Source organism: Dysidea avara, chromosome 6 (assembly GCF_963678975.1).
Source record: "Dysidea avara chromosome 6, odDysAvar1.4, whole genome shotgun sequence".
Classification (NCBI taxonomy): domain Eukaryota; kingdom Metazoa; phylum Porifera; class Demospongiae; order Dictyoceratida; family Dysideidae; genus Dysidea; species Dysidea avara.
The window spans coordinates 24,406,468-24,462,516 of record NC_089277.1 but is presented as its reverse complement, the minus strand read 5'-3'; the positions used below and the strand labels follow the sequence as shown (position 1 = coordinate 24,462,516).

Below are 56,049 nucleotides of genomic sequence, written 5' to 3'. Positions count from 1 at the left end.
TATTTTACATAACAGACGTGATATAGTTGGTAAGGATAACTAGCTATTATTGTCGTGACCTTTTTTTTTTTTTTTTTTTTTTTTTTTGGTCTTCAACTGTTTTTCAGAAAGGTGCCCCCCCTCTTTCGAAACTCTGGATCCGCCCCTGAAATGAAGGCTTTGTCAATCAAGTTATCATTGATGATATAATTAGTTTTGCACAAAGTATATACTATCTATGGTTTAACTAAGTTAAAAGCTGTATTGACTCACATGATGTCATACAATGTTGCTTTTAAAGTGTACAGTAGGAGAATAACACATCAAAGCATACTATAGCCTATAACTAGCTGTAAATTGAAGCATAGCTGAGGCTGAGGTGTTGATAACAAAGATATCCATGTGACTTCTATCCCACACTTTGAAGCGCATGACTCACTAATAGAGGTGTTAATTGCAATGATATTATAACATGCCTTCAAGTTGGTTATAATTTTGCTGTGCTTTTAGTTACTTTCTTTAGCTGTGGGTTTTAAGATATACTATGGCTTCATGTTGCCTTTGATCCAATTGAACGTGTGAATCAAGATATTATTGATACTTACCTATATACTGGGGTTTAACTTCTATTCGGGTTTAACTACCATATACTCCTATATAGTATTTACTTTGATGTGAGGCTTCAGTGGGATAGAAGTATTATTAATGGTCTTTGACTGAATGGAGATTGATGGCTGGGTGTCTAAAGTTAGTCAAATTGAGGCTGAAATGAGGCACTTAAGCTAGAGAACCTATAAACAATTTCTCAAATGTCCTTGCACATGATTGGTAGCTATAATAAATTGAATACTGGTCCACAAATTTGAAATAATATCTAATAATATAGCTACGTATATCTGTGATACCTATTATGTATTCTAATAATTATATTACGGATCATGGAGGTTAGCACTATCTCACAAAGAAAGAAAAAAGCCTTACAATACCTTCGCAGTATTATAATCCCAAAAGTGTCTTCAGATAGCTACAGAATTTTTTTTGTGAAAATTTCTATTGACTACTATCTAGCTGACTGCCTGACTGATGCTTTCAGACAAGTGTAACTCAATAACACTGAAAAAAAAAATGAAGTCTGTACAGCCTTAGCTGTAGCAGCTAAGGCTATACATATTTCTTTTTTTTTCGCACTCTTCAATGTTGCAGGTGTCTTTTTGGCATACTGCAGTATGTACAATGCAATGAATACATTCTTCATGGACATTTACCTATGTCCTCCTTTATGTCCTCCATTTTTGCTGCTGACAGCATAAGGCTATAGCACGTGATGGCTTCCTTATAGTTGTATTCTTTATCGTTTATTATTAATTACCAGGCAGACAGCACAGCTGGTTTGCCTAGGATGTAAAATCAACAATAGTGTAGTGTATGTTACAATCAATAAGTGTATGTATGCTATAATTACTAGTTGTGAGCAAGAAGTTACAGTATGTATGTGTTACATAAAAAAGTTGGCTATAGTGCGTATGTTACAATTACTAATTAAATTATGGTATGTACGTTACAATCACTAATTGTAAACAGTAAGTTACAGTACACATATTCAGCTACTAATTACAAACAGTCGAGTTATAGTGCATATGTTAAAACAGCAGGTAACAATACGTATGTTACAATTACTAATTATTAACAATCAGTAACTTACATAATTGATTTGTAAAGCAATTTAGAGTACTAGCTTCAATAGCAGGGATGGGTAGTAAGTTCCAATCACGAAACGTCTTTAAAAAGTAACTATTATGATAATGATTAGATCTAGCAGTAGGTATGTTAAAGTGAAAAGGATGTTGGAATCTAGTTAAATGGGTGGTGGTTGTGATGAATGTTGGTATTTCTAATGATATTAAATTATGAAGTCCTTGGTACAGGATTGTGAGCCTTGAAATACGTCTTCTAATGTTTAGTGCTGGCCACTGCAGCTCTGAGAGCATACTGGTCACACTATTTTCCCAATTATAATTGGATTTCACCCATCTAGCTGCAATTTTCTGCACTCTCTCAATAGCTTGAATGTCTTTAGATAAGTGTGGATCCCAAACTGAAGATGCGTATTCTAGTTTTGGTCGGACTAATCCGAGGTAAGCAGTAGATTTTACTGATTCATCACATTGCGTCTCACAAAGTTTAGTGACTTTATTGCACTACTTGTAATGTTGTTGATATGTGGAGAGAATGACATTGATGAATGAAATAGGACTCCAAGATACAGATGTTGATTTGTACGAGTGAGTGCTTCACTGTCTATGTAATACTGGTAGGTTTGTAATGAAAATTTGTCTATATTTCCATAGTGGTTAGATAGGTGCTTCTCAAGCCAACTGTTTTTCATTTGTAATGTTGTGAACATACATATAGCTGAATTGAAGTGTAATGACCACTTCACTTTTTAGATGGTAATTGCTGGTTGGGGGCACTCATTGACAAGACAATTTTAAGTTAGCCGGCACAATTCTTTCTTTTATGCAATATGTGCAACTTCACCATGCAGCCATAATCAGGGCCGCCCATAGGGGGGGGGGGGCTGGGGAATTTTTCCCCGGGCCCAAACCTGAAAGGGGCCCCATGAGGCCCCATGAAGGGCCCCTTGAATGATCGATATACTCTAATAGAGCAATCAGATCTAAATACTCTAATAGAGCAGTCACAGTATTCTATTCTTCAGAGGAGTAGTGTAGTAAGCTTATAGATAAGGAGATATGGTTGGTGAGAGGTAGCTATTGTCATTGTTAGCAGGTCATGACTTTTTTTCTTTTTTTTAGTAGTAAACTTACAGCTTGGGTAAAGTTGTGATTGAGAATGGAAACTTCCTTGTCTCTGGGGCCCCATTTTAACTCTTTACCCTGGGCCCCTTAATTTCTCTGGGTGGCTCTGGTCATAATAATGTTGCAAAAAAGTAAACAAATAACCACAAGGAAAAATTAGGAATTTTAAGTTCCATTAGGAATCATAGAAATCATAGAAAAGGTTTCCGTACACCTGCATATTATACTATAGTAGACATTCCATACCTAATTCATGCTATACCCATGACTAAATCAGGGATTGAATATCCACTATTATATCTGCTGGTGTTAGTCACTACACGTTTTTCTATGATCCCTTAAAATTCCTTGTACTTGTTAATAATATATTGCTACCAGTAAAAAGAGTATATGCATGCTGTTACACTACAGATGAAGGTGATGAGCTGATGTCACGTGACTGGCAAATTCTACTTCCTATAATATTATAGCCTGAGTCCTAGATTTGTTCTGATGCATTTTGTAGCTAGTGACATATTATAGATATTACTTATATACAACAGTTCTGTGGACATTGACTAAAGACTTCATTTAGTTCAACCCATACTTATCGGTTTTGTTTATACTAGAATTATTGTGAAATGGATTCAAGCATGAAAATATGCAGCTATATATCATGCTTTGTTTTAAACAATTGTAGCCCGATGTGTATAGTGTGACTTGGTTTCCATCTTGGCCTATATACTCTGTATTCATTTAAATACATGCATTAATTCATAAGCTTGTTATTTTATATCCAATTATATTAAATGTTGTGGAAATATTTACAGGCACTCTAATGGCATTCAAAACATTGTAGGTGACTTGGATTTTGCATTTTGTATCTTGATACTCCTTACTACATGGTGGTTGGTAGCTACATGTAGCTAATCTTGGACAGTATAATTCCTACTTTAAAAACTGTGTTATTTCTTAATTGGATTTGTGGTTAGCTTATGATCACTGTCTATGAAGTGTGTTGGGACCATTATTATTTTTAGCATATATTAATGATATCACCACCAATTTATCATCTTCCTGTCGTTTATTCGCTGATGACTGTATTTTGTACAGAAAGATTGATACACCGGATGATGCTAAAATTTTTCAAGAAGACTTGAGAAAACTGGAAATATGGGAAGAGACCTGGGGGATGAAATTCAATATAGAGAAATGCATGATATTAACAATCACATTAAAACATAATCCTTACATTACGGGATACACCCTCCATGGCAAAAAACTGAATCCTGTTGTAAATGCTAAATACTTGGGTATCAATTTTGATAGCAAGTTTACATTCAACCATCATGTGGACACTGTTTGCCTAAAAGCTAATATACACTTTAGCATTCTTACGAAGAAATCTGAAACACTGTAACCAAAGAGTTAAGCTAGATGCCTACAAGATATTTGTTCTACCAATTTTAAACTATGCTGCGACAGTTTGGTCCCCACACATGCAATACTACATCAATAAACTAGAAGCTATTCAGAAGCGTGCTGCTCGTTTTATTGTGTCAAATTACCGAAGATTAAGTAGTATATCACATATCCTAAATTCACTAAAGTTAAAATCCATAGTGTACCACCATACATGGCTTCGTCTCTTGATGTTCTACAAGATTGTCAATCACCTAGTAGAGCTTCCTATCCCCAGTTATATTGTACATTCTACAAGATGTTTACGAGGAAACCAGGATAAATTCATCAAACCATCTGCTACTGTTGATGCATACAAATTTAGTTAGGGGTATGGGTGGAGGTCCGAGCTCGAGGTGGAGTCAACGAGGAAAGGTCAGCATTCTGAGACGTGTATGACTTAAGATGAGATTGATAAATAACAGTTTTTTGTGGTACGTACACTACTAGCACAGCTACTAGAGTAGTCATGCAGTTAATGCACAAAGTCTGGCTCAGTGGAAGACTCGCCACTTTTTGTCATGGGAGTCCAAAAATGCTATACTGCGTTCACCAGACCCTTGTTTCTAGTTTAATGTCGCTCCCTAGATAGTAGCCTATTGTCATAGTTTACGCACACATGACTCACAGCCGGGTGTTTCCTATCATGTAAGTTTGCTTCACCTCGTGCTTCACTGCCGTCTTCGTTCAAGTTATATGCAAATTAACCTGTGTAGCTAATTCAACTTCTGTGGATTAATGGCTGTGTCAATAGGTAAGGGGTAGTCAGTCATTTCCACACTGCCAGTTTTAATCACTTGTGACTCATGGCTGGGATCAGTGATTCTGATCATAAAAATTTTGCCTTGATCGTTTGATTTCATCGTTACAAGAGCCTTGATTCTTGATTGTCAACTGTTAAAGCCCTATAATTTCTCGTATTTTAACAGTTACCTTTCAAAGGTGCTTGATTACCACTTTTGTGGGTGTCTTGGTCACTTAATTCACTGTAAAATAGCCTCTTGAATCTTGATCCCAGTTGTAAGTGTTTCCGCAACATAGAAGTGTTTACTCCTTGACAGTTCACCCTTCCATTTTCTGCTATTCAATTCTCAATGCAACCAGAAAGTGATTTCAACATTAGTGCCCAGATTGTCTGATATCCGTCTGCTGTAGCTCATTTGAATTGTTCTTCCATACACTGTCCAAATGTAGTCCGGAATAATGTGGTATCTATCACGTGTCATGTGGTATAATGCAGTCAATACAAAATGAATGGGGAAATTTGCTATTAAACAGGCTATAGGACCAGGTGTCCTATAGACCTTCAGTATACTCGTACTGTAATGCCTTAATAATAAATAAATAAAAATAAACATGCAAAATTTCTGTATAGTTGGGCTTCTTTTATTGTAATTGTAGTTACAGATAATTGCTATACCCAGAAAGCTACCAAATGGACAGAAGGTAGACAGTACACATTTAATCAATGGCAACATACCTGTTTAGCCATGAACAGAGGACTGGTGTATTTACTAACCGCCTGTGTAAATTTTTGACAATAATGACCTAACAGTTCATCAAACTTGTCAGAAAATATCTTGTGTCCAGGCCTTCATCTAAGAAATGACTTAGGGGGCAAAATAAAGTTGCATGGGGGAGGGAGGGGGGTGATTAGGGGATCTAAGGCATGCCTGTATCCTAGACGCTCAGAATGATTCTGGTGCATTCTCATGTACCTGAAAATGACATGCTGCTCCAGAAATTTTACATTTTAGACTCTTCCAGGTTGCTTCTGATGCATCCTGTAGCACTTTCATTTAAACTATTGCTTGAGGGAACCTAATTTTGCCAAGGGGGGGGCACCCCCTAAATGAAACCTTGGTGTCATAATATTATGTATTATCAACTGTTGTACTGCAGTAAATGCATGCACATGCAGTACGTATTTTACTGTTGTGTATTTTCTTTTTCCTTTAGGAAATTTGTCTTTATTTTAGCAATAGGACAAGTATTGTCTGTACTGCTAACTGGTATCGGAGTATTTGCCACCTTGTTACATGATCACACTGGTAAAGATGTCTCCTCTACTTTAACTGCTGGAGCCTTTTTCATTCTGAGTGCCACAGTTGGATCATATGTAGCCTATAAACCAGGTTTTGTGGACAAGATCAAACAACACTGGTGGAAGTTTATTTTTCTTGGACTAGCTGATGTGTATGGAACATACCTACAAAATGTGGCCTTTAAGTACATATCAGTAGTAAGCAACCAGGTACATATCTGTTGCAATGTGTGTAAATGTAGTAGTGATGCCCTACCTTGTGATCTTCTCTTAGGTGTTAACTTTTACCTGATGTCATGGCTCTAGAGTTTCCTTTTGTAGATTGAGCCATGTTTACACCACACTAGTGTTGTTCTAGTTCTGTGGTACAAAAACTAAAGTATATGTAGTTTTAATATAGAGCTCTAGTATGGCTCAAAAATTAAACTAAAACGAATTTGCAGTGCTAGAGCAACAATATTTGCATACTCTCCTTTAAGTATATTAGACATTAAGCAAACAGTGTAAAAAATTTCATCAAGTTTTGATGGCGAAAGTGATCACCTAGTCCAGCTTGTAATTGATTTGTACCTTGCTTGTATACTGTGTATGTACTATTGTTGCTGCTTGGAGAATGAAATATGGACTGTTTACAATTATGTTGAAGTATGTACTGTATTCAAGCCATCTGTTTATGCATAATATTGTACAGTAGATCATCACAGAGCCTTGTATATTAGGCTATTTTAATGAATTTATGTGTTAAATACTGTACTTAACAGTGAAAAAGGCTTGATATATGTGACCGGATCTGCGAAAACCCAACATAATGGCGCAAGCCTAAATTTTCAGTATAGGCTATTGATTGCAAATGTTTGTGTAAATGAAAAAAATTCATTAAATTTTTAAACGCTTTGTTCTTTGTGAAAAAGGGTGAAATTATAAAAACATGGATACCATCTTATTCACCTACTCAAGGGGAGTTCGACAATCTTTGTTTTGTAGCAGTAGCGTAAAGGATATGTGAGTTACGGGCGTTTGTTTACATCATGTTGAAGCAGTCGTACACGATTGATTTTTCTTCACTGATTTAGTCTCTGTATGTTGTGAAGAAAAGTGGTAGGAGAAAAATCTTACCACGTAATGGACCCCCCTATTCATGGCAAACACGATGGTGTAAGTTGAAACTCTGTACTGCATTGCATTTGTAAGTTACAGTCATTTTTGTAAGCACCTGTAATTTATTTTCCCAATACTTGCTGTACAAATCGATCTTTCTGTTGCTGCTACTTTGTAGGGCTGTAACTCCAATAGTTGTTGGCATACAAGGCTGAACTTGGCCAGAGCATACACTCGGCTAAGTAGATTATAAATGTGGCTGGATTTTGGGAAAACGATCCAAATCGCACATTAGAAGTTTCGAGATAAACGGTTTTAAAGAATTCAAACCAGCATAACTCTCCAAGGATAGCAAGCACGCATATGAACTTTCCACAAAAGATGCATCAATCTATTACTTTTCAGGCCACTTCCAGTACTTGTAGCTGCTTGTAGAGTTTCCCGCCAAATAAGATAGAAAATCTGAGCAGTTGGACGAGCAAAGTAGTATCACGAGTGCTCACAAAGGGGTGGAGAGTGGGGGTGGGGGGTGGCGGGGTAGGCAAGGGTTAGACCTCAAAATGGAGGCAGACCACAATTGGAGTCCAGAGACGAGATTACAGGGCTGTGCTGGCTCCTTAGTGGCTGATATGTAGCAAAATCCACAGAAAAATGTCTGGCTAACATTATCAGGCTGTCCACCAGTAAACCACTGGTTCTTGCCAAGCCAGGTCCTTCACAAGGCCTAAAACTGCCACTCGAGCTCTACACACCACCCAGAAAAGACGTCTGTTGAAACCAGCCTCGAGTAGTTTGAGTGTTGCGAAGTGTCAAAACTACTAGTACGATAGTGTAGCTATCCACTGGAGGTACTAGTTTGATTTTGCCTGATGTGCGATTTGGATTGGTTTTGTAAAATCTGGTCACAAATACGTATTCAATAATAAAGAATTTGAAAAATGCGCTATTATGTCGGGTTTTCGCAGATCCGGTCACATATGATCATGGTGCATTGGCATTTTGTTTCAAAGATAATATTATTAGCTACTGTATGTTGTAATACTATCAAGTCTTGAGTCTTGTTTCAGCTGTACACATGTGATTCTTCTATTGGATTACTTATACGTACATGGTTGTTGTAGTTGAGTGACTATTTTATTAGAGTGTCACAATCTCACAGCTGATCTTGAGTGAGCCTATAGTGGACTGGAGGTATCACACGAGATAGATTATTTAGGCACATAATATTATTGTTGTCCTAGCTCTGTTTTCTGTAGACAAACCGATTGTTGCACGATCACGTTTGTTATTAACGATGAGGTTGTACAAATGCATCATTTGGCCTCTGGCTTGGTCTAGCAGATATGCAGACGGAGTAAAAATGATTTTGTGTTACCAACTTTCAATAGTGGTGCTTCTGTAAGGAATTCTTAGATTAGATTAAATTATTAATTTTGTCAAAGACATGGGTATGCAGAAGGCAGTAATGTAGATTTGCCATTAGACACTTCTGTGAAGGTATTTTCTTTGTGTAGGACAAATTTTAATGACAGCTTTCGGGTCACCATTATGTTTGGATGGATCCCTACTGTACATTACCTGTATGGCATACCCATAATCTTTTCAACTCTCATATAACCTTTCAACAAACTGTGGTTTAGATATACTGTATTATAGTACCATACTGTATCTGCTGCAGGTAATCACTAGTTCAACCTGTACTCTGTTCATCATTATTCTCGCTACAATAGTGATCAAGACAAGGTACAAACTGATTCATTATGTAGCTATAATCATCGGCACTCTTGGAATGGTTTTATTACTCCTACAAGATATTAAAGAGAACAAAGATCAAGGTATAGTGTAGTAATAGAGTGTTGTATACATGTGAACGTACTGTATGTACCGAAAAAACTACATCTTGAGGTTTGCCTGTAGATCTCATACATGGGACCAAAACAAATTCTCAGTTTTCTGACATCCTAAGTACATCCTTGTTCAGACTACATCCTTGTTCAAACTACTGTTATGGTAATCCCAACTACACCTGTACTCTAATACAACAAATGTTTAGGCATTTGAACCCAACATAGTGTCTGTATAACTGAGTTTCCATTGTGTGGCTACTCTAAGGGACCTGTTCAACACAATCACTATAACAATGTTCTTAAAAGGCAGTTGCTAGGTGATTTTGCTATACAAATAACTTGGCCAGAATTATACGCCTTTAAAGTGTACATAATGACCTTATGAATAATATTACTTTGTTATTATTGATACTGTGTTGTTGATATAAGATGTGGTTCCATAAATGAGACATTATAGTAATATACGAAGTATACATTCTTGAAAAAGTTGTCTCTTATACTGTACTGTCTGTTTTATAGAGTGCTTGAGCCCCAGCTAGTTGGATATACATATTGGTACTTTGGTAGTGTTTCAGATGATGTCATTAAAGCATTTGTTTGTAATAGATTTGACAATTAGAATTATCATTTTTAGATTATCAATACCATACTGATTTAGTAGGTATTCTCCCAAATTTTGGGGGAATCCCTACTAAAACAGTATGGTAGCATTTTAGGTGGTGCATGTAAAGTGACATGCACCACCTAAAATTCTGCCTTTAATAAAAATCATCCTAGAGACATCTTACACGACGAAAATCACCTTTACGGAATAATATTAGTCCATCTAGCATCAAATATACCATTATATAGAAACAAGAAAACACTTACAGGCAGCCAGATATAAAATTTTAAATAATCACTGGCACATGGCCATCATTTGTGACCGGGCCTTCGAAAACAGGGCATGTGGACACAAACTACACCTCGTCACTTTACAGGTCATATCTCAGTACTGGAACAGAATATTTGCATTCTGTAAGTTAAACTTGCATCCTAAAGCCAAGCAAATGCTTACTAAGAGCTGAAAATTGCATTGCCATAGCATTATGGTACAAAACGTTACAAGTGATGAAAGTTTGAAAAAGTAGGCAAAAATCATGTGTCCACATGCACTATTTTCACAGGCCCAGTCACATTTTATGCCACAATAACAAACTCTCCCCAGTGGCATGTGCTTTTTGGGGTTCCAACGAGTGTGTGTCCTCTGCACCTTGTCTTTCCTTTTATCTTCAATCAGGCTGTCTTCATCCTGTATGGAATGAAACCACGTTAAGACATTAATTTTCCTTATCAACACTTTTCTTGAGTAGCATATTTAGATGCAGCAAGCTTATTTAGAGCTTATGCTTGGTAGATACCTGTAACTTCACGATAGGTATAATATCATGCCTATTAACGCAATCTTGGTTGATTAATTAATTATGATCGAGCACCGAGATCACATCTCTTAACAATCAATTGCTCAATCACGATAACACACCCTATTATTATTGATCTAGGTGTATTCATAATGCTAGCACACTGAAAATATGATATAGTGACACACCCCCTGGTAGGTGAAAGTCTGACTCGAGATACTTTAGTACAGCAGTCACCCTAATAGAACAGTCACACATAGCTATGTGCTATATCAAAAAAAACCTAGTATATTAAAATATAATACTATTTTAGGATTCCAAGCAATAAAAGTAGTAAAACAAGAGATGAATGATGGTATTACAGCATAGTTCGATGGGAAAATCCCTACTTTGGTATTGAAAAAAATCATACCAAAGTAGGGATTTTCCCACCGAGCTATGCTGTAATACCGTTGTTCATCTCTTGTTTCACTACTTTTTATTGCTTGTATCCCTACTTCATTTTTAAACTAATATATTTTTAATATACTATTCTTATTTTAGATACCATTTTCTTTACACTGGAAGGTGTTTACCATAAAATTAATCCATTACAGGCTTGTGGTTCTCCTTCTTTCTAGTTAAAGACAGCTGCTGATTTATACGTGTCCCTGTCCGAATGATATCTATGTGCACAGGCTGTTTACTAGATGACTGCAAAATTATGGTATCCATGCATGTATAAAAAGAAAGCATAAACATTTAATGTCTAACAACAGGCCTCTTATTAGCTTTCTTAAATTATCAAAGAAATAGTTCACTACAAATATATGTATACGGTGGACCCTTAGCAGTGGCAGATACAGGGGGTTACAATGGTTTCAACTGAACCCCCCTCTGAAAGTAGTGCACGCCCCCCAAATTTATTTACGATTCGGATGGGTGATAAAATCACCAAGAGTTATGCTTAATGTATCACAGTTATTGAACCTGAAACCCCTCTGAAAATTTCTAGATCCGCCACTGCCTTTCAAACCCCAATGATCCAAGGCAATGGTAAAGGTGTCCAGATAAGCAACTGTTCGGATAACTGAAGTCCATACATTCATACACAGAGCTCTGTTGAAACACTCTAATAGAACATACTGTATTCAAAATACTCTAATAGAACATTCATTTCCAATTTTGGGGTACAAATAAATGAGGGCTGGATAACTGAGGGCCTACTTTATGTGCATAATGGTGACAAAATTACACATTAATACATTAGTGTGTACCATAGGTGTTGCAATAAAAATAAACACAGTACCCCTCAAATGCCATGCTGCACTTACCCAACACTTAACACTCAAGAGAAAATTGCAAGTCTCATACTCTCAAGACAAAACTCGCTAGCAAATTATAATTGTCTCACACTGAGCATATCATACATGTAGTCAAGCGAGAGCTGAGTGGGAAATAGTAAGAGCTGAGTGGGAAATAGTAAGAATTGGCAGGCTGGTTTAGTACAATAATTACAATCTAGTAGTACGTAATTAAAGAGAGGTGTTCAAATGTATCCATGACTTCCGAAATGAGGTATTTACCTGAGCAACAGACTTACTGTTGAAGATACAACTGTAATCTACTGTGTACATATGGCTGTAGAGTTATAGTGGACTAGCCTTCATGTAGTGATGAATTGGACAGATTGAAGCATGTCCAGTTAGATACAGGTGACCTACATAAATGTACCACACTGTGAGGTGCAATAGCTACAGCAGTCGTAGGGATACAGAGTAGCTGGATGTCATATGGCAATGTGCCATTTTAATACAACAGTTTAAAATAAGCACCAGTATTTTTGTTGCCTTATTATTATAGAGGATATACATGTTTGATTATACATTATAATGGTAAGCATTGTGTATACATTGTCACCAAGGCTGCCACTGCAATGAACTAGCTGAGACTTTGCTATCAAGCTAGTTAAAAATCCTTAAGCTGGCATACATACAGTGATATAGACATGCAGTACATTAACCACATGCTAAAGCACTCTTTCATGAATTCACTCTTTATTGTTCAGCGACACTCTTGTTAGAATAATCTACTCACACTTTATCAAATGTGAGTACAGCTCGACTCTCCAATTGAGCGAGTGTACTAGTGACTTGAGAAAACAGTGTCAGTGAGTACGGCTTTATGTTTGAATGGTACAGTGTGAGTGATTACGGCTTTATGTTTGAATGGTACTGTGTGAGTGAGTACGGCTTTATGTTTGAATGGTACAGTGTGAGTGATTATGGCTTTATGTTTGAATGGTACTGTGTGAGTGAGTACGGCTTTATGTTTGAATGGTACAGTGTGAGTGATTACGGCTTTATGTTTGAATGGTACTGTGTGAGTGAGTACGGCTTTATGTTTGAATGGTACAGTGTGAGTGATTACGGCTTTATGTTTGAATGATACTGTGTGAGTGAGTACGGCTTTATGTTTGAATGGTACAGTGTGAGTGATTACGGCTTTATGTTTGAATGGTACTGTGTGAGTGAGTACGGCTTTATGTTTGAATGGTACTGTACGTCCATCACTGTTGTTACCCAACAACCAACAAAGAGCTCTTGCTCACAATGAATTCTGTGGCAAGGAGATATAGACTCCCACAGCATGCTCATCTGAAAGATGTTTTAAAACGTTTGATGCTTTGGAGTAAATACAGTGTAGAAATGCTGTAAAAATAATATGGATCATGTGATGCACTTGTTGAGTATTTTTTATCTAATTTCTTAAGGTTACGGTATAGTCACGGGCAATCGTTCAAAATTTTGAATGCCTATCGATACTTTTTGAGAAGCCCATAAAACCAGTCTAGCAGCGTAAAAAGTTTTAAATGAAGGTGAAGCCCTTCATATTTAATGTTTTTATGTAGCTACAGTGTAGTTTGAGGCAGGTGGAGCACTACAATTTGTTGTAGTAACACAAGTAAGCCAGCCCGTACATCGCTCAGCTCCAGCTGTTACTACCATGTTTTTCCGCCGCCAAATACAGCAAAAGCTGTAGGCTCTATTGGCTTTTCTGGGGCATAGTGATATTGTATATTAAATTTATTAGGTCCTGTGGAAGCGTTTTTGGCGTGTTTCTTCCCAGTGACTCAGATACATGCCTTCAAAGAGCTTGTTTCACTCGAAAAAACTACTAAAAGTTCAATAAAACGTCTATACAACCAGTAACTTAAAAAATCGCTTCCACAGGACCTAGATATTTAAATTGTTTAGCTACTTGTGTTGAAATTATAAGGATTCAGTAATCTGTTAGTCTGGTTTTTATAAAACATCGCTCTATTGTAGACCACACACCCAAGAACAGTCGTTGTTCTGTAGTAAAAACAAACAAGCACAATTAGTTGTATTGCTAACACAACACAGTTGTTGAAATTGTTTATCCCTGCTTGGTTTAAAGCAGGTTTTGTAATTTGTTCCGCCCACGCATTTTAAACTATTCCGTAATCTTAACAAAGATACATATTGCCATATTATTGTTCTTGCACTATTGGCGTCTTGTTCATTAGTGATAGTAGGTGACCACTGCCAGCCTGGATGGACACATGCCTGTCCAGGGTTACCCTTAGGTATGCAGATTATGCTGATTTTAATCCTGTATTATTGAGTATGGAAATCCAGTGAGCTAAGGCATCACATGTATAATTGGTGTATATGCTCTGTTACCTTTAATAATGAAGTTCTTAGTTAGGTGTGTACTACCCTACTGTCTACTATGTTGTGTGCCTGTCTCAATTACTGTAGGTAGTAATCCACAGGTTGGAGATTTGCTATGTGTTGCTGCTGGAATTTCATTTGCTATCATGAATGTTGGTTCAGAATTCTTCCTCAAAGGTCGATTATCTCTTTTAGACACCTTAGGATTTTTGTCATTTTGTGGAGCAGTAGTCACAGGCATACAAGTGTAAGTGCATGCATACATGTATATAAATACATTGTATGGATGGGTGTGTGGTTGTTGAGTGTAAGTACAACAAACACATTGCATATCAATTACTATGTTACCTTACACCTACAAATTCAAAGATAGCATCCAGCAGTACAAACTAAATGATACCACTCTTCCGTACAATTACTTGCAACATGATTAGTTGGTCCAGATTTACTCTCCAATAATTATTCAGATAGCACAGTTAAGTATGTAGTTGACTGTCATGCCTTCATCATGAACCATTTGGAAGCAGCCATACTAGGATCAGCATATTATCAAACATGTTTGAACCCTTTGGATGCTACCCACTGAATTTGTGTTTACAAAAGTACATACTGTGCATACGGACATGGATGGATGGACACACACACATGTACACGTACACATACACGTGAATGGATCAAATGTATACGTGCAGAGTATAAATATTTGGTATATTATTATTACTATTATCAAGACACACGGTAGTGTGTCGTGCGGCCCAAGAAGCCGGCGCGTAACACCCGTGAGTATATTGACAGGAAGTAAGAAAACGCAATTTTCGCACCTCCGTAGCTCTGTGCTTCCTTGATGAAACAAGACGATTTTTGCTGTGGACATGCCCCCCAACTGCAGCACTCCACATTCCAAATTTGAGCGAAATCGCTTCGCGCGTTCCCGAGATATGCGACTTCAAAAATTGGCTCAGTTTCTTCGTTTTTTTTTCTTCTTATTTTTCTTTTTCTTGTCGCACACTTACAAAAACTGCTATAAAACTCGCACGCCATATCCGATTGCCTTGAAATTTGGCACACAGAAGGGGGATATAAAGGCACATCTCGGTACCAACTTTGGCTGGAATACGATAAACAGGCAAAGAGTTATGAGCGATTATTCACGAAAAATAACACCAATATGTTGTCACGCCTACAGGGTAAACCGCGTATGGGAAGAAGCTGAAAATCGGTGGGTGAATAGGTTAACTATTGAACCTCAAACCTTTTGTGGTTTGAAAGAAATCGAGCTAAAAGCCAGGAAGATACAACGAAAACACCAACAGTGTGTAACAATTACGCAATCGAGATTAGCTAATAAAAAACGACTGCTTGCCACGCCTACCAGATAAACCGCTTAGGGTAATGCTTTGAAAATCGTTGTACAGATGGAGTAATCATCTTAGAAAGGCTCATCAATGGTGTAGAAGAATCAGACTTAAAGCCACGGAGTTATAACACGAAATCCAACTTGATGCAGCAAGTGCGAGATCGAGATACTCTAATAGAGCAGTCATTCTAATAGAGCAGTCACCCTGAAGAGAATTCAAGAGATCAGCTAGAAATAAGAAACCTGTATAGAGATCAGCTACACACAAGTCACCCTGTAGAGAGATCAGCTAGAAGAAGTTACCTTGTATGGAGTTCATGCAACTATGGAAAGAGATAGTTCAGCTAGAAAAAATCACCTTGTAGAGTTCAGCTACAAAGAAACCACCATGTAGAGAGTTCAGCTACAAACAAATCGCCCTGTGGAGAGATCAATAGAAGAAGTTACCTTGCAGAGAGTTCAGCTACAAAGAAACCATCATGTAGAGAGTTCAGCTACAAACAAATCTCCCTGTAGAGAGATCAGCTAGAAGAAGTTACCTTGTAGAGAGTTCAGCTTCAAACAAATCACCCTGTAGAAAGATCAGCTAGAAGAGGTCACCTTGTAGAGAGTTCAGTTACAAAAAAACCATCATGTTGAGAGCTCAGCTACAAACTAGTGACCTTGTAGAGACATCAGCTAGAAGAAGTTACCTTATAGAGAGTTCAGCTACAAAGAAACCATTCTTTAAAGAGCTCAGCTGCAAACAAAACACCTGTACAGAATTCAGCTACAAATAAATCACCCTGTAGAAAGATGAGCAAGAAAAAGTTACCTTGTAGAGAGTTCAGTTACAAAGAAACCACCATGTAGAGAATTCAGCTACAAACTAGTGACCCTGTAAAGACATCAGCTAGAAGAAGTTACCTTGAGAGAGTTCAGCTACAAAGAAACCATCATGTAGAGAGTTCAGCTACAAACAAATCTCCCTGTAGAGAGATCAGCTAGAAGAAGTTACCTTGTAGAGAGTTCAGCTTCAAACAAATCACCCTGTAGAAAGATCAGCTAGAAGAGGTCACCTTGTAGAGAGTTCAGTTACAAAAAAACCATCATGTAGAGAGCTCAGCTACAAACTACTGACCTTGTAGAGACATCAGCTAGAAGAAGTTACCTTGAGAGAGTTCAGCTACAAAGAAACCATCATGTAGAGAGTTCAGCTACAAACAAATCTCCCTGTAGAGAGATCAGCTAGAAGAAGTTACCTTGTAGAGAGTTCAGCTTCAAACAAATCACCCTGTAGAAAGATGAGCTAGAAAAAGTTACCTTGTAGAGAGTTCAGTTACAAAGAAACCACCATGTAGAGAATTCAGCTACAAACTAGTGACCCTGTAAAGACATCAGCTAGAAGAAGTTACCTTGAGAGAGTTCAGCTACAAAGAAACCATCATGTAGAGAGTTCAGCTACAAACAAATCTACCTGTAGAGAGATCAGCTAGAAGAAGTTACCTTGTAGAGAGTTCAGCTTCAAACAAATCACCCTGTAGAAAGATCAGCTAGAAGAGGTCACCTTGTAGAGAAGTCAGTTACAAAAAAACCACCACGTAGAGAGCTCAGCTACAAACTAGTGACATTGTAGAGACATCAGCTAGAAGAAGTTACCTTGTAGAGAGTTCAGCTACAAAGAAACCATTCTTTAAAGAGCTCAGCTGCAAACAAACCACCTGTACAGAATTCAGCTACAAATAAATCACCTGTAGAAAGATGAGCAAGAAAAAGTTACCTTGTAGAGAGTTCAGTTACAAAGAAACCACCATGTAGAGAATTCAGCTACAAACTAGTGACCCTGTAAAGACATCAGCTAGAAGAAGTTACCTTGAGAGAGTTCAGCTACAAAGAAACCATTATTTAAAGAGCTCAGCTGCAAACAAATCACCTATACAGAATTCAGCTACAAACAAATCACCATGTAGAGAGATCAGCTAGAAGAAGTTAACTTGTAGAGAGTTCAGCTACAAAGAAACCATCATTTAGAGAGTTCAGCTTCAAACAAATCACCTGTAGAGAGTTCAGCTACAAACAAATCTCCCTGTAGAGAGATCAGCTAGAAGAAGTTACCTTGTAGATAGTTCAGCTACAAACAAATCTCCCTGTAGAGAGATCAGCTAGAAGAAATTACCTTGTAGAGAGTTCAGCTACAAAGAAAACACCATGTAGAGAGTTCAGCTGCACAGAAATCACCCTGTAGAAAATTCTGCCAGAAACAAATTGCCCCGTAGAAAGGTCAGTTAGAAGAAGTTACCTTGTAGAGAGTTCAGCTACAAAGAAACCATTCTGTAAAGAGCTCTGCTGCAAACAAATCACCTGTACAGAATTCAGCTACAAACAAATCACCCTGCAGAGAGATCAGCTAGAAGAAGTTAACTTGTAGAGAGTTCAGCTACAAAGAAACTATCATTTAGAAAGTTCAGTTACAAACAAATCTCCCTGTAGAGAGATCAGCTAGAAGAAGTTACCTTGTAGAGAGTGAAGCTACAAACAAATCACCCTATTGAAAGATCAGCTAGAAGAAGTCACCTTGTAGAAAGTTCAGTTACAAAGAAACCACCATGTAGAGAGTTCAGCTACAAACTAGCTACCTTGTAGAGACATCAGCTAGAAAAATTACCTTGTAGAGAGTTCAGCTACAAAGAAACTATTCTGTAAAGAGCTCAGCTGCAAACAAATCACCTGTACAGAATTCAGCTACGAACAAATCATCCTGTAGAGAGATCAGCTAGAAGAAGTTACCTTGTAGATAGTTCAGCTACAAACAAATCACCCTGTAGAGAGATCAGCTAGAAGAAATTACCTTGTAGAGAGTTCAGCTACAAAGAAACCATCATGTAGAGAGTTCAGCTGCAAAGAAATCACCCTGTAGAAAATTCTGCCAGAAACAAATTGCCCTGTAGAAAGATCAGTTAGAAGAAGTTACCTTTTAGAGAGTTCAGCTACAAAGAAACCACCTGTACAGAATTCAGCTACAAACAAATCACCTGTACAGAATTCAGCTACAAACAAATCACTTGTAGAGAGTTCAGCTACAAACAAACCTCCCTGTAGAGAGATCAGCTAGAAGAAGTTACCTTGTAGATAGTTCAGCTACAAACAAATCACCCTGTAGAAAGATCAGTTAGAAAAAGTTACTTTGTAGAGAGTTCAGCTACAAACAAACCATTCTGTAAAGAGCTCAGCTGCAAACAAATCACCTGTAAAGAATTCAGCTACAAACAAATCACCCTGTAGAGAGATCAGCTAGAAGATATTACCTTGTAGATAGTTCAGCTACAAACAAATCACCCCGTAGAAAGATCAGTTAGAAGAAGTTACTTTGTAGAGAGTTCAGCTACAAAGAAACCATTCTGTAAAGAGCTCAGCTGCAAACAAATCACCTATACAGAATTCAGCTACAAACAAATCACCCTGTAGAGAGATCAGCTAGAAGAAGTTACCTTGTAGATAGTTCAGCTACAAAAAATCTCCCTGTAGAGAGATCAGCTAGAAGAAATTACCTTGTAGAGAGTTCAGCTACAAAGAAACCATCATGTAGAGAGTTCAGCTGCAAAAAAATCACCACTGCCCAAATTTCAAGGCAATAGCTCTTTCCAATCTGAAGTTATCAATTGTCAAAGTTGGCAAATTGGATGTGTGTGGAAGACCCCTTTTCGCAAATCCGATCACATATGTATTATATATATAATTTGTACATTCACTGATAAAATATTTAAAGTATATACATCTACTTCATCTTTTCGTCTTCCTGTAGTAAAGAAAAAAAACATAGGTTAAAAAAGTCCCAAAGCTGGCCATAGGCCAGCTTTGGGGTATACAAATACAAAAAGAAATGAAATCTAATCCAAAACAGCCAAGCTGTAAAAAAAGTGTGCGGCCCTCAGAAAGGCTATGGTGAAAAAAAGATGTGAAATCCAAGGTGGCGGCCAAGAAATGGCTGTGATGGTAGGTTAATGGTAAAAATTTTAATAACGACAATTCAGGTGAATTTTTGTGCCGCTTCACAAAATTTACCTGAATTGTCATTATTAAAATTTTTACCATTAACCTACCATCACAGCCATTTCTTGGCCGCCACCTTGGATTTCACATCTTTTTTCACCATAGCCTTTCTGAGGGCCGCACACTTTTTTTACAGCTTGGCTGTTTTGGATTAGATTATTATTACCACTTTACAGTGACCAGCTGACAGCAACATGTGCTGCAGCCTTAGGATTACCTAACCTAATTTCAGGGACTTAGACCTAATGACTTGACTTACTGACTGACTGATAAGGTGTAACAGAAAAGGGGCCAAAGTAAGGAAAAAAATCCCTCCAACCCCAGGATTCGAACTGCAGGTCACCCAATGTCTAGTCGGGGCCACACTCAGTCTTCCTCCAGGAGGGATGGATTTTCTTCCTTAAACCTAAAGGATTTATTATTAGCATGGTAGATGTAACTCGTGCCTTTGTTTCTTGTTAATAACTCTTGTTACATGGGCCAGCTGCCCTAACATTTAGTAGCACTGTGAAGCCCTTCAAGTACTAGAATTGTTTATCAAAATTTGCTTTGATATGGGCAAGAATAAGTGATTTAAAATATAGATGGTATGGACGATTCAGGCATGCAAACGTGTTTACACTATGATTCTAGTACAAAACATTTGGGAGTGAACACATGTTCACCTCTTTGATATTACTATATTTGGCAGGGGCTCAGGTGAACACAAACCAACTACAGTGTACATTGACATTGTTACCTGTATGCTGTATAAAAACTGACACCAGTCTCTTATTATGTTCTTTAGGTGTATTTTAGACCGAGTAACTCTAGTTGAAATGAAATGGGATTTACCAGCTGGTAGGTACACAAAGCACTTAGATCTGTCTTCATGTGGACACTTTCGGACAAATGATCACCACTCAATTGCATATATTGTAAAAGTATAAACACAGAAATGCTGTGCATGTTACAAATGTCTTTTACTGGGTAACTTACCATTTCCTCTATGAAAAGTGACCACATAGTTATTATTAACATAAAGTGTGTGGTGCATGTGACCATTAGCCTATTCTACTTCAACAACTGCAGAACTACTGGAGAGCTGGTGTCAAAGGCTTTGGCATGTACTTAGGTAATATGTTTTGTGGTAACCACAAGCTAACTCTATATAAGTAATGCCCTATATAGCCTACTTATCTGATTAGCCATGTACAACCCCACATTTTTGGCCTTACAAGCTGTACTTTTACTTGAGCATGCACAAGTGTAACCTGTAGTCAGTTAACTATTGGCACAACAGAGCAAAAAAACATTGGATATCAGCTTAGTCTAAAAAGTGGGAATCAGCACAACAATAACTATAACGCTGGTTCATTAGTAATTACCCCATTTTGGTTGTGGTAACCATGCATGTAAGACAGTATAGTAATTAAACTCTGGTATCAAATTTGAACTCTTTCACCTGTGCAGAAATTCACAATATTGTACGTATGTTGGATAGTATCAACTGCTTGTAGAGACTCAGCAGTGGCAGATCTAGATGGGTTTCCTGTGGTTTCGACAGAAACCCCCTTTTAAATTTAGCTTCGTTATTGTTCTTTGGCAATTTGTCATAGCAAACAACTATATATCACTGTATTGCAGTGGAATGCATGCAATTGCACTTAAATAACTCCATTTATAGCTATGCAATATCACTTTTCACCTCCCACTGCATTAAAAATGATTGAGATACTCTAATGGAGCAGTCAGGTAACTACTCTAATAGAGCAGTCAGGTAACTACTCTGATAGAGCAATCAAAGTTACAGCTTAGTCACAACTTTTGCCCTATAGTTAGCAATAGTATTTAAATCATTGGATTTATTGTAATTGTTAACTAAATGCCCAATCTCAGTGCTTCTAAAATGTCTAAAATTTTTGCAGAAAATCAATGTCCTTATTTTTCAGCTATACCAACTTTCAGAAACCCCCTTTAAAAATCCTAAATCCACCATGTAGAGTTCGGAGATTTACTAATACAATTATCTGTACCCTGCAATCAAAGCATAACAGTACTGAGAAGACTATTATAAATTTACGTGCAGTGATATCAATACTTACTGTGTGCTGCGTTGCTTATTTTTTTTACTAAGGCCAGGCTAAGTTGGGATGAAGTTTGCTTTACATGTTATTCATTATGAATATTAATTGGAATGTATACATATGTATTTATGCTTCATACATAGATGCCTAATAATGCAATAGTCTAAAACAGCTAATCTATTGTCTAGCTATACTATATTGTGTAGTACCCATGCATGGCCCAAGGGCATTGACTCATGTTTTAAGGAAGAGACTTTGGTCTTGTCCACTCATCTCAGATACAGCCATCTTTGTGAGATATTCATTAGAGTATTTGACTTCTATTTTATATTTAGAGCATCTTTACCTTTGAAAGTGAATTCTAGTGAAATCCAAGTGGAAACAATTCCATGTAGTTCCTATTGCACCAGTTCTAAACTAGACCACCAGTTAGTTTTAGTTAGTAAACTATCAACCTAGCCCCACCTCCCATTCTACTATACATATTGTGAATGAGAGATCACATGATAATATTAATTAATAATAAACAATTAAGGTAATGTGTGGGTGGTGATCATTTTAAATTAAATTCCATTTAGATTCTGTTCCCCCATACAAGTATGATAACTTTTGGTAATGCAAATTACTGCCATAGTACGTACATATACTAATGTATAGCTACTTGATAATTTGTATGTCCGTACTATTAGGACTCATGAAAACTAGTATGGTGATAGTTGGTCTAATACAATTACCCTGTTTCTTTTAGTGTTGTACTTTACTGGCTACCATGCTTGCAACATTGGCTACTACTTCTTTTTCCTTGCAATTATCCAACAATCTTCCTCTATGATTGTAAGCTTGTCTCTACTAACCACAAATGTGTACAGCCTGATATTTGCCATCTTCTTGTTTGACAATAAGGTGAGGAGTAAATTTATTGTTATTTGTACATCCGTACATAATACTGTGTATGCTGTACAGTTCTCAGTATTCTACATCGGAGGATTTGTGGTGATCATGTTTGGACTGATCCTATACAATATTATATCAGTACCTGAAGGAGGAACAGACCAGTCAGTGTTCAGTATTGGCTACTGGTACAACTATAGACACTTACTATTCTGTGAGTGGAGGTGTTGTCCTCCCAAATATGATAGACTAGTTGATCTCAGTGATGATGGTGTCAACAAAAAGATACAATACAATAACTCTCATTCTGATGTAATAAATACCTAGCTTTTGTAATGGTCAAGTTTTTATAACTTACTGTAAATCCTGTATTTTAATATTTCAAGAATTTTCTTGTAATTTAAGGTATTGAGACTGGCTTAAACCATCAACAAGCAGATTTGCAGTATAAAGTTGGTGATATGATCATTAAATATTTTAGGTGTCAAATGCACCTATATGGGTGATTTTCCAAAATTCGGGCACATTTCGAAGTACATTAAATATTATAGTATATTCATGGTTGGCTAAAGGTTTATACAGTGTGTGAAATATATAATTTATTGAAACACTTGTTAAAAAGAAATTCAGTAGGTTTTCAGTATATGGTATGTCATTAAAAGCATGTGAAATTCATTGAATTTTCAATTTCATAACTAGTTAATTCACAACTATTGAAAAAATGATTCAAGATCTTTTCATTACAATTAATTAATCAAACCTACCCAGGTCGTGAAATTTTTTAAATTTCACGACCCACTTCATTACATTTTCACAATAAAATGTTCCAGTAGAGTGCGTGACGTATAATTAAACTCAAAACCACAATCGACATGATGATGTGGCATTGGTGGAGTTAGCGAGGAAAGTTCAGCATTTGGAGTATGTCTGTATGACTGCAACTCTTAAGATGAGATTGATAAATAACAGTTTATGGTACGTACACTACTAGCACGGCTACTAGTCAATTGATGCGCTAACTAATTAAGTCCAGCGCTCAAGTCTAGCTGGCAGACTCGCCCTCGGACTCGCCACTTATTGTCCTCGCTATTGTACATGTCATGTCCCTCATAGAAGAGTCCTAAAAATCTCAAGATATCCAAACCAAAAATGCTATACTGTATTCACCGGACCTTTTTACCTGCTTAATATCGTTCCCTTGGCAAACTAGCTGATCTGATCATCATCTGACTGCCCAGTACTAATCTTAAATCCGGCCTAGCTACAGTATAGTAGTATATTGTCATTCAATAGCTAAATGAACATTATTTTAGACTGGTAAAATATGGCAACAGTGTACATATGTAGCTAGCTGTACGAGACTAGCCTATCAGTTACTCTGTAAAGCCAGCATCATCGTTCAATTGGTAACACTAATGTGGTGGGAATTATGGCTGTGTCAGGTAAGGGGTAGTCACTTACACACTGCCAGTTGATACGTTTGTGACCAGGATCAATAAGTTTGATCATGAAAAATTCTGAATCAGTTGCCTTGATTGCTTGATGTCATCTTTAAGAAAGAGCCCGATTCTTGATCGTCAATCATAAAAAGCCCTGAGTGTAATTTCTCCTGTTGCATAAAAGTTACCTTTCAAAGGTGCTTGATCACCACTTTTGCAGGTGTCTTGACCACTTGATTCACTGTAAAATAGCTTCTTGATCCCAGCAACTGGCAGTGTAGTAGTGATTACTCCCTGTCAGGTTGGTATGTGATTAGAGTGTTTACTCTACCATCTTCCACCATTCAATTATCAATACAACCAGAAAGTACATTAGTAGCTAGATTTTTCTCTGATGTCCTACTGTAACTCTGTTCTTTTGTGCACTTTCCAAATATTGTCTGGAATAATGTGGTGTCTATTATGTGTCATGTGTTTTTACACCATTTATTACGTGGCCCCGAAACACCCAATACAAAATGATTAGAAAATTGCTACTAACATCAGGATGGTGGAGACCATTCAAACATACCAAAATTTCTGTTGTTAGTTGGGCTTCTTTTAGCATAATTTAAATTGTGGTTACAGATAGTTGCTACATACACTCATATTCAGAAAACTACCTGACGGAGAGTAGGTAGGCCGGCAGTACACAATGAATAATTTGATCAATGGCAAATGTATTGGACATGCTTTTTTTGCCATGAACAGAGTATAGCAAATGTATGCACACTTCTTCATATGTATTAAGGTTAAAACCTCCGTCCATTAAGTTGACAAAGAATCTGAAGGATTGGATGGTTACTGTATGGTGTCTCAGGATCATGAATCACACAGGGTTTCAGTGGTCTGATTGACATCATTCCGTAGATAATTCTTCATATTTACCAGTCAAAGCACAAGTAAGTAAAAGTATATAGCAAGAAATCCCAGTTGTTCAACATTGTTATTAAAGTTTATACCATAATCAATACCTGTACTGTAGAATTACAATGTTAACATGATTACAAAACTTAGTTAGAATTTAGTCAATTCAGGTTTTGTTAGAAACTATGAGTCAAGGAATATTTTTTTAACTTTGACCGAAAGATGAAAATTGGAATGCCACTCCTTGCATTTTATTACACGTATAATGCATGTGACGCATATATAAAATGGAATCACTTTTGCAACACAATGTATGAAAATACACACACTTACTATAATTGTGTAGTTGAAACTTGTTTCACGACTTTCTAAGACTAAAAAGTGTTTGCGGACAATCCCACATATGTTTGCATATGCAGCTCAATTATCCAAATCTTGATTATCAGAACCTTGATTAACTGAACCATGAACAGTAGCAATAACTGTTTTATTAGAAAATCTTGTCATTAGTACAAGAGTAAGTGTATGTTCTATTAGAGTAGTTGAACAGAACTCTATATAAATGAATGGGCTCAAACAAAACACTTATCTGAACACTTTTATGATTTAACTGGCATACAGGTGTTCATATAATGGAGGTCCCACTGTAATAAGAGATGCTCTTGTATACACAGTTAGCATATACACACAGTTTTGTTTGTGAGCCAGTGTCTGGTATATGCATGTACTTACATTATGTCTTGACAGGTTGTCAAACTTGTCAGTATACAGTATCTCCTACACCACATAATTATATTAGCCATATTCCAATTGTTGTACTGCAGTAAATGTACGAACAGGACATATTTACTGTTGTGCATTCTCTTCCATCTTTAGGAAATTTGTCTTTGTTTTAGTAACAGGACAAGTATTGTCTTTACTGCTAACTGGTATTGGAGTATTTGCCGCCTTATTACATGATCACACTGGTAAAGATGTCTCTTCTACACTAACTGCTGGAGCTTTTTTCATTCTGAGTGCTACAGTTGGACCATACATAGCCTATAAACCAGGTTTTGTGGACCGGATCAAACAACACTGGTGGAAGTTTATTTTTCTTGGAGTTGTTGATGTATACGGAACATACCTACAAAATGTGGCCTTTAAGTACACATCAGTAGTAAGCAACCAGGTACACATCTGTTACATCGTGTGTATACGTGTAGTAGTGACATCCTACCTTGTGATCATCTCTTAATTAGTCAACTTTTACCTGATTTCATGGCTCTAAAATTTCTTTATGTAGATTGAACCACGATGGTTGTAACCTCTAAATATGAAGTTTTACACCATGCTTAGTGTTTTGTCTAATTCTGTGGTACAAAAAGTACAGTAAATGTACTTTTATTATAGAGCTCTAGTATATTTATACCATAAAATGATTAATTATGGCTCAAAAACTGAACTAAAATGAATTTGCAGTGCTAGAGCAACAATATTTACACACTCTCCATTTATTTAATATAAGTATATTATACATTAAGCAAACAATGTGAAAAATTTCATCAAGTTTTGATGGTGAAAGTGATCATCTAGTCCAGCTTGTAATTGATTTGTACATTAATTAGGAACATTCACATTGGTACTTGCTTGTTTACTGTCTATTGTTGCTGCTTGGAGAATGAAATGTGGACTGTTTATAATGTCGAATTATGTACTGTATTTGTTACAGTAGATCATCACAGAGTTTTGCATATTTAGGCTATTGTAATGGAGGTAGGAGGAATCTTCATGTTAAATATTGTACTTAGCAGTGAAAAAGGCTCGATATATGATCATGGTGCATTGGCATTTTGTTCCAAACTCCAAAGATAATATTATTAACTATGTTGTATTTCCGTCAAGTCTTGAGTCTTGTTTCAGCTGTACATATGTGATTCTTCTATGAGATTACTTGTACATGGTTGTTGTAGTAGATTGACTATTTTTATTAGAGTGTCTCAATATCATGCTGATCTCGAGTGAGCCTCTGGTGGACTGGAGGTATCACACGAGAGATTATTTAGGCACATAATTGCTGTCCTCTGTTTCCGTAGAAAACCGATTGTTGCACGATCAAGTTTGTTATTAACCATAATGCATCATTTGGCCTCTGGCTTAGTCAAGCAGATATGTAGGCAGAGTAAAAATTGTGAGGGGTCAGCAACCAACCAAAAGTCAGTCGTCTATGAGATTTCAGATATTAGCAAAGATTTCAAGATTTCTGAAAACTGTTGCAAAGATTTCCAAGGATTTTTGGAAAGGTTTCAGAGAAAACTGTATGTAATCTCCAATACATTCTGGAAAATCTGTAATCAAAGATTTCAGCTTTCAAAATTTCAGGATATTTTACTAAACATTTTCAGAATCAACCTATGAGATTTTAAGCTTGTTGCTGACCCCTCGAAAAATTGAATTATGATGGTTTTGTGTTACCAACTTTCAGGATTCTTATTAATGTAGATTTGCCATTAGACACTTCTGTGAAGGTATTTTTCTTTGTGTAGGACAAGTTTTAATAGCAGCATTTCGGGGTCACCATTTTGTTTGGATACATTACCTGTACGGCATACCCAAAATCTTTTCAACTCTCATATTACCCTTTCAATAAACTGTGGTTTAGATATACTGTAATAGTACCATACTGTATCTGCTGCAGATAATCACTAGTTCAACCTGTACTCTGTTCATCATTATTCTCGCAACGATAGTGATCAAGACAAGGTACAAACTGATTCATTATGTAGCTATAATCATCGGCACTCTTGGAATGGTTTTAATACTCCTACAAGATATTAAAGAGAACAAAGATCAAGGTATAGTGTAGTAATAGAGTGTTGTATACATGTGAACGTACTGTATGTGCCGAAAAAGTTACATCTTGAGGTTTGCCTGTGCATCTCATACATGGGACCAAAACAAATTCTCAGTTTTCTGACATTGTTGTTCTTGTTCAGACAATTAAAGTAATCTAACACCAACTACTCTAATTCAGCAAATGTTTAGGCATTTGAACCCAACATACAGTAGCATCTGTATAACTGATTTCCATTGTGTGGCTACTCTATGGAACCCGTTCAACACAATCACTATAACAACATTGTTAAAAAGTGGTTGCTAGGTGATTTTATAGAAATAACATGGCCGGAATTATATATACATTTTTTAAAGTGTACACAATGACCATATCATACAGTACGATAATACTGTAGAATAGGGACCACAAAAGGAGTAGGTGTGGCCCACAAAATAACATCACCCAAAAACCAGCCTCAATTTTCCCAGATGACAATAAGGCAGTATTGGTTAGGTAAAACTAGTCCCAAACAAGCTTTCAGATCAACCCGAAATGCTTTCAACAAGTTGCTACGGAAATATTTAACAGAATTTTCTGTTGACTGCCTGACTGACTGACTACCTGACTGATTCGCGTAACTCGATAACGGCTAAGGCTACGGGCTTTATTTTTTCACTGTTTGATGTCGCCTTGGCCCAAGAGGTGCCCTTTGGCATACCGCAGTACGTACAATACATTCTTCATGGACTTACCAGTGTCCTCCTTTATGTCCCATTCATCTTTGCTGACAGCGAAAAGTGTCGATTTGGCAGTAGCATGTGATGGCTTCCCTTTGAAACGGAAATTGTTTGTATTTTCATAGTGGCTAGCTATTATGATTGCAAAGGTGCTTTTCAAACAGTTCTTGTATCGTACTGCTGTGTAACGGGTTGAACATAGCCGACAACAAAGCGTAATGGATACATCACTTTTCAGATGATAATTGATATAACTGGGGTGCATGGCGCCATTTCTTTCTTTTGGTATGCATGGATTGCAAAGGTACTTTTTGAACAGTTGTTGTTTTGTAATGCTGTGTAACGGGTTGAACGTAGCTGACAATGAAGCGGAATGGATACTTCACTTTTCAGACAATAATTGATATAGATGGGGCTCGTGGCGTCATTTCAGTGCAGTATGCGTGGGTTCACCAGTAATACTATTACTTAGTTAACAAACAAGTACACAAAAAAATTTGGAATTTTCAACTAGAGTAGGGACCATACCACATTGATAAAAAGTACTGAAACAAGCTGGAGTAGTGCATGATATTAAATCACAGTAAAACAATAAGAAGTGTTATATTCCTACTGTGCATTTTTATTATGGTAAAATTTTGTACACTTGTGAATAACACCACTTTGTTATTATCGGTGCTGTGTTTTGATAAAAGTGTGGCTCCATAAATGAGGCATTATAGTAGTATAAGAAGTATACTGTACATTTGTCTCATATACTGTACTGTCTGTTTTATAAAGTGTTTGAGTCCCAGCTAGTTGCAATTGGATATGCACATCAGATAATGTCATTAAGGCTGATATCATATTTGTGTTTATAATACTGGATTTGACAATTAGGATTATCATTTTGTGTCCCATTGTAGATTATCAATACTGTACTGTTTAAGTACGGATTTCCCTAAAAGTGACGTGCACAGCCTAAAATGCTGCCTATAAAAATCATCTTAGAGACATCTTACACAACAAAAATCACCTTTACGGAATAGTATTACTCCATCTTGATGCAATGAAACCACTTTGAGACATTAATTTTCCCTATCAACATTTTTCTTGAGCAGCATATTTAGATTCTGTAAACTTATTAAAGAGCTTACACTTGGTAGATACCTGTAACTTCACATTAGGTATAATACCATGCCTATTAACGCAATCTTGGTTGATTAATAATGATTGAGCACTGAGACCACACTTCTTAACAATCTAGTTACCCCTACACGATGACACACCACGTTATTATTGGTCTAGCTGTATTCATAATGCTAACACAGTGAAAATATGATATAGTGACATGCCCCCTGGTAGGTAAAACTCTGACTCAAGATACTCTGATACAGCAGTCACCCAAACAGAACAGTCACACATAGCTGTATGCTATAACAAAAATACCCTAACTATCTAGTGTATAATAGTTTAAGCAATATAAAAGTAGTGAAACAAGAGATGAATGATGGCATTATAGCATAGTTCAGTGGGAAAATGGTGTGTATATGATATGGATCACATCTTAATCAAATTTCAATTTCATTTCTCAAGAGAGATACATACAATTTACAGTATATATTACCATATTATTCTTGCACTATTGGCCTAGCAATAGTAGGTGGCCGGCTGGTCGCACACACCTGTCCAGGGCTACCCCTAGGTATGCCACTACTTTGCCGAGATCAGTATTTATAAACCTGTATTATTGCACGTGCAGAAATCCAGTGAGCTATTGTAGTTAAGGCATCACATGTATATTGGTATATATGTTCTGCTACCTTTAATAATGAAATTATTAGTTAGGTGTATACTACCTTACTGTTTACTACAGTATATTGTGTGCTTGTTTCAATTACTGTAGGTAGTAATCCACAGGTTGGAGATTTGCTATGTGTTGCTGCTGGAATTTCATTTGCTATCATAAATGTTGGTTCAGAGTTCTTCCTCAAAGGTCGATTATCTTTTTTAGACACCCTAGGATTGTTGTCATTTTGTGGAGCAGTGGTCACAGGCATACAAGTGTAAGTGCATGCACACATGATTGTGTATAAACTTTGGATGCTACCCACTGAATTTGTGTCAACTTTTCATGGGGTCCTTACATAAGCCTGGTGCCAAGTACATACCGTGCAAACAAGCATGGATGAATAGATGGATGCATGCACATACACGCACATGCACACACACATGTACACGTGAATGGATCAATTGTATACATGCAAAGTTTTGGTATGTATGGTAGATGTAATTTATAGTCAGTTCGCATTCACCTGAGCCCTCTTTTCTTGTTTGTTACATGGGCCAGCTGCCCAAACATTTAGTAGCACTGTGAAGCCCTTCAAATACTAGAACTTTTTATCAAAAAGCACTTTGATATGGGCAAGAAAAAGTGAGTTGTAAGGCTTTGAAAGATAGTATATGGACGATTCAGGCACGCAAACATGTTTATAGTATGAAAACATACTTGTTCTAGTACAAAACCATTGGGAGTGAACACATATTCACCTCTTTGATATTACTATATTTGGCAGGGGCTCAGGTGAACATGGACTGACTATACTGTACACTGGCATTGTTACCTGTATGTTGTATGTACAATTACTTAAAACTGACACCAGTCTCTTATTATGTTCTTTAGGTGTATTTTAGACCGAGTAACTCTAGTTGAAATGAAATGGGACTTACCAGCTGGTAGGTGAACAAAGCACTTAGATATGTTTTTATGTGGACACTTTGGGACGAATGATCTTTGCTCAATTGCAAAAGTATAAACTATTTAAAGGCAGAAATACTGTACATGTTACAAATGTAAAGCTTTTACTGGGTAACTTGCCTTTTCCTCTATGAAAAGTTACCACATAGTTATTATTGCTACATATATGTGTAACTGGTCCATGCTTGAATGTTCTTAATTCCTTTCAACTACATACGTATCTAGTAACCAGTTAGAGTGCTTAACATAAAGTGTGTGATGCATGTGACTATAACTAGAGTTGTACTGATACTCGGATTGGTAATCAGTAGAAACCAATAATTAGCTGCATCCTTTTGCCATATTGATACTAGTTTTAGTTAATAAATTACCAACCTAGCCCCACCTCCCATTCTACTATACATATTGTGAATGAGAGATCACATGATAATATTAATTGAATAAACAATTAAGGTAATATGTGGGTGGTGATTATTTTAATCCATTTAGATGCTGTTCCCCCATGCAAGTATGTTGAGCTTTTGCTTAGCACTGTTATGCAAATTACTGCCATGATACATGTAATAGTTGTAACATACCCATGAGGTTTGTATCTGATTTGTAAACACGACACCCGAGGGTCACTGGCGCAAGGTTGGAGCTGTTTACGAATGAGATACAAACTGAATAGGTGTGTCCGAACTGATTTGTGGTATGGGGCATGTGCAGATCAAAGGTCAGTGCCCATTTGTAACATGGAAGGAACAAGAAAGCAAGGCTAACATTGGCTACTTCTGAGCACTGCGTACAAGGAACGATTTTACTCGCTAATTACTGTCTTGATGGTTTGTTAATTCATTGTTAGCTAGTTTATTCATTGGTAGTGCGTTTGTCAAGCACGAACGCGAGGTTTCATCATCGATGTCAATCACTCCAGCCATTTTTACTGCTTTGCATCATTTAGCTAGCTGAAGTGTCTGATATTCATTGTTGAGTGGTGCAGCACTATAATAGCCTTAGCTAACTTAATTTGGCAAACAAACATGTGGTCTAAAGATACTGACTCAGCCCAGCGGTTGCATATATACTGCTTCCCATTCATTCAGATGAGTGTGGTGTTGTGTGTCTATTCATTCCAGAGCGATTTACCTCCTTGTCAGTCCTTGATGTACTAGTCTTGTATTGTGACTTCCTGTGTTGGTCTGGTGTTTGGTTTTGTTTGAAGTCTTTGAACTAATTAGTGGCCAGACTGTGTGGCCAAAAGAAGTACTAAGCCATACTACAATTATTTGTAAACCAGTTTACAACTGATTTGTAACACTGACAGCAGCCTTTGATCTGCCCACGCACCATACTACAAATACCAATATATAGCTACTTGGTAATTTGTATGTCCGTGCTAAATTCAGCAATTTAGAATTATGCGTTTATAAATTTATTTTTATTGCTCAATGATCATGAACATAAGTACTATATAATTATGGTGATAGTTGGTCTAATATCAGTATTATACAATTACCCTGTTTCATTTAGTGTTGTACTTTACTGGCTACCATGCTTGCAACATTGGCTACTACTTCTTTTTCCTTGCAATTATCCAACAATCTTCCTCTATGATCGTAAGCTTGTCTCTACTAACCACAAATGTGTACAGCCTGATTTTTGCCATCTTCTTGTTTGACAATAACGTGAGGAGTAAATTTATCACTATCTTTACATCCATACATAATGCTGTACAGTTCTCAGCCTTCTATATTGGAGGATTTGTGGTGATCATGTTTGGACTGATCCTATACAATATTATATCAGTACCTGAAGGAGGTACAGACCAGTCAGTGTTCAGTATTGGCTACTGGTACAACTATGGACACTCACTATTCTGTGAGTGGAGGTGTTGTCCTCCCAAATATGATAGACTAGTTGATTTCAGTGATGATGGTGTTAATAAAAAGATACAATACAATGACTCTCATTCTGATGTAGTAAATACTTAGCTTTTGTAATGGTCAAGGTTTTATAACTTACTGTAAATTCTTGTTTATTAACTTGTATTTTTAATAGCATCAAAATTTCTGGAGTGTATAATATATTTATGGATGGCTAAAGGTTTTACTGTATAAATACATGATATATTTTACACACTGTATACAGTGTAGTTTGTATTTGGAACAGCTGAACAGTGCACTAAACAATTATGTTGTATTAAATGACAAAAATTTGCATGAGCTTGTGCTATGCAGTATGAACTTCATTGTTGTGAGTGCTGAACTTTGTTATTGTTTGTTGTAACTGTGTACTTGTTCCCCATTGTGTGGTAGCTGTATACACTTGTGTTTCATTTTCAAGATAGTGCCTTTGTTGTTGCCATGTTGGAATTGTGTGGCTTGTGTTCTCTTTGAACTGCAGAACAGTATCTTGCATAGGTCATCCTTTGAGCTGTAACTTTCTATTGATGGATATGGTAAACTGTCTGAGCTGGATATGGTAAACTGTCTGAGCTGGATATGGTGAATAGAATGTGTACACGCTTATACTTGATCTTCATTGAAATAATTTGTGTTTACATTTATTGAAAGAATGGCACAGTCATTAGCCTTAATGGCATTCCCATTCACTACCCTGTTATGCTATGATGCTTTATTAAATTCTAGCCTAAACTTACACTACAAACAGGACTTGTCAAATAGGCTTGTGTCAATTGTGCTGGCAAAATTTTGAACATATACAGCTATAGGCTAATTAGCAAAAGCATCAAGCATTATGCATAACAGGAAGAATTTAGCCTTCTAATGTGCAATGTGCACACCAGAACAAAAGCAAATAATGAACACATTGTTGTTATATCTAAAAAACACGTAATACTCTAATAGAGCAGTCACTTACTCTTACTACAAGTCAGGAAATACAACATACTCTAATAAAACAGTCAGCTCTTGAACACAATCTTCATTCAAAATACCTAATGCTAGTACACAGAAAATGTGTCTGACACATAATCATTGTACATTACATTATATCACACAATTTTGATGACTATACAATAAGATAAATATTTTAGTATATACATTGATTTTTATTAATGTGATCAGTGTTACAAATTAAAAACTGTGGCTAGAAAATGAGAAACATAAATTGCTAGCTAGCTATGGCGCAATAATGCGATGGCAATGAACACAAGCACCACACATATAGCTACTCTAGGCAAACTCTAGAGAATAACAACTCTCAATTATAATCCAAGGATGAACGCATAACAGTGTTGTAGCTACAGCTGTATTGTAAATGCATGTTTAGCAATAGAAGTTTTGGTTTCATTATTAGTCATTGAGTACATGAAATGATAAACAATGTACTTAACAGAGTAACTATTTTGCAATTCAGGTCCTCATTGACGTGGCTTAATTATCTCTTATAAGTAAACTGTAGCAATTGCTTTGCCCAAAGTTATGGCACTGCTAGTAATACATTGTCAAGGTAATGCATGAAATCACTTTAATTTATTTACTGTCTGTGTATACGTTTATATCTTTAGTTTAGATTTGTTATGTGGTGTACTGTATACTTTCAGAAAGATAATGTACATGCGTAAAAGTATACATAGCTACATAATTATATTATTATGAATGTTATGTAGTGATCATCATGATCTACATTTTGCTTACTGGGCTACTAACCATTGTACTTGCTGCTCATAATCAATATCGTGTTCATCCTGATGATACCCCATGTCTACAACCACCTTGTCATACACTAGAATACTTCACTAACAACTCTGATGTGTACTTTGTGTCTGATACAACATTGTTCTTTGGTCAAGGAGAGTACTATCATTTGCAAAATCATTTGATAATTCAAAATCTCAGTAACTTTTCACTGATTGGTACACCAAATACCAATGACCCTACCTCACCTGTAAGTGTCATCAGATGTTTACCTGATCATAGTATTTATTTTTACAATGTCACTACTCTGCTGATTAAACACATAAAGCTTGAAGGATGTGGCTGTTTAATATCAAAAATCCTACCCAGAGTTATGTATATTTATACATCCCAAAACTATTGGGCAGCAATGTATTTTCATTGCTGTACTGATGTAAGTATTACCAATACATACATTTACTACCCAGTGAGATATGGTATATTTGCTTTTAATATGATGGGAAGGAATAATTTTGAGAATGTCACTATATTGATGGGTAAGCAAGCTAAACAATCTTGGTGCAGCTATGGTTTATACTTCCATTATGATGAAGATGAATATGGCAGCACTGTGGAACAGGATGAAAAAGGATTTATTAATATTAGCAATATTGCATTGATAGGTAATTGTAAATCTGATTGCAGTTGTCGTTCAGGTACAACAGCACTTGATATGGTAATCAGAAGTTTTAATGTGTTTGTTACTATTAAACACTCAAATTTTTCTAACTGGAATATTGATTATAACATATACTTTGACATCACATCTTCATCAGATGTCATTATCTCCTTTTTTGGATGTAATTTTGTTTCAAACAATATAACCAGTAATCTTATTGATATTTGGTACAATATCCCTTGCATTTCTGATCCTGCTAACTACCCAAAACATGTTGTCATATTTAATGAAAGTTTAATTTCTCATACAAATTATTATAATGAATACAACAGTACATCAGATGTCTCACTACTGAGCATTACAATATCCTCAGATTGTCTTGATTTTGCATTACATGTCAACAATGTGATGTTTTATAAAAATAAGCACACTCTTTTGAAAGTGAAAACAGATCTAGAAATGCCATGTCTGTCACACTACCATTTGTCCTATTTGATTTCCACTACAGGGTACTTTATTGCAGAAGATAATAGAGCACAAACTCTTCTATCACTGCAATGTGGACAAATACACTTTAATGGAATAACCAGATTTATTAATAACAGATTTATGTTTATGAGTGAAGCTATTTACTTATCTTCCACCATGTTAAAATTTTCAAATAGTATACTGTTTGATAATAATCATTGTAAGCAATTAATTTCTCTAGACTGTAAACAGTGTTACTCAGTGTTGTCAGGCATTGCTAACCTAACATTACTTCACAACACCGTAAGCAATCAGCTGATACGTGTTCCCACCAGATACAATAATCCTTATCCTTATTGTCTATTTCAATACTACTCACCGGTAAACAACCAATTTAATAGTTTTCAGACCAATTTATATTTCAATAGGTGGTATAACAATAGAATATATCACTCAATCAGTAAATTAGCCTCCCACTGTAAATGGGCTCCTGGTGCAGCATTTAAAAACAATATTTCTTCAATTGGAAACAAAGAAATTGTAACCTTAAAAGTAACTAATAACCTACTTTTTTTCCACTTGGGTGACCACACCACAGTGTGTTATTGTCCACCATCATCACATTACAATTGTAGTGTTAATCAGTTAGGTCCTGTATATCCTGGTGAAAATTTGACTGTTAATTTATGTCTGCCATACAATGATGGAATAGTTAGTATCATGTATGTTGAAACATATAATGATAATTTATCTGAATCTGCTTGTAAAATTTATGAACACAACAGCATGAGACATGTGTTTTATTGACAACGCACAAACTTAGTGTACTTCCCTATTGCTTCAGAGAGTGCAGGAGTTTTTGAATTATTCCTAACAGCTCAACCAAACTTGTTCACATCTTATGATGTCTTCTATGTCCACCTTCTTCCATGTCCATTAGGATTTACATTACAACATGGAATTTGTGACTGTGATCCTGATCTTAGAAAATACATTTATGAGTGTATGATAAGTAGTCAAACAGTGAGAAGATTCCCTAATATCTATATATTGGGTAATGCATTAATGAACTCAACTAGATATTATAACATAGTTATTGACTGTCCTATTGATTATTGTCTACCAGGTACAACAAAGATCAATTTACATGATGCAGATGCTCAATGTCAACCTCACAGAACTAGTCTCTTGTGCTCACAATGTACAGAAGGGTGCAGTGTAGTGCTTGGATCAAACCAGTGTAAGAGATGCTCCAACACACATTTATTATTCATCATATATTTTGCATTTACTGGCTTATTTCTGACTGTGCTCCTTTTCATCCTTAACTTGACAGTGACTTCAGGAACAATCACTGGTATTGTGTTGCATGCTAACATGATTTGGATCATTAGTCCTTTATTGCACCTAAGGGATAGGTTAGTGACAGCTTTACAATCATATATTTACACCGCAAACCTTGGACCACCCTTTAAAATGTGCTTTTACAATGGCATGAACAAGTATGCCAAAATGTGGATACAACTTACATACCCAGTTTATTTGATACTTATAACTTTTATAATTATTGTAGGAAGTCGTTACTCTAGCAAACTTTATCGGTTAACATATAACAGAGCACTACCAGTACTAGCAACCTTGTTTATGCTTACTTACGCTAGTATACTACAAGCCATATCTAGTACACCTTTGTACACTACCATCATCACTATACCAAGTCACAGTTCCAAGAATCTTTGGTTACTTGATCCAACTATTCCACTATTTGGATGGAAGTTTTCACTTTTGATTAGTGTATGCTTACAAGGTGACTACAAGGTGACTTCTTCTAGCTGCTCTCTCTACAGGGTGATTTTTTTGTAGCTGAATGATCTACAAGGTAAATTCTTCTAGCTGATCTCTCTACAGGGTGATTTGTTTGTAGCTGAATGATCTACAAGGTAATTTCTTCTAGCTGATCTCTCTACAGGGTGATTTGTTTGTAGCTGAATTCTGTAAAGGTGATTTGTTTGCAGCTGAGCTCTTTACAGAATGGTTTCTTCGTAGCTGAACTCTCTGCAAGGTAACTTCTTCTAGCTGAACTCTCTACATGGTGGCTTGTTTGTAGCTGAACTCTCTACAAGGTGACTTCTTCTAACGGATCTTTCTACAGGGTGATTTGTTTGTAGCTGAACTATCTACAAGGTAACATCTTCTAGCCGATCTCTCTACAGGGTGATTTGTTTGTAGCTGAACTATCTACAAGATAACTTCTTCTAGCTGATCTCTCTACAGGGAGATTTGTTTGTAGCTGAATTCTGTTCAGGTGATTTGACTGCAGCTGAACTCTTTACAGAATAGTTTCTTTGTAGCTGAACTCTCTACAAGGTAATTTCTTCTAGCTGATCTCTCTACAGGGTGATTTGTTTATAGCTAAATTCTGTACAGGTGATTTGTTTGCAGCTGAGCTCTTTACAGAATGGTTTCTTTGTAGCTGAACTATCTACAAGGTAACTTCTTCTAGCTGAACTCTCTGCATGGTGGTTTGTTTGTAGCTGAACTCTCTACAAGGTAACTTCTTCTAGCTGATCTTTCTACAGGGTAATTTGTTTGTAGCTGAACTATCTACAAGGTAACTACATCTAGCTGATCTCTCTACAGGGAGATTTGTTTGTAGCTGAATTCTGTGCAGGTGATTTGTTTGCAGCTGAACTCTTTACAGAATGGTTTCTTTGTAGCTGAACTCTCTACAAGGTAACTTCTTCTAACTGATCTTTCTACAGGGCAATTTGTTTGTGGCTGAATTTTCTACAGGGTGATTTCTTTGCAGCTGAACTCTCTACAAGGTAATTTCCTCTAGCTCATCTCTCTACAGGATGATTTGTTTGTAGCTGAATTCTCTACATGTGTTTTCTTTGTAACTGAACTCTCTACAAGGTAACTTCTTCTAGCTGATCTTTCTACAGGGTTATTTTTTGTACCTGAATTTTGTACAGGTGATTTGTTTGCAGCTGAATTCTTTACAGAATGGTTTCTTTGTAGCTGAACTCTCTACAAGGTAACTTCTTCTAGCTGATGTCTCTACAAGGTATAGTTTATAGCTGAACTCTTTACATGGTGGTTTAGTTGTAACTAAACTCTCTACAAGGTGATTTCTTCTAGCTGATCTTTCTACAGGGTGATTTGTTTGTAGCTGAACTCTCTACAAGGAAACTTCTTCTAGCTGATCTCTCTACAGGGAGATTTGTTTGTAGCTGAACTATCTACAAGATAACTTCTTCTAGTTGATCTCTCTACAGGGAGATTTGTTTGTAGTTGAACTCTCTACAGGTGATTTGTTTGCAACTGAACTCTGTACATGATGGTTTCTTTGTAGCTGAACTCCCTAATACAAGGTAACTTCTTCTAGCTGAACTCTCTACATGGTGGTTTGTGTGTAGCTGAACAAGGTGACTTCTTCTAGCTGATCTTTCTACAGGGTGATTTGTTTGTAGATGAACTATCTACAAGGTAACATCTTCTAGCTGATCTCTCTACAGGGTGATTTGTTTGTAGCTGAATTCTGTATATAGGTGATTTGTTTGCAGCTGAGCTCTTTAAAGAATGGTTTCTTGGTAGCTGAACTCTCTACAAGGTAACTTCGTCTGGCTGAACTCTGTACGTGGTGGTTTGTTTGTAGCTGAATTCTCTACATGGTGGTTTCTTTGTAACGGAACTCTCTACAAGGTAACTCCTTCTAACTGATATTTCTACAGGGTGATTTGATTGTATCTGAATTCTGTACAGGTGATTTGTTTGCAGCTGAGCTCTGTACAGGTGATTTGTTTGCAGCTGAGCTCTTTACAGTATGGTTTCTTTGTAGCTGAACTCTCTACAAGGTAACTTCTTCTAGCTGAACTGTCTACGTGGTGGTTTGTTTGTAACTTAACTCTCTACAAGGTGACTTCTTCTAGCTGATCTTTCTACAGGGTGGTTTGTTGTTTGTAGCTGAACTATCTACAAGGTGACATCTTCTAGGAGCTCTCTCTACAGGGTGAATTGTTTGTAGCTGAACTCTCTATAGGGTTATCTGTTTGTAATAGAACTCTCTACAGGATGGTGTCTTTGTAGCTGCTCTCTCTATGGGGTGACTAGTTTCTAGCTGATCTCTCTACAGGGTGATCTGTTCGTAGCTGAACTTTCTACAGGATGATTTGTTTGAAGCTGAACTCTTTATATGATGGTTTCTTTGTAGCTGAGCTCTTTACAAGGTAACTTCTTCTAGCTGATCTCTCTATATAGGGTGACTTGTATCTGCAGAGTGATTTGTTTGTAGTTGAACTCTCTGCAAGGCGATCCTTTTAGCTGATCTCTCTACAGGATGACTTTTTCTAGCTGAACTCTCTACAGGGTGATCTGTTCATAGCTGCACTCTCTACAGGGTGATATGTTTGCAGCTGAACTCTCTACATGGTGGTTCCTTTGTAACTAAACTCTCTATAAGGTGATGACTTGTAGCTGATCTCTCTACTGGATGACTAATTGTTTCTAGCTGATCTCTCTATAGAGTTATAACTTTCTCTATAGAGTTATAACATGTTTGTATAGCTGAACTCTTTACAGAGTGGTTTTTTTTTGATTGGTTGTTGAACTCTCCAGCTACACGGTGACTTGTTTGTACTACAGAGTGACTTGTTTGTAGCTGAAGTCTCTACAGAGTGACTTACTTGTAACTGAACATTGCATAACACTGTGCAAAAAGTGGGATATAATATGGTATTTCCAGTGGCTTATTGAATACAAATAAGCCTTAATATAAATCCTGTATTATACTCATTTTATACTTTAGTATAATCCATACTATACTATTGCATATATGGTTTCAGTTTATTTACCACATTCCCTCAAATAGCTTATATCTAGTATAATGCCCACACTATACCATTGCATATATGGTTTCAGTATATTTAACACATTAACTGAAGTCTTACATGAGATTGTTAGTATAATACAGGTTATACCAAGCTTTTTTGTATTCAATAAGCCACTGGAAATACCATCTTATATCCCTCTTTTTTCACAGTGTAAAGTAACTTGTTTGTAGCTGATCTAGATGAACTCTCTACTGGGTAGCTATTTTGTAGCTGAACCCTTTACGCAGTGACTTGTTTGTAGCTGAATTCTCTACAGAGTGACTTTTTGTCTCTACAAGGTGACTTGTTTATAGCTGAATTCTCTTCAGTGTGACTTATAATGTTCTGAATCTCTACAGCAACATATTTGTAGCTGAACTCTCTACAGGGTGACTTGCTTGTAGCTTAATTGTCTATAACATTATTTGTAGCTGAACTCCCTACAGAATAACTTGCAATGTCATATAATTCTCTAATGGAGAAAGTTATATACGTAGCTGAATGCTCTATTAGAGTGACTGTTCTATTAGAGTATCTCGATCTCGCATATGCTACACGTAGTTGGCTTTGGAATCATAACCCAGTGGTTTATAATCCGATTCTTCAGTACTACTGCAAGTAATTTCTATGATAATTATTCCAGCTACACACTGATTTTCAGCTCACTGCTCTAAGCGGTTTGCCTGGTAGGCGTGAAAACTAATAGTTTTTTTTTCATAAAAATCGATCGCGTAATTGTGACACAGGTTGGGTTTTGTGTCATATCTCGATGGCCTTTAACTGGATTCCTTTCAAACCACAAAAAGGCACCACTGTGAAAAAAGAGGGATATAAGATGGTATTTCCAGTGGCTTATTGAATACAAAAAAGCTTGATATAACCTGTATTATACTAACAATCTCATGTAAGGCTTTAGTTAATGTGTTAAACATACTGAAACCATATATGTGATGGTATAGTATGGGCATTATATTAGATATAAGCTATTTCAGGTAATGTGGTAAATAAACTGAAACCAAATATGTAAACAAGACACACGATAGTGTGTCGTGCGACCCAAGAAGCCGGCGTGCCACCCGTGAGTATATTAACAGGAAGAAAGAAAATACAATTTTCACACCTATGTAGCTCTGTGATCTCTTACCCGATTGGAACCAAATTTGCTAGAGAGGTGCCGGCCAGTAAGGAGAGTCTACACACTAAATTTGAAGAAAATCGCTCCAGCTATTTCCGAGATACGAGCAAACAAAATTTCGTTTCTTCTTCTACTTCTTCATTTCGCACACTTCGCAAAATCCGCCATAAAACACGAATGCGTGCTCGGATCGCGCTGAAATTTGGCACACTTAAAGGGCTCATTAAGGCGGATCTGTGTACCAACTTTGGTAGGAATCCGATGAACATTCACGGAGTTATGACCGATTATTTGCGTAAAATAAGGTCGAAGGTCTGTCACGCCTACAGGGTAAACTCCTTTGAGTAATCAGTTGAAAATTGCTATGTAGATGGAGCAACCATTGTAGGAGTGCCTTTTTGTGATTTGAAAGGAATCGGGATAAAGACCACGGAGATATGACACAAAACCCGACCTGTGTCAACATTACGCGATCGATTTTTATGAATTAAAAACTATTAGTTTTCGTGTCTATCAGGCAAATCGCTTAGAGCAATGAGCTGAAAATCAGTATGTAGCTGGAATAATCATCATAGAAAGTCCTTGCAGTAGTACAGAAGAATTGGATTACAAACCACTGAGTTATGATTCGAAAGGCAACTACGTGTAGTTAATGCGAGATCGAGATACTCTAATAGAACAGTCACCCTAATAAAGCATTCAGCTGCATTTATAATTTACTCAATTATATTACATTGCAAATTATTCTGTAGGGAATTCAGTTACAAACAAGTTAGATCAGCCAGAAGAAGGTACCTAATAGAGAGCTCAGCTACAAAGAAACCATCATGTAGAGAGTTCAGCTCAAACAAATTGCCCTGTAGAGAGATCAGCTAGAAGAAGTTACCTTGTAGAGAGTTCAGTTACAAAGAAACAATCATGCAAAGTGTTTAGCTACAAACAAATCACCCAGTAGAAAGTTCCGCTATGAACAGATCACACTGTAGAGAGTTCAGTTAGAAACAAGTCATGTCATAAAGAGATCAAGTAACCTTGTAGAGAGTTCAGCTACAAAGAAACCACCATGTACGAGAGTTCAGCTGCAAACAAATCAACTGTAGAGAGTTCAGCAGGAACAAGTCACCCTATACAGAGATCAGCTAGAAACAAGTCACCCTGTAGAGAATTCAGCTACAAACAAATCACCCTGTAGAAAGATCAGGTAGAAGAAGTTACCTTGTAGAGAGTTCAGCTGCAAACAAATCCCCTGTAGAGAGTTCAGCTAGAAACAAGTCACCCTGTAGATAGATCAGCTAGAAACAAGTCACCCTGTAGAGAGTTCAGCTAGAAGAAGTCACATGTTAGAGAGTTCAGCTACAAAGAAACTACCATGTAGAGAGTTCAGCTGCAAACAAACACCCTGTAGAGAACTCAGCTACAAACAAATCGCCCTGTAGATAGATCAGCTAGAAGAAGTTACCTTGTACGGAGTTCAGCTACAAACAAATCACCCTGTAGAGAGTTCAGCTACAATGAAATCATCCTGTATAGAGAGTTCAGCTATGAAAAGATCACCCTGTAGAGAGTTCAGCTAGAATAAGTCACCTTTTAGAGAGTTTAGCTACAAAGTTACCACCATGTAGAGAGTTCAGCTGCAAAAAAAATTAATCACTCTGTAGAGAGTTCAGCTAGAAGAAGTCACATTGTAGAGAGTTCAGTTACAATGAAACTCCCATGTAGAGAGTTCAGCTGCAAACAAATCACCCTGTAGAGAACTCAACTACAAACAAATATGCCCTGTAAAAAGATCAGCTAGAAGAAGTTACCTTGTAGAGAGTTCAGCTACAACAAAACCATCATGTAGAGAGATCAGCTACAAACAAATCACCTGTAGAGAGTTCAGCTAGAAACAAGTCACCCTGTAGAGAGTTCAGCTAGAAAACAAGTCACCTTGTAGAGAGTTCAGCTGCAAACAAATCACCCAGTAGAAAGTTCAGCTATGAACAGATCACCCTGTTGAGAGTTCAGTTAGAAACAAGTCATCCTGTAGAGAGATCACCTAGAAGTATCACCTTGTAGAGAGTTCAGCTACAAACAAATCACCTGTAGAGAGCTCAGCTACAAACAAATCACCCTGTAGAGAGATCAGCTAGAAGAAGTCACCTTGTAGAGAGTTCAGCTATAAAGAAACCACCACATAGAGAATTCAGCTGCAAACAAACGCCCTGTAGAGAGATCAGCTAGAAACAAGTCACCTTGTAGAGAGTTCAGCTAGAAGAAGTCACATTGTAGAGAGTTCAGCTACAATGGAACTCTCATGTAGAGAGTTCAGCTGCAAACAAATCACCCTGTAGAGAACTCAGCTATGTACCAACAAATATGCCCTGTAAAAATATCAGCTAGAAGAAGTTACCTTGTAGAGAGTTCAGCTACAAAGAAACCACCATGTAGAGAGTTCAGCTGCAAACAAATCACCCAGTACAAAGTTCAGCTATGAACAGATCACCCTGTTGAGAGTTCAGTTAGAAACAAGTCATCCTATTGAGAGATCACCTAGAAGTATCACCTTGTAGAGAGTTCAGTTACAAACAAGTCATCCTGTAGAGAGAACAATGCAGCTAGAATAAGTCACCTTGTAGAGAGTTCAGCTAGAAGAAATTACCTTGTAGACAGTTCAGCTATATACAAAGAAACCACCATGTAGAGAGTTCAGCTGCAAACAAATCACCCAGTAGAAAGTTCAGCTATGAACAGATCACCCTGTTGAGAGTTCAGTTAGAAACAAGTCATCCTGTAGAGAGATCACCTAGAAGTATCACCTTGTAGAGAGTTCAGCTACAAACAAATCACCTGTAGAGAGCTCAGCTACAAACAAATCACCCTGTAGAGAGATCAGCTAGAAGAAGTCACCTTGTAGAGAGTTCAGCTATAAAGAAACCACCACATAGAGAATTCAGCTGCAAACAAACACCCTGTAGAGAGATCAGCTAGAAACAAGTCACCCTGTAGAGAGCTCAGCTAGAAGAAGTCACATTGTAGAGAGTTCAGCTGCAAACAAATCACCCTGTAGAGAACTCATCTACAAGCACATATGTCCTGTAAAAATATCAGCTAGAAGAAGTTACCTTGTAGAGATTTCAGCTAGAAGAAGTCACATTGTAGAGTGTTCAGCTACAATGGAACTCTCATGTAGAGAGTTCAGCTGCAAACAAATCACCCTGTAGAGAACTCAGCTATGTACCAACAAATATGCCCTGTAAAGATATCAGCTAGAAGAAGTTACCTTGTAGAGAGTTCAGCTACAAAGAAACCACCATGTAGAGAGTTCAGCTGCAAACAAATCACCCAGTACAAAGTTCAGCTATGAACAGATCACCCTGTTGAGAGTTCAGTTAGAAACAAGTCATCCTGTAGAGAGATCACCTAGAAGTATCACCTTGTAGAGAGTTCAGCTACAAACAAGTCATCCTGTAGAGAGAACAATGCAGCTAGAATAAGTTACCTTGTTGAGAGTTCAGCTACAAAGAAACCACCATGTAGAGAGTTCAGCTGCAAACAAATCATCCTGTAGAGAGTTCAGCTATGAAAAGACCACCCTGTAGAGAGTTCAGCTATAAGAAGTCACCTTTTAGAGAGTTCAGCTACAAATTAAAGCAACCACCATGTAGAGAGTTCAGCTGCAAACAAATCACCCTGTAGAGAATTCAACTACAAACAGATAGTCCTGCAGAGAGTTCAGCTAGAGTCAAGTCACCCTGTAGAGAGAATCCTGTAAAGAGCTCATCTACATACAAGCAGATCACCCTGTAGAGAGTTCAGCTACATTTCAAGTCACCCAGTAGAGAGATCAGCTGCAAATTATCCTGTGGGGATTAATTGACATGTAATAAATATATGCAAGAGTTCATAATATAATGAACTCTTGATATATGCATTATATATATAATTTGTACATTTACTGATAAAATCAGAATGAGTTAAAGTATTTATAAAATCTGCTTCATCTTTTTCTTTTTCCTGTGGTAAAGAAAAATATATAGGTTAAAAAGTCCAAAAGCTGGCCATAGGCCGGCTTTGGGGTATACAAATACAAAAAGAAGTGAAATCTAATCAAAAACAGCCAAGCTGTAAAAAAAGGAGTGTGGCGCTTGAAAAGGCTATGGTGAAAAAAGATGTGAAATCCAAGGTGGCGGCCAAGAAATGGCTGTGATGGTAGGTTAATGGTAAAAATTTCAATAACGACAATTCAGGTGAATTTGGTGCCAATTGACCAAGCGGCACCAAATTTACCTGAATTGTCGTTATTAAAATTTTTACCATTAACCTACCATCACAGCCATTTCTTGGCGCCACCTTGGATTTCACATCTTTTTTCACCATAGCCTTTCTGAGGGCCGCACACTTTTTTTACAGCTTGGCTGTTTTGGATTAGATACTATTATTCTGTGAGTATTCCTGTATCTCTATCTCCCAGTCACTAGGTAGTGTGGGATTACTTTACAGAGAAAGAAGCACCAGGCTAACTGAACCTGTAATAGTTACAATTGTGGTAAAAAGAAAACACGCAATCCCATTAAGTTCATTTAATACTGATATTATTGACCTGTTAATGGTAAACAAGCAACCACACAGCAGGTAAAGCAGAATTAGAATCCATATAGTGTAGTGATAACTAAGCAACATATGCCCAATGGTAGATAGAGTTTCAGTATCAGTAAGAAACTCAACTTTATCTATTTACTATCAATAACATGCCAACTACTAAAATTGACAGTTTGTTATCAGCATGCACTGTATATGGTTATGAAATAAGTGTAACAACTTGAGTTACTACAATGTACATGTAAGACTGCATACTCCTACAACTAGTTAATACACTGTACATAATTTTATCATAGTAACACACCAGCATACCATTTATTGAGTCCATGCAGGCGAATTTTTGTCATTCACGCCTGATCAGTTGCAGTAATAAATACCCATACAATACATTCTTCACATATTTGCCAGATCAGCAATTCATTGGTAAACCGGTTTCCTATAAATATTTGGGTCATTATAACAGCTCATTATGCTGCAGTACTTTGTGTGTACATAACACATGGACGGTTACAGTACTGTTCACTGAGATAGTTGATTACAGGTTTAAATTGATACCTGACAGTTTCACTTTAAATAAAATTGATATCACATGGCTAGACTGTTATTCACTACTTTACTGACTAAGTTATTATGTTTGTAGAGTTGTTGTAATGCATTTTTTCTATATATTTAATAGTTTGTTTTATCTACGGTGGATACTGTGATAGAATATGCAATGAAATAGCAAATCATGTTTATGGTTGTGGTAAAACTAAAGCATTAGTAAAAGAAATATTGCCTTTCTGTAATGGAGAAAACTTTGATGGTGCCTTTGAGATTCTGGATGTGGTTTGCATTATTTTCAGCACATATCTATGCTGTTTACGTTGCATAGCTGATTCACCTTCATGTGATAGAAAAATGGAAGGCATTTCAATACTGACTTATGGGAATGGCCATAGTATTGTTTGATTTTATCAAGTTTATGCTAGTGTACTGTAGTAGAAATATAACTGCTGGTGCAACAATAGAGCTTGTGATGCTTGCAGTTACACTGGTAATGTGGTGCTGTCATGTTGACAAAAGGCACCATTCAGTGATCGATAGCACACTGCATGCTGCTTGCAATAGCACAACTGATGATTGAGATAGTAAAGCACATTTTTGCAGTAGAGTTAATGCAGGGCTGGATGGGCATGACTGTTTCTTTCTTTGACACTTAGCTATACAGAGGAAATGTAAATGCACACATACATGCAGCTAATAGACAACATGTACCTGTCAATTCCTTCTTAGTTACAATAGCTATATATGCATATACTTTAACCTTGTAACCATGCAATATATCTTTAATATATTAGCTCTGTAAAATCTAGCATAACAATCAACATTGCCTACAAATATCACTTTAATACTATATAATAAGCATAACTCATATATATTTCACCAACTACATGTTATAGACTAAACCCCACAATACATTTCATTAACATATTTCATCACAAATATACCTGCAGGCATGGTTCTATAGGGACGTTTCACCTGACAGTCTGTTTCCAGAGCTTATTATACATTCGCCACCTCTTTCAGTCCAGGTAGTACAAGGTGATTTGACAAATTCTATACCGACAAATTCCACTGTATGCTTGCAAAGAAGCTTGTCAAATCTAGAGGTGTGCGATTATCTAGATCAAGACTCACGGTAGTGAGTCGCGCGGCCAAGAAACTACAAAGCGCACGCCCAATTAAAAGACGCGCGGCCACTACTGTGAGTTATTTACTTGTAGGGCCGGTTTCGCAATATTAGTCCTAAATTACGCAACATCTCTCAATAGATTTGTATTGCGTTACGTGTAAAAAAATCTTTAGGAGTCGTTATCATAGTTTTCTTGCGACCTCGCTAAAATAAAAAAGTAGCCATCGCAAAATAAAAAAATAGGCGTATTTCACTTTATTTCTCTACCTTACGTTACAACTACTGTCACGTTATACCAGTCAACCAGTCAACATAGCCGTGTTTGTATAGTCCATCTAGCACTGACATTATCCAATCCTGGTTTGCCTATACGCGTATTTTCTTCAATCAACCTCTAATCCCTACAATAACTTTTAAAGACACGACGTGGACACAAACTCTAATGCCTGATAAACAAGTTGTGACAGCGTGCTGAACCGTAAGTTCCCTAGGGATGGTGTTTTAAGCAGAAATCTGTTAAATTCCATTTAGTACCACACCCCATGCAAGCGTTTATAAATCGCCAGTTGTCTTATGGTTTGAAGAACAAAATCACTAGCGAAGGTGCTTTAAGCATACTTTTCAATTCTCTATTTACATGTAATTTTTAATAGATTAACCACAAAGGCCTATAAGGTGAATACAAAGGGTAACAAGCCTTTAGGGGTTACCATCTCTATGTAGTGTGTACCATGTAGCTTGTGTTGTGGCTTTCATTAAGTATTATGCACACACAAATGGTGCAACAAAATTTTGTAATGGATTGCTCGAATGTGGTTGGTGGTGTTGTGGCTCGAATGTGGTTGGTGGTGTTGTGGCTCGAATGTGGTTCGTGGTTTGCCAGTGACCATGTATGAGCTGGGGTTGGTCCACACAACTTACACAATATCAAATTTCATGATGGCCAAGATAATTTCTTGCCATATCGTAAACATACAACAATGTGTAACAACGTTAATTAACATCACATCAAGACTTGACTAAAAATAGTTCCAACAATAGTGATGATTTCTTGTATGTCAGCATCATAGGCGGATCTAGGAGGCACTGTCAGGGGGGCCAAAGGGGGGCAAGAAGTTTTAGTGTTCATCCACTAAGAGGAATTCTAGTACACAAGTTATATTCAGTTGCATAACTTTATTCAGTATAGCTGTATGAATGATAGACATACAGTTTTAAAACTGTAGTTGGAGAAAATGTTTAAAAAATCAGATCTCTTAAATTTAAATTTGGGAGCATTTCTGATAGAAGTTAGCTTAAAAAGTGTATACTTGCAATGTATATAAAGATTAGTTAGCCCACTATCTGATATAAAACCTGTTTGATGGTAAAGTGCACTAAATCAAAATAAAGATGTATAGTATTGTTATAATGACATTGGAATTGTGACTGTTCTATTAGAGTAGTGACTGCTCTATTAGAGTATCTCGATTTTGGCAACTTATTTGCCTCACTTTCTTTACAATGTACAGTATAACTGTAACGTACAAATATAACTGTTATCTTCTATTTGCCCATTGGCTTTCTATACTTCTGAATACAGTGTAAATGCATGATTCCAGTTTCTGGTATCAATATAGTACTGTGAGTCCAAGGGGGGGCAAGAGAAGGGCCAAGGGGGGCACAGCACCCCTTGGCTCCCCCTCAGATCCGCCTATGGTCAGCATGACGATACTGAGACCTGTAAAAGAATAAGCAGGCACTGAAGTTAACCTTAAATTAAACACTCATGCAACTGACCTGGAACATCGGTCGCAACACGAAAAACACTTGTTTCGATATCTGATGACACAATCCAGCAGGCACTGAATTAAAAGAGAATGTACAAAAAATCAATATGCCGGGCTGTGTCAATAATAGCATGGATAATCAAAATGAACAAAAATTATATCCCAGGCTAAGTGAATGAATAACATAACTGTTGGGTAAGCATGTTAAACCAGAACATTAGGACATTAGTCAAACCAGAACATTAGGACATTAGTCAAACAAAAGTACGCTATCACAACTTGGTCATAATACAATGTTTGTACCACTGGACTTCACACTGGTTGCCCAAAAATTGTGCTATTCCGGGACAACAGCATAATATTATGAAACAAATAGTTACAACAACACAGAAGGCTTACTGTTGCACTGTCTACACTGATGTACCATAATTTAAAATCATAACAGGCGGGCATTAAATACAATACACTTAATATCTGGGTACTAGGAAAAAATCACTAACATCACAACATGTAAACTGACCTGGAAATTAACACCCTTGATGCCACTACAGTCTACACTGGATACTTGTTTGAACCCATCAACACTATGCCTGATACATCTGAGTAGACTGACCTGCAAATTCACATCACTAGTATACAGTGATAATTGATAACTGCAAAAACAACAATTGCAATAATACAATTCTTCTGTACGTCAACTGACCTGAAATTCATGACACTCAATACCGAGACCTGTAAAAGAATAAGCAGGCACTGAAGTCAACCTTAAATTAAACACACATGCAAACTGACCTGGAACATCGGTCGCAACACCAAAGACATCTGTTTCGATATCTGACGAAACAATCCAGCAGGCACTGAATTAAAAAGAGAATGTGCAAAAAATCAATATGCCAGGCTGTACCAATAAAGGATGAATAATCAAAATGAACTAAAAATATATATCCCATATGCAGGTTAAGTGAGTAACATAACTGTTGGGTAAGCATGTAAACCAGAACATTTGGTCATCAGTCAAACAAAAGTACGCTATCACAAACTGGTCACTGATAATTGATAACTACAAAAAAGAACAATTGCAATAATACAATTCCTCTGAATGTCAACTGACCTGAAATTCATGACACCTGTATCTTTGTTCCTGCATGGTCTCAACTTACATATGTACCATGATCACATTCAACTGCTAGTGGATAAACTAGTATGACCAGATGGCCTGCAAAAACCAACAAGCAGGTGTTAAATACAATACACATACCTAAAGCCTGGAATATGAAAAATATTATATAAGCATTATTCCACACTGATATAGTAATAGATTATAGGATGTTGTGGAACTTGCCTAAACATGTAAACTTGAACATGAGGACAACTGCATAATCTGGACACTTGGAATTGTCCAATACGTACCTGATGAACCGCAAGTAGGTACTAATGACATTCACTTCAACTTTTTATCCCAGCTGGGTGAATCTCTTGTAACTGAGTAAAAAGGTGTTTATTTTCCACCTGCAACCAAAGTTCTACATTTCTGTGGTTGGGTGTACATAAACTGACCTGGAAAATCAGTATGCCATAGGGGTATGAAAATGGTTCCTTTCCTTCTGTTGTGACATTACTTACAGCTGACTGGTAAATGATCATCGATGTCCCCATGGACCCCAACAATGAGTATACCAATAACTTCACAAGTTGGAATAAATTTCCTTTCAACATGTGGTGGAATGAATTTCCTTTCAACATCTGGTGGACAGGTCCAAAAACCCTATCGCACAAACATGGTGAATCAGTGTGTGGCGATGTGACACGTTGCACAAACTTCACTCCTCGTTTCGTTAGCATTCAAGACCGGCATATATCATAGAGTTTTTTTTTTTTTTTTTTTTTTTTTTTTTTTTACCCGGGCTTGATGGACTGCCCTTGCCTACCACCCCCAGCACATAAATGGCCTGTGCTGGACAAACCGGGACTTTCTTAGTCCACGGCAAACTGAGACTCTGCCCGAATCAGCTCCACAATTGGGGGAGTCTTAACATAGTGACCGATGGATGAGCGGGCTCCGCGGATGCATTGTATGGAGGACCGCAAGAGAGAAAAAGATAGACAGCACCTTAACCACCCCATGACAACAGAGTAATCATCGCCCCACTTGTTTGAAAGTTGATGAGCCAAGCGTTGATAAAAAACAGAAGCCTCATGAGCCAGACCACCAGAGGCAGACATTACCAGGGGGGTAAAAGAGGCATGCTCCTCCTCACGAATTCTCTGAGCATACGCACGTTTCTTAATGTTCTCGTGCCTCCGATAACAGGAGGCCAGTGATGAGGACGCATTAGAAGCAGCCAGAGGGTTGAACACCCGCACATCCACAAAACATCTTTCACTTCTTCCACCCCAAAAACCATTCATGGCGATGTCAAGACGGGCACCATCTTGGATATTGGCAGAAGCAGGGTAGTCCTGCTGTGAAACCGGCTGGAGCTCTGGTTCAACAGCTACCTGAGAGCATACTTCAGTCAACAGGGTAGCAGTTAGATATCTGATCTCATTGTGTCGGATAGAAGGTAAGCCACCCTTGGGACAGGATAAAGCATGCTCCACTGAAAAGGAAGTCCCACATGCACAGTGAGCAGGAGTCCGCTGAGGAGACCACCCATAACGTAGTGCCACGGCATCGTGAAACGCGGACTTATGCAGTGCAAAGCCATGTTCCTGTAGGGGCCGGGTGGTAAGCCAGTTGGAGGCCCCTTTGGCTGAGGCTAGATCTAAAGCGCGTTGAGAGGAGGGATCTAAGTGGGTACGCAAACTGGAAGATCTATCCGAATAGTTGGAAGATTTGGAATTGCGGATTGCGGACTTGCGAGATAGCTGTTCTGTTTTAACAATAGCCGAATTGATACCCCGGTCCAGAATGAATTGTGAAAGAGGCTCAGCAATGTGACACGAGGCTGAATACTCCTCAGCTGCAATAAGAGTTGGGTTTATGATACCCAAACCACCATATCGAGGTGGAAGGGCAAATAATTTACGGATTGTGTCATTTGGTGGAGAGCAACCCATCAAAGTAGGGATAAGTACCAGCCGGATGTTGTCCTCAAGGGGTTGTAAAGCCTCTGATATGTTTGGAGTATATATCATAGAGTCCTATCTATGCTCAGTATTCTTGACTCTTACTTTTTCAAACGTTGCTCAAGCGATGTAGTTTCTCACGAGGGGCTCGAGTTTCTCAGTAAAGTCGAGTCGATTAAAGAGTAACCATTAGGGAAATCACATTAGCATACCGTAAATTATCCCGTAATCTATATCACGTGATTAGTCTGGTCTTCCTGGCCACGAGGTAATGATGAAATGCCTCGCGGAATACAGTACGGATGTTCATACGACTGGTTAGTCTTTTATTTAGTCTATAGATTAGAATGGTAGTGAAGGAACACTTTCCTGAGCCTGTTTCGTCTCGAGGTTAGAGAACTGACTATCTTTAATGTCACATCGGGTAGTAAAAGTTAGGTTAGGGTTAGGGTAAGAGTTAGGCAATCTTTATAATCTGTTAGGTTAGGGTTAGGGTAAGAGTTAGGCAATCATTTATAATCTGCTAGGTTAGGGTTAGGGTAAGAGTTAGGCAATCATTTATAATCTGCTAGGTTAGGGTAAGAGTTAGGCAATCATTTATAATCTGCTAGGTTAGGTTTAGGGTAAGAGTTAGGCAATCATTTATAATCTGCTAGGTTAGGGTTAGGGTAAGAGTGTTAGACTTTTATAGCTAGAATTAGTAAATATTATACAAGAAGTCACAGTAGCAAAGAGGTAGTGCATGAGGCTTGAAATCAGGTGGTCGAAGGTTCGATTCCCGCTGTAGTTCACTTTTTTTTTTTCGCTCGAGACTTTTCAGTTTTTTTCTAAGTTCAGTACAGTCTGAAAACGTTTTCAAGACGTTGTTTATAGATACCCACCATCGATTTCAGCTAGGAGGGGTATAAAAACGATGCACTGAAATTCACACTTGATGTAGCCTTGGAGCTGCAAGTCCTGAGTGAATGCACCCGGATGATGACGTATCACACAACGTGGGCTTGTGTGACGTCATCAGGTCACGTGAGATCACGTGAGCTTTAATTTCACGGAGTGCTAATGTGCTCTCCCTAACGCCTAGTGATTAAAGTACGCCTCGCCATCCAGTTACATTCTTAAACCATTCAATTTAAAACCACGTATCATGAGTGTCCGCTTAAGTTAATTAGGGACTTTCCACGAGATTTCCCCTAAATAGATCACGTGTTAGTTGTCAATCCGGTGGTATACATGGTTCAACAATGCGGTAAGTGTAGTATAAGCTGTCAATGAATAATTGTTTGTGCACTGCTAAACTAAGTTATTTTTGTGTGATAAGCATGCTTGAGGAAGGGTCTGGGGGACGAGACTAATGTTTTGACAGCAGTTGATGGACAGCAGTTGATGATGGCCAGGCAAAGAACTTCGAGAAGAACTACTATGATAGTATGATAGTAGGGAAAAATTCCCACCCCTATAGCTCTGCCTAGGGGCATTAACTAGCATTATCTACAGCTACTGTATTATGTTGCTGATATGTACATTCAGGCCAAGAATAAAGGTGAAAGTGGTAGTAAGGCTCAATCCTATTATTCTGCTGAACAGGCAAGGGAGTCTGGGACTCTGGGGACATGTTCCCTCAGGAAAGTACAAGTACTACAACTTTTTTGTTTTAATTGCTTCATCAAGTATAAAAATTTCAGTCAAAAGGTGATGATCGAGCTCTGGTCTTATGCACTGGTTGGAGTGGTTGTATCGATACTGTACTGTGACATCCTTGAGGGGTTAGTGCTGGCATTGTCCATGGCAATACTATTCCATCTCCCCGAGTCTTGATGATTGAGTCCTCCATTCCTTTCTCTGCTGCTCCAATCCTGAAATTGTGACCACAGTCAAAAGGTGACGATCGAGGCTCTGGTCTTGCATCTATACTGTACTGCAACACCCTTGAGGGGTTAGTACCGACATTGTCCATCACAATACTGTTCCATCTCCCATATACAAGTCTTGATGGTTGAGTCCTCTATTCCTTTCTCTGCTGCTCTAATCCTGAAGTTGTGACCAAAATATTAAAAAATGGTTATAACATGATAAATGATTATGATGATAACAATTACAAACGTATTTATAGCTGTGTAGCAACTGTGAACTAATTAGGCACTTGCAAGTTTAATTAGGTGTCTGAAGCATTTAACATGCACAGATATGAGATATATTCATGACGTGCAGGAAGTAAAGATAAATTTACTCTAATAGAACAGTCATACTACACCGTAAATTCATACTTCCGAATTTACGGTGTTATGAAATAATCATTATGTATGGATTTTACTGACTCTCCAAGATAATATTCTGCATTAATGTTAATTGCTCATTTCCAAAAAAATTACCTTTTAAACCAAATGTAGAGTCTATCACTGACAAAAATGAGTGATATCCACCCCAAAAACACCTTCGCTGTAAAAAAGGCGTGCCCAAGAAACTACAAATACCTGGAACCCAATGTAAAAAACAAAAAGAAAAAACAGCTTAGCTGAAGTGAAAAGTAGCTGGTAACTTAAAGAGCTGATATCTGAAGCGGCCAAGAATACAATTACTAAAGTTTAATCCATGCAAGAACACCTTGGCTATAAAACAGGTGTATACATGAAAGTAACTGGCAATTGAAATGGCTGATATCTGAAGCGGCCAAGAATGAATGGTCATATACAACTAATTCAAAAATTTAACACTGAACCTTTATAATTCAGCTGTGTTCTATATTCACTCTTGCTGCATCGTAAAGTAATTTCTTTTAACTCTAATTGGCTGGTAATTTGGCCGCCTTGTTTAATAGTCAGTATAATAGAGCAAAAAAAGGTGGCCAAATTACCAGCCAATTAGAGTTAAAAGAAATTACTTTACGATGCAGCAAGAGTGAAT

At 37.2% G+C, this 56,049-nt stretch overlaps 2 protein-coding genes across 2 annotated transcripts; both read left to right on the top strand.

Moving 5' to 3' along the window:
- The first annotated feature begins 4,575 nt into the window (after positions 1–4,575).
- On the top strand, positions 4,576–23,051 carry LOC136259058 (solute carrier family 35 member F1-like). Its single transcript, XM_066052468.1, has 7 exons — positions 4,576–4,672; positions 6,198–6,492; positions 9,059–9,215; positions 14,392–14,551; positions 20,478–20,530; positions 22,505–22,659; positions 22,720–23,051. Exons 1-7 carry the CDS (start codon positions 4,644–4,646, stop codon positions 22,972–22,974), a joined length of 1,104 nt encoding a protein of 367 aa, XP_065908540.1. The 5' UTR covers positions 4,576–4,643; the 3' UTR covers positions 22,975–23,051.
- A 463-nt stretch (positions 23,052–23,514) lies between these two features.
- LOC136259056 (solute carrier family 35 member F1-like) lies at positions 23,515–33,349 on the top strand. Its single transcript, XM_066052465.1, has 7 exons — positions 23,515–23,622; positions 25,869–26,163; positions 27,670–27,826; positions 30,430–30,589; positions 31,207–31,259; positions 32,794–32,948; positions 33,000–33,349. The coding sequence occupies exons 1-7, from the start codon at positions 23,579–23,581 to the stop codon at positions 33,252–33,254; spliced, it is 1,119 nt and encodes a 372-aa protein (XP_065908537.1). The 5' UTR covers positions 23,515–23,578; the 3' UTR covers positions 33,255–33,349.
- Positions 33,350–56,049: the final 22,700 nt, after the last annotated feature.

Excerpts from the sequence above, each read along its gene's own strand:
- LOC136259058 (XM_066052468.1), top strand. The coding sequence starts at position 4,644 with ATGAGATTGATAAATAACAGTTTTTTGTG. Across the intron at positions 6,493-9,058 it reads TATCAGTAGTAAGCAACCAG|GTAATCACTAGTTCAACCTG; the intron begins GTACATATCTGT and ends TATCTGCTGCAG. Across the intron at positions 22,660-22,719 it reads TCTTCTTGTTTGACAATAAG|TTCTCAGTATTCTACATCGG; the intron begins GTGAGGAGTAAA and ends TATGCTGTACAG.
- LOC136259056 (XM_066052465.1), top strand. The coding sequence starts at position 23,579 with ATGACTGCAACTCTTAAGATGAGATTGATAAATAACAGTTTATG. Across the intron at positions 31,260-32,793 it reads GAAATGGGACTTACCAGCTG|TGTTGTACTTTACTGGCTAC; the intron begins GTAGGTGAACAA and ends TGTTTCATTTAG. Across the intron at positions 32,949-32,999 it reads TCTTCTTGTTTGACAATAAC|TTCTCAGCCTTCTATATTGG; the intron begins GTGAGGAGTAAA and ends AATGCTGTACAG.